At 38.0% G+C, this 72,089-nt stretch overlaps 2 protein-coding genes across 16 annotated transcripts; both read left to right on the forward strand.

Annotated features, from left to right (window-relative positions):
- Nucleotides 1–10,278: 10,278 nt before the first annotated feature.
- LOC140324231 (transmembrane protein 53-like) lies at nucleotides 10,279–24,876 on the forward strand. Of its 15 annotated transcripts, XM_072401928.1 has the most exons (6): nucleotides 10,333–10,381; nucleotides 12,039–12,137; nucleotides 13,955–14,109; nucleotides 14,608–14,758; nucleotides 20,850–21,384; nucleotides 22,447–24,876. In XM_072401928.1, exons 3-6 carry the CDS (start codon nucleotides 14,102–14,104, stop codon nucleotides 22,809–22,811), a joined length of 1,059 nt encoding a protein of 352 aa, XP_072258029.1. In that variant the 5' UTR covers nucleotides 10,333–10,381; nucleotides 12,039–12,137; nucleotides 13,955–14,101; the 3' UTR covers nucleotides 22,812–24,876. The 15 variants fall into 15 exon arrangements, with proteins under 15 accessions (XP_072258032.1, XP_072258029.1, XP_072258044.1 ...); XM_072401931.1 differs by lacking the exon at nucleotides 12,039–12,137 and having other exon boundaries at nucleotides 10,279–10,381; XM_072401943.1 differs by lacking the exon at nucleotides 14,608–14,758 and having other exon boundaries at nucleotides 10,342–10,381.
- A 5,416-nt stretch (nucleotides 24,877–30,292) lies between these two features.
- Nucleotides 30,293–46,050, forward strand: RBM28 (RNA binding motif protein 28). Its single transcript, XM_072401944.1, has 19 exons — nucleotides 30,293–30,507; nucleotides 31,901–32,059; nucleotides 32,442–32,533; nucleotides 32,959–33,034; nucleotides 33,485–33,577; nucleotides 34,550–34,621; nucleotides 35,893–36,115; nucleotides 37,670–37,866; nucleotides 37,958–38,024; nucleotides 39,176–39,285; nucleotides 39,973–40,046; nucleotides 40,487–40,622; nucleotides 41,085–41,149; nucleotides 41,410–41,568; nucleotides 42,886–43,035; nucleotides 43,239–43,313; nucleotides 43,878–44,302; nucleotides 44,658–44,754; nucleotides 45,334–46,050. Exons 1-19 carry the CDS (start codon nucleotides 30,390–30,392, stop codon nucleotides 45,472–45,474), a joined length of 2,529 nt encoding a protein of 842 aa, XP_072258045.1. The 5' UTR covers nucleotides 30,293–30,389; the 3' UTR covers nucleotides 45,475–46,050.
- Nucleotides 46,051–72,089: the final 26,039 nt, after the last annotated feature.

The raw sequence follows: 72,089 nt of genomic DNA on the forward strand, positions 1-72,089 counted from the left end.
TACACTCAGCAATATTTACATTTATATGCACCTTTGGTTATGCATTTCAAAGAAATGGCATAACTGCAGTTAACCCTGTATTAAAGAGGAACTATACTCAAAGCTTAAAAAACAGAAACAAAAACACACTTACTTTCAATCCCGCAGGGCAGTCTAATCATTCCAGAGGTGTCCGGCATCGGGTCCCGCGTCGTCTTGCTATCTGTCCTGGAGCCAGCACTCCAGGCGCTGCCATCTTCGACTTCTCTTACGGGTTCTTCATCCTAAATCACCCGACCCAGGCGCGGGATCAGGTGACGCAGGATGGAAAAAAAATTGCAGATCTCACTGCGCATGCGTGAGATTGGCAAATTTTTCTCTTAGAGCAAAAAGGCTCCTTCTGCGCATGCCAAATTTGCTCTGACGAAGGTATCCCGGGAGGCTTTGCACTCCCATTCATTCTCAACCACCTAGGCGGCCAAGAATTGGGGGGTGGTGCTGCACCCTTTTTGTTTTAAAATTAAGTGTGTTGCACCTAAAAAAAAAACAGAATTTTTACCTTACATAAAAGGGTTCTCTACCCTTTTATGTAAAGTGAAAATTCTGAGTTTAGGTACACTTTAACTCAAGAGTTTTTGGTATTATAGTAGTCAATGTTCTCTAAATGTGGACTCCAAGATTATTTATTATAATATAATATAAAACATTTTTTAACAATTTTCCCATCAGTAATAAGACCTTACCTTCAGCCTGAGGTTTATATATGCCATTACCATTCCTATATATGTCATTAACATGCCAATATTTAGGGGAAGTCAATTTACTTAACTGTATGGTTTTTGGATGTGGGAGTAAACTAGAGTGTTCAAAGAAAACCCATGCCAACACGGCGAGAACCTGGAAACTCCAGGCAAATGGTGACCTATAAATGAAGAATAGTTACTATCAGTACTAACTATACTGTAAAATGGAGGAATTGTGTTTTTTTTTAATATATATGATGTTATTTTATAATAAAGGCGGGTAGAATAAGTATATTTTCAGTAAGGAAAATTGGGAGAGATATTGTATGTTATGCCAGACAGTAAGTTCACTTACTAGGGCTGCTACTGCCAGCACTGCAAATCTTAAGACTGGAGTCATCAGAAGGTATTCTGCCACCATTAAAAAAATCCAGCAAAGTACTTTTACAGCACTTCCTCAATGTTTTGCATTCTGGTCCCCCTTTCGGATGGTAGTATGAGGTCAGTCATTTTTGTTTTGTAACAACTAATCACATAAAAAAAAGACCATATGCCAAAAATGACCTACAGAAGAAGACGTCGTTAATTTGAACTGATCTTTGTAGAAAAGAAGAGAAAAATATCCCTATTTAAAGTACAGTGCTGCATATTATGTTGGCACTATATAAATCCTGTTTATTAAAATAATAATAATAATAATAATAATTATATCCCCCAGGAAGCCTTTCCTATAGTCATCCACCAGGACCTCAACCCCACTATATATATTTCACCCTGCTGCCTTGGGACAGCAAAGTCTTGCTTTTCCACCTGCTGCTGTTCCTCTAGTCTGTGATGTCAGATCTTGTGTGTTTAAAGAAACTCAAAAAGCTCTAACTACTGTTCAGCACTTTGGAAGTAGTTGAGCCCTAGCTTTTGGATGACACTTAAGAACATATTAGCACCCCCCCCCCCCCCACACACACACACAAAAGCACAAATCCCCCACCATGATTAATCCTTTACCTCCCCTCCACCACTCCCCCATTAAAAAAAATACAAATCCTCCAGCACTAATGACTGACACCTTCCTCTTCTCTAAACCATACTATATCTGAGGTTTGAATATCAAGGGTGACTGGAGACTGAGCACTGCCACAGAGGAGACCCAGGAGAGGTGAGGGAGGTGCTCTTGTTGTTCTCAGCATATACCTTGAGGCAGTGACAATATGTGTGGAGGCCTACTAACCCCTGTATGGAAACACAAGGGCAATATTTGAATCCAAATTGGAATAGGCAATTTTATTTGGATTGGTTAATAAACTGGTACTCTAATTTTCTTAGTGGTTCTGATTTCCATCACTTAGAAAAGGTATATAAACAGGACAAAGTCCATAGGTAAAAGCCTATTGTAGCCCGCAGTAGTTTAAGAAATAAAGGGTTGGAAGATATATTAAATCAATTTCTCAAGCCATATGTTATAAGACTACTGGCATATGTTTTGTAGAAAGCTCATAATAAAAGGGTCCAATGTGTTTTTAGAGATTCTTGTCAAGTGGGTGATGTGTGATGTAAATGTATTATATTCCTCTATTTCTCATCATTGGGGGTTGTAAGCACTAAAAGTCCATTTAGAAATGTATAGCTAATATTCTGTGGATTTGTAATGTTTTATTTGTGGGGGAGTTTTTTTACTTACTGACTCATAACTTCTTGATGAGAAATACGTATCTCCAAAGAGGTGGCTGTTTGATAGATGCCAAACCTGTGCCTAGCTATGCCAACCCTTATTTGGTTTGGTGGGAGAAGCACCAAGTCTTTAGAGATATGAATACACATAGGTCTTATGTCTATTTGTGGTATCATTATTTAGATGATTTTTTATTCATTGGGGACCAGAGTTCAGAAGATAATATGAACTGAATATCTAAATAAGAAGGACTTATTTCTGAAGAGAACAAAGATACTATTCAATCTTTGAAATTGGTATTAAAGAGTAGAATTTACACAGGGACTATAGAAACGGTCCCTGTGCTCCCACACATTTACGAATGGCTACTTGCATCAAAACTTTTTATAGTGATGGGGCTAGTAATAGTAGTGACTGAATAACCCATTTGGCTTTAATTGCTGGGTACTCAATAGACCTAAAAAAGCCACATGGATGAGTGGTGAAATGTTTTCTACAACAAATCCAGATAAATGCGACCAACTATTGTGAGCTATTTATTGTAATTTTATTGAACTACTGTTAGTGATATTGGTTAATCCTCTGTGTTACCCATAGTAGATTCGCATCATATTAAGGGGCCTGATCTTTCTCCTGCAAAGAAGGAATATTTTAATTGTGAGGAAGCTTGCTTGTTGAATTCCTTGGGATTATCCAATGGCTGACACCAAAGTAATAAATAGTAAGAAGAAGTCACAGTCAAGATCAGGCTATGGCATATAGAAGACAGTCATGGTCAAGGGACCCAGCTAAAAGACAGTGCAGATGGCAGATATATGTAATGGTAAAACTATTCAAAAGGTCAGGGAAAGAGCAGTTAAAAATAGGCTGGTTTCATGGCAACAAGAAGATGGCTTTCCAGTTCTTCATCAGAAAAAAAAAAGTTCAGATAATTTTAAATTCTATAGCTGTCTTTGTATTATTAAGGAGATATTTTATCATTAGTTGTCGCTGCTAAGTAGAATGATCTGCCTATTACCTGATATAGCAAAAGCCTTTCTATCCCGTTACTTTGAGTTACCCTAGACCTGAATCCCTACTTTTTGCAAAAGTATCTGAAAAGAAGCATACCAATTTTATTTGGTGATAGTGGGGTGTGGATTTTGTACACAGAATACTGATATGCAGATTTGCAAAAAAGTAAAATTTGTCTTTTTCTTTAAGTTTTATGAACCTATAATCGGGTTTTTGTGGATCTAATCAAAAGTCTATTCAAAAAATAAACTAGAAGTACTAAAGTTTTAAAGCAGCAACTTTTACTATAACATGTTGTTTTAACATGTAAAGTGACATACCATTTAGTATAAATGGAGCCTCATTGTGTAATCTCCTATCTTGGCAGAACAAGTTCAAGCATAATATTCTGAACATCTGTATAGGTATAGACAACAATAAAACCTGAGATCCAGACCCTTCTTCATTCTAGAACTAAAAAGAAATGCATAGCTGAGGTTTAACGTAAAATATTACAATCAGTATAACTGTGTGAAATTGATGTATTGTTTAGGGTCACATATTGACAGACTCAGCAGAATCAGTTTGTACACCATACCTGGCAACCTATGGAGATAAGGAAGGAGGGACACTTTTTAGTTTATAATATGTACACAAATGCTACACCCCTGTCATGCCCATGTTATGGATACACTGAAAAATAAATACATAAAACGTTTATTGGTGTTCAATCGAGAAGTTCTTAATTTTTTGAACTATATTTCCCTATATTAGCTCAAAATAACATATTGCAAAACAATGTTTTAAAAATAATACATTTTTATTTAGAAGTGTGTTTATCACCCCAAAAGCTATGATGACTGAGAAGGTAAGGGGATTTTGTTATGGGGGACAGTCCCTTGAAATGAGGGATGGTAGGGTGGTATAGTACATTGGTGATCTAAGCCCAATCAAGGCTGGAAGGGGCATTTCTGCTGTCATTTTTCTTGCTTCTAGAATAATCCTGGATGTACATTCACCTAAATTAGATCTGCAGTAAATTCTGCAGCATTCGCTGACTGGTCTATTGGTTGCCGTGGCAATGCTATTTCAATTTAGAAAAGCTGCAGGACAATACCAAATCCCAGGGGAAAACGATGTCAAACGGAGCACAGAATGTTCACCAATAAATGTGTAGAAATGTATTAATGATCTTTACCATCATCAACATCTAATGTTTAACAGACCGGGGGTTAATCTGTCCATAGGTGACCGTGGATGGCACAAATCAATAATTTCAGTACCCTGAGATGAGTGGAGCAGACATTTTGCATAATCTTGTCCGATCGCTGTTATAGTCATGTCATTATCTGTCCCTCAAAGGAGCTCACAATATAATGTTCCTACCATTTTTAGGGGGAAGCCAGTTAACCCAACTGCATGTTTTAGGAACGAGGGAGAAAATTGGAGTACCTGGAGGAAACCAACACAAACATATGAACATGCAAACTCCATGCAGATAGTGTCCTGGCCGAGATTCGAACCTGGGTCTTAGTGCTGCAAAGGCCAAAGTGCTAACCTCTGATATCTTTTCACATAAAGATTGTCTTATTTATTAAAGATGAACTCCAAGAGAAACAAATATTGTCTGAAAAGGAATGTATATTCCCAAATGAATCTTGGTTCCAAACTTTGCCTTTCTGTAAGGGCTTTACTTTAATCAAGACCAGTCACCCCAGCTTTATCCCTTTGTGTCAGGTGATTGGTCTTGTATCCACCCCCTCCTGTAGCTTTCTGCGGGTGGCCTGTAGTGAGTCCTTTACCCAGGTCAGTTCTTTGCACAGGGTATATGCTGCACTGCTACATTTACAAGGTAATACCTGGATTTGTGATAAAATTAGGTGCACACAAAATGGATTTGTAGTCATGTGAAAAAGTAGGTACACCTCCATAGAAGTTGATGACTTTTTCAACACATTTGAACAGGCTAACATTAGATCTTTATTCAAGCAGTACCTATAGATAAAATTCATATACCTAAATAGAAACAAAAAGGTACTGACCTTGCCTCCTCTAAAAACAGTTACTTATTGAAGGCATTTTTGATCACTCCTCCATGCATGATTTATTCAGTTACAAGATTATTGAGGTCTTCCTTGCATTAACTAACCATTCCAACTCCCTACCAACACAACTTTTCAATGGGAGTTAATTTGATGCATCCCTGACTATCAGCCAATGGTATTGTGACTTGGTGTGCACCTTAACAATGGACCCAATGTTTACAGGTTGAAGTTGTTAAGGTACACATCAGGAAAGGTTTTCTACTGGCTGGGGGTGGTCAGGACACATTCCCCAGAAATACTCCCTGCTGTATTTTATTGAATAAAATACTTGGTTCATGTTTTGCTTAAACCAGGTTAGGCAAAAACAGAATGTTCAACCAAACCCAGTTCAAGAAACATTATTCCTAAAGACTTCTTTTAGGATAATATGTTCAGCTCCTAAACTAAATTTTCTGGGCCGGCAAATTTTGGGTAATTTAGCAGTTGTTTGAAATCCCCTTTTAAATTGTTTTCTTTACAATAAATTCATTAAGTTCAAAAAAATTAGCAAGTTTGACCCATTTTGTACTCATTGCTATATACAATTTTCTTTCTGAGGGACTTGGAGAGCTCCCTTGTTCTTGTCATAATGACAAAACACAGATCAATAGCAATGCGAATACCAAACTCCAGATATCTCAGTATTAAAAAATACCGCGGTAAGCACACCTGCATACTCCCTAAGGAAGTTTTAATCATTGGCAGCTAATCTAGAACTCCTGATTCTAATTTTACTGATATGAAATGCTTTACATACTTTTTTCCATGTGGAAGTTCTACATGTTTATTCATTTAGATCTGTATTTCTCAACCAAGGTTCCTCCAAGCAATTTGGACCTCTCAGGTCAGTTATTTCTGTAAGAGTGGAATTCTTTCCACTGGCCAGCAATTCAAGAGGCATACTTCCCACTGACCACCAAACTAATGCCCTGTGAGCTGTGGATATAGTAATTAAAACAGAGGTTCCCCAAGACCTGAAAGATATTTCAAGGGTTCACCCATGTTAAAAAGTTCCAGAAAGGCTGATTTAGATTGTAAGAATGAATTTTTTCAAGCATATCAAAAGAGACTGCATATCTTTCGCCAAAAAAAACTCTGCCTCCTGGTGACTTTTTCTTTAGTGAGTTTAGGTCTGTTTAAGGTTTGTGAAAAGGTATTATTTTTATATTTTAAATTCGATGTACTATTTTTATTTATACTGCTCATGGTGCAGTACAATGGTTTCCCAATAGATGGTTTATTACTGGTTTGCACCTGCTGCCACCCAGTGTTGTTTTGCTGTATATGCACAGATAGAAACTGCACCAAGCAGAAAAGTAGGACTAGGATCTGCCTTCCAGTGAAGAAACCATTAAAGTGGAAAGAAAGTCATGTATGCACATTTTTTTATATTGTCCATGTATGCACATTATGTCTTAAATGGCCTGGCCCAGATGATATAACATGCAGTCAGCATGCGTGCCGGAGCTCGTCCTGGCCACCCCGGAGGATGCCAGGATACTGGGCACATTCCTGGTATAATAGGATTTTTAAAGCAAGATAGCGATGAAGCAGGTAAGTATGTTTTATTGCAGAAGGGACATCACCTGACTTAATACAATAATTACCTGCCTGATATCAGTGATCCTTTCCATCTACTGCAATAAAAAAACTTTCCTGCCTGTTCACAATCTTTCCTGTAATGTGCATTGAGCTGCACGAACACAGCTAGTTGTACAATCTCAGCATAGTTGCTTGATAGTTTAAAGATCTCACCATTGGTCTCACACAAATGGCCTTATTAGACACACAATCGATTGGTATTTTCTACACATTTGTCATTATGAAATGGAAAAAAACAGGGATACAATTTTGGGCCATGTCACACCAGTAACTGTATCAGAGATATCTAGCAATTTCAGAATATTAAATTTAGATTATTTAATTAGATATTTGTAGCAGCTGCTAATCAAATGGTGTGCTGTGATGAGTCTACGGTCGTGCTTGTTTCAGAAGAGAATCTGACATGTGTACAGTGATCACCCTGTTCATGGATCTGTCCTGATGAATCTATAAAAAACTGAAGAAGTACAACCACTATACAAGTAAATGAAGAATGGGGGTTGCAGTGAGTGTTTCAAGTTGTTTATGTGATATGGCTTTTATACATGCCAGAACAGTGGATAATTACCGTATATTTGAACAATTTTGAGTGTCTGCTTAACTGATCTAATCAAACAATACTGTAAATATGCAGATGTCTTTAGAAGAATTGTCAAGACTCACATGTCCTGCAGAGCCTTGGAGCTTCTTCATTGAAACCAAGCATGACAACTTTTCCAACTTCATCATGTAAATACAAGGTTTTATGTACTTGTGTGTTTTAGGCTTTTTAGCTCTCCCCTGGGATACAGAAGTTTATAGGAGGAACAGATTTTCATTCTACCTCAATGCTGTATTGCTGCTCATGATTTGCTCTGATGCCATCCCACCTGCTGTCAATGTGTTCAAACAGGTGTTTAAAATACTAAGCACATGGGCAGCAGTTGGAGGTATTATATACTGTATCTTTTTACAGTATGAACATTTGGAATTTTCTCTTCTGTGCTGGTTTTCTGCTAAAAACTGAGCCCCTAGTAATGGTGGATGGGGGCATGGCAGGGCTATTGGGTCTGATGAAATCGTGGCAGCTCAGGCTACACGTTCCAAGTCCAGCACAAAGTTTTATTTTATATTTGTTTTGTATGACTGCAGTATAGTAAGATGACAATTTACACATTCTTATTGTTGCCTGTGTATAACTGGAAATAATTGTACTAAACTTACTGTAAGTAATAGTTGGTAAATCTACCTGTTTGTTAATTTAAAACAAATAGATAGAACAGTGGTCGCCAACCCATGGTCCACGAGAACATTTTGGTGGTCCACAGAAAAATGTAGACATTATTTGCAATTGTTATGTTTTAATAATGATAAAACAAAAATAATATTCTAATAAATTCTTATGTTCTGAATGACAATTTTTGCCTTTATATTGCACTAAATTCACAAACTGTACTAGAGACGGAAAAACTTGTGTTCTTAAGTTGGATGAAGCAACCGTTGCCGAGCCGTATGTTCCAGTATTGTTTGACCATTACAACAGTCACCCCGGTCCGCGAATACTGATTTTCATCCAATTGTTTTATTTTATTTGATTATTCTCCAGATCCTCTTTTAGGTAAGAATGACCTTAACTGTGTATTTTCTTTAACTGTCGTATTTAATGGCATCAAATTCCTTGACTTTGATAACTATCATTTCTTGTTTGGTCTTAGTTTCGAATGAAATAAACCCATAATGAGTGAGAAAAAGCCACCAAATATTTTGCATTTCTTTAGTAATACCAAAGATAATACAACTAATGACATTAGTATCAATTGTAATACTTCACTTAACTGTGAGCTAATCAATGAATCCTGGCCTCCACAGTCCTTGTCAGGCAGCATTAGGAAGATCATTATTTTACAATTGTATTTCTCATTTTAAAAAAATTCATAATAATGGTCCAAGGGATTTAAAATTATGAATTTTGTGGTGCGGGAGTTGTCCGCTGGGATAAAAAATTCTCAAACAAACAGTGTACTGCAGTCCCTGTTTTGTAAATGCGATCCAAAATTCATGCCAGGAAACTGAAGGACCCGAATTATCGATGACCGGATTTTCGATTGTCAACCTGTACATGATTAGTCAAAACTCCTTACTAAAAGTGGTAGATCTTGTCATACAGTATAAATAGGATAATTACATTGAGGAACAAACATTAAGAAAATTCTAGTAACACATTTACAGATGCCTGGATCTACATTAGATGGACTGATGCAACAGGATGTACTCTACAATCATTAAGGGGCACAATTTATAAAGTTACAGGCAATTTTTTACACAAAAATAGAAAAATATTCCCGTTGTGAAACTAGGGAAAATCTTGTTGTGATTTCACTTGGTTAATAGTCACAATATGAGAAAAATAAGCAAATTTTACTTACAAAGATAGGCAAAATTGCCTGTGTATAAGAGGCAATATGACCTCCTGCCCCCTAGCCCAGCCCTCCTCTGATGTAGAATGATCAATGCACACTGGAAAAAAGGGCAGCAGAAGCAGTGGGCCTAGGATCAGGATGTGGTATAAACATCTTGGTGCCATATACCACAGGACACCTCAGAAGGTCTCCCTTTGGTCATCCCTCAAAAGGTCAGAGATGTTTTGGCAGCTCAAGAGGACCTACACAATATTAGGCAGGGGGTTTTATTGTTTTGGCTGATCAGTGTATATGATCATTGACCATGATATACCTGAGCTGTGGATAAAAGTAAATCATATTGTTAAATTAAAGCAAATCATTTTGGCTACATGGGGAATGTATAAAAGACATGAAGAGAATTTAAAGAAGTATTTTTAATGTACTTTCTCCATCTTGTGTTGTTCTTCTATGAACAGCTAGGAAAGCTACCCTAACAATAAAACAAGATTTAGGAAAAGGAACAATAGGCAAATGCCTATAGGTACTACCTTACACAGGGTGAATAAATTAATGGACTGGTCTGTTGTAGGAATGCAAACAGTACTCCTTGTAACTGCTGGCCAACGACGACCCAGGGTTTCATCCAGGATGATAGGTACATTTGCCCCAGATACAGGTTATATGCAGAGTATTTTTCTGTGTACTCAAACAGTTTTCCTTTTCACCTGAAGGGGGTGCTGAAGTACCAGGCTGAAGGACAACTAGCTTCTTGGCCAGATGGGGGAGCTAAAGAGGCATGGGGATGATCAAGTGTAATTGTCTCAGCTGAAACCCATCCTGGAAATTAGGCTGTGGATATAAACTCCCAGCCTGCTCTTTCCTGTGTCTCTGTTTTTGGCTGTTGAGCTGGGAGGAGGTACAAGGTGAATGGTGAGTAAAGACACAGATGGTTTTGGAAAAGCTGTATAGTTAGGGCCTTAGAGTCCTTTGCAGCACTAGATTGGGCTGGATTGTTAGTAAAGGGATCTAACAATTAGTTAGGCTTTATTTTGCTTTTTGTTTATTTTGCCTGTTTTTTTTGCAAATAGTATTAGTGAATATAACCCTTGATACACTGATAACCTGCTGGCCATGCCCCCTCCACTTGGTACGGAGATCTCAAATCCTGTATAAATAAGCCCAAGGATCAGGGCCGATATCGGATGAGAATCTGGTGTGTGTACAGCGCCCATCATCTGAACGACTGTCCTGGCGTATCCATGGATGACGAACGATCCTAATGCAAGGGAAGGGGGAGAGCATGCAGCAGGGTGCTACTTCGTTGCTCTCCCCCTCCCCTCTGCATAGAGCAGAACAGTGCTGTATGTACAACACTTGTTCATGCATCGTGCAGTCCTTTGTCGTTAGAAAGGACTGTGAAAGATCCTTTCCAATGACAATAATTGCACATGTGTATGCAGCCTAAAGCTCACTGGCCCGGCACCCAGGTAGAAATTGGAGACTAACTTTTGTAATCTCCGGTCATGTTACCACCAGGATCACTACAAATCATTAACTGGGGTAATCAAAGTTAAACTTTGATTTGCAAAACAAACTTTAAAAAGATTTAAAAAAGTGTAACCCCCAATATGCCCAATTGTTTCCATTAGTTACCTTACCCCCTTTTTTATTAAAACTTTTTTTACCATTTAATTAAAATTTTATTTGAAAAATTAATTACTGGTTTGCTTAAAACCTCACATACTGTGCACTTTAGCACTAAAGAGACATTGAATTGGCGGTGGTACCCACAACACCCTAGTCTGGCAGTGTCAAGTACTCCATAAGTGCTCAGGTCTTTTTTCTTTCTCTCTTTTTTTGTTAATATGCTTTCTGAAAACATTACTCCAAACCATCTCATAAACCATGATAGTGGTGTATGTATTGTCTCCTGGAAGACCATGTAGTGTCTCCTGGAAGGGCATTACACCAATGAGATCAAATCAGGAAGGGTAAACAAGAGAAAGAGAGTGGAGAGATAAGAAAAAGGACCAGAGGGTAAATCCCAGATGCCTAAGATTACAATCTCCTTAAATTGTAAACTCTTTTGGGTAGGGTCCTCACCTCCTCCTTTGCCATTGTTTGTATCAAGTGTCTGTGTCATTTACAACCCCTATTTAATATGCAGCACTGTGCAATATGTTGGTGTTTAATAACGACCGTTTAATTAGAATATAGTTTATAGTCTTGAAGAATGTCCATAACATACTACATTATGCAAATATCCCAAGGATAGCTTGCCTGTTTTTGGAGGTGGATGAGATATCAGTGGGTCCATCAAATTGCTTTACGGATCTACGGAAATGTTGTGTATGATATCTCTAAGAAATTGGTTGAATTGTGACCAATAACACTGTAGAAGAGGACAACTCCAAAATATGTGTTCAAGTGTGCAAAGGTTCAACTACAAATGGCAAAGATTTGGTGAAATACCTCCAGAGTGTCATACCCCTTGTCAGTGGAGAAAATGAAGCTTATTGCCAAACAGCAGACCACATTTCCAGGTGCCAATTCATGTTCTAATATTCTCTCCCATGTTAACTTTTAGGAAAATTTAGCAGTGGATGATGGACTATGGAGAAGCTTATAAAGAAAAGAAATAAGGCCTTTAGAGTAGGGGTCTTTGCTGCATATCCCTTCAAAGGCTGTGAGTTCCAGAGGACTGGTGTAAGGATAACAAAATTGTTTTTTTTTTATTTGCAGTCTTAGCAGTTAAATCTTTTAGCTTCCTGTTTTTTACTTCAGTTGTTTGTGCTATGGGAAGTGGTTTTGTAACACAGAACTTACAATATTGTATTTATAAATACAGCAAACCTCCCACTTATTTCAGCATTCAGGGCTTGGCAATACTTAATTTATGCTCATAACACATGTAGTATTTTTAATAATGTCAAAAAATCATTTTACCACATGCCTTTAAATTACTTACTGATGCCATGTTCTCAAATAATAATCCATGGTTTCTTCTTATTCATGTTCTAAGGTTATAAGATAGGTAACATTTTACCCCATTTATAGACATGGCTTTATAAAAACTGTGATATTACCAAAGTGCTTACAATGATTACATTATATTACCATGGTTTAACCCTTTGACTATGGTTAAGGTCTTAAACTGGTTAGTATTGGGTGAACGTGGGCATGTGAGACTCCCTTTATCAGGGATTTTACCTACAGTCCATGGTACAATATGTTAAATAACGCAAAGAACATTTTTAATAGGTAATCTGGTATAGAGTATTTGACACCCAGTGCAATCAATATTGTTATAATGAAATGATTAATAACTACAGCAAGGAAAGGCAGGCGGTGTGGTGACCTTTTACATTACAGTGGTCAGTGTAGAGGTGTACATGGTAAATTATTGGAATATTGCCTGGTGGCACAGCTGGTTGCTATAGGTGGATCAGTTCACAATTTCATACTGGACAAGGAACCTCAGGAGGATCTCTAAACTTCCATTGAACCTTTGCTGAGAAATACTGCTCTATAGTGATCCTGTTTAATTTTTTATCAAGCCTGTTCTTTTTAAACCAAGGGCCTGTTGGATGTCCAGGGGGTTCAGCTGCAACCCTGCTGAATTAGCTCAGTTGGTTAGACCTGTGTATCCCCCATCACTTCTAAAGATCAGATCTTGTGGAGGCAGTTGGTTTCTGATGAGGAGGATCAACGCCTTTATAGACAATGCAATGTATATGGTGGCTTCATCTGTGCCTACTGCAAACCTAATGACAACTGAAAGAATATTGGGGGTGGACACTTAGGCTCCTACCCTACCTAGGGCTCGAGTCTGTCTGATTCCATCTCTACATCTATTTTTTTATATTTTTTTAAAGTCTGTTTTTGGGGAATTGGAGCTTCCTTCAAGTTTATTCTTCCTGGATATGATATCAGTTTGATGTGGGAGCATGACCCCCCTCTTACATGTTACTAAGAGAAAAGAAACAAGATTTAATTTGGGTAAGTGATTCTGTCCTATAAAAGGACCCAAATCTTTGAAAACATTTATTTTTGTTTTTACCTTTGTAACGTAACGTAAGAATGGCCTTGCAGCCCATGATCATTTACAATTTGCCTAATGCCGTATCAAACCTGCTGTTTACTTGCTCTTTGTGTTTCATACATTTATTTCAAGGGTTGGCATTGATAATTTCTGTTGTGGGTAGGTTTAGGAACCTCTTCTCTCCTTCTCTTTCTTTTCATCTATGTTGTCGCTTAGTACATAGCAATAGTTTCATGTAAAAGTGTATTTTTGTGTTTGCTGTGTACACTATGGAGTACATCACTGAACACCAGAATAATGGCAGGCAATGCCAGTGACACATGATACTCATGAATGCCTATGCAGTGTTTTGGGACAGGCTGGATTGCTCATTTGGGCGCAAATTAAAAACTTGCTGCAATTGTTCAAGGAATGGCCTGGTTGCCCCTCAATACACACTTCCCTTTTCTATTTCCTTCCAGGTATCATTCGGAGAGACTTAAGGCCATCAGTATATGACAACTTAGGCTTTGCAGTTTTTGTAAGCGTATCATCCCAACCATGGCTCGTCAATTGACATTGGAGTAGCGTTGCACAATTTCCGCTTGGCAAGAAGTTTGGAGGCGCTCATGTGGAGGTATACAACTAGTCTTCAAGGTGTCTGAACATGATGGCAAGCCTAGCAAGTAAAACTGCAAGGACTCCTTTGATGCTAAAAATATGAATACATTTTCTTGTGTAATTTTTAGCAATTCATTAAAAGTGTATAGTGACTTTTGGGACACCCTGTATATGCGGACCATTGTCATTAGAAGTATTCTGTGCACTGTAATATGTGAAAAGCATAGTTTCCCCCTTGTCCTGTAAAGGCCACCATAATGCAGCCCTCCCCTCCCTCAGCCCTATACTGTACTGACAGGATACACCAGGGAGCGTCTGACAATATTCTCCAATTCTTAGAAGGAACCTGAGGCGGATATTGCGTGACATAATAGGTTATTGTACCTGGTTACACAATCCCTGTTACAGCACTGCATGGTGTACAGACACATGTAATTCGTGCTGATATAAAGGAATACAATTATATTAAGTGTGTGTTGTCACAATGACCTAGAATCGGCTTCTTCTTTTACAGCGCAGTGTGTGATTTGCAGACACTCCCTTATTCAAGGTCCGCGTGCCTGCCACTGACTGTGAGGCGAAGGATGGGGATGACTCTGTGGAGGTTTAGCTGTTCGGCACTCCGTGGTATTTACCGCACGGTAGCATCCTACTACTACCGCACGGTAAGAGCTGCTAGGGAGCGTCTGACAATCACTGATTTCTACACAGTGTGCAGGTCACTGTGGGGGCACTGCCATGAAAGACCTTGCCATGGCACAGGAAGGACAATCTCATAGTATTGTCTTAGGGTAACTGAGAGTTCAGTAGTTTTGCAATATGAAGGTCTCATCGGGGTCCCTGGTGTTAGGGACTCATGATGGAGTACCTGCCACCAATGTCTGGCATCCATGGGTGGTGACTGTACAGAATGTTAATCCCTGGCGATGGGATGAGGATCCTGTACAGACCAGAGAGCGGTCTCATAGTGATCCCCATGCCAGGATCGCCCGTCTTCTTGGTGGTGGGGCGAGCTTTGCCATATTCAGGAGGTGGCACACTTTTTATAGTAGGCACGGTGTGCAAGATGCCATCTTCACCGCCAACTCTTCCAGGTCCTCCGTGATTTTCTTTGCCCATCAGATGGCCCCTGATGGTTTTCCATGGGGGTGTGTGCAAGACTTGCATTGTCCCTGGCATCTGGGTCAGTTCTTGGTGGTGCCATGTATGAAAACATAACAAATCACCCTAAAGAGGAACTATCGATACACAAAGTGAGCATGTAAGATATTTATTGCAGAAGGGACAGGTGATGTACCCGCCTGTTTGCAGTCCCTGAACACCTGGAAGGAGACTGGAAGAAGATGGCACTGCCCACGACAAAGTGAAGGCAGGTGAGTTTAATTTGTGATCGGGCAGGTAAGGTTTTTGTATTGCAGGAGGGACATTGCCTGTCCTTTCTGCAATAAATACCCTACATGCTTACATTTCTTTTTTTGCCTGGTTGCCATTTTTTATATTTAGTTCCTTTCACCTGGATTCTGCCTGCAGTGCCTAGTCCAGGGCAACTAGAAGGATCTGACGAATGCCGAGCACCCCAAATCTAGCTGGGAAGATTCTCCGGCACTGTGCTGAAGCACACACAGGGATTCAGAATTTTTAGCATTAGAATGATGACTTCACGCTGGCAGCATGCAATCCAGGGGAAAGGTGAGTATTCTATTTATTTATATTTTCCCTGTGATTGTTTACTTTTCTTGTTAGAATGCATTAATGGCATCACAGCAAGGTGTAGCGGCAGCAGCGTGTATTGTCTGTGCCCTGCCAACCGCTTGCTGTTCCTGTCCAAATCCAAGTGCAGGGTGTGACGGAGCTGGCAGGTATCCACTGATTAGGTAATGCTGGAGTTACTTTTGGCAAGGACACAACACATTGACTTAGGAAAATAAAATCAACCTATGTTTGTGATTTGTACATAATCCATGGAAAAACATGGAAAGTAAAGTGTACCTAAACTCAGAAATTTCACTTTACATAAAAGGGTAAGGTAAAAAAATTCTGTTTGTTTGCTTTTGAGTGTTTCTTCTGCGCATGCCCGAGCATCTCGGCCTTGCGCAGAAGGAACCTTTTCGCGAGTAGAGAAAAATTTGCAGATTTCTTTTCCAACCTACGTTACCCGATCTCGCGCCTGGGTCGAGTACTGTAGGAAGATGAGGCGAAGATGGCAGTGCGCCGGTTGGGGTACAAAAGGGGATTTTTTTTTCACGAAAGGATCGTGAAAGATCCTTTCCAACGAGAAAAATTGCAGGTGTGTATGCAGCTTTAGTATCAGTGTATGGCCTTGGTGTGGACATTGTTACTGTTAGGAAACACTTATCGGGCCAGCAATTCCGTGCTTTGCACCACTGCAGTATCCCACACAGCCTATTTTGCCTAGCAATGTCACTTGCAGCATCAAAGAGTATAGAGAAATATCAGCAGCCCCTGCTTCCTATTAGCCGTGCAGCCTGATGTATTTAATGGCATCCCCAGCATCCATTTAGACTGTGCACAGCTGAAGGGGATTCTAGAGGCTGACCAGCTCCTGCCTGTTGAAGCTTTAAGCTAGGCTGATTTGTTGCTGGTGTGATTTACTGTTCCTGACCCATCGTTTGTATGCAGCTTGCACCGACCTTTTGCATGTGACCCCAGACTCTGCAAGTGTTTGCCCCCGTGTACTTCATTTGGTTTACTTTATCTCTTTTCCCCTTCAAATCATGTCTCCAAAGGTTAAAAAATACAGGACCCATTTACATCTGTAGTAACTTGACATAACCATGATCACCTTGTAATTATATAGCATGCACATATAACACAGCACTTTAAAAAGTCCATAGGCATGTGACTAACTGTCCCACAATGGGGCTCAAGGAGAGAGACTGTTTTTTTTTGTATGCAGACTATTGAAATTGGGCCTGATTTATTAAAGCTCTCCAAGGCTGGAGAGGACACACTTTCATCAGTGAATCTGGGTAATCCAGGAAACCTGGAATGGATCTGGTCTAGGATTGAAAACATTTGCTAACAAATGACTTTTAGGAAATCCGTTCCAGGTTTGCTGGATCACATCTCCTGCCTTGGAGAGTGTTAGTAAATTAGGCCCATTATGTCTACATGTCATGCTGAGCCTCAGTAATTGAAAGAACTAAATTCCAAGTAATCTGGTAGTCTTGGAGTAGTAAGGCAACAAGCAATTGTAACACAGGAGAGGAGATGGTACAGTTGTGTATAGTGAATGTAAGGCTGGGGTTTAGCTTTAATGCAAGGTACATTAAAATGGAAATAAATGTAATATTAATGAGATTACATGATCAGGCAGGTACTTTTTGCAGAAAGGGACAGGCAATATTCCTTTTGCAGTAATCTCTCCTACCTGCCGGATTGCTCTTGTTTTTCTTACTTCTGTTTGTGCCGGAAATAAATGAACTCCATTGGCTTGCACGGGAGTTATATCAGCCCAGCCAATAAAGTTGGCTGAAGAGAGAAAAGAGGAAGTGAAGGAAGAAAAACAAACATGATGGCGTCCTGTGAGGGAACATGGACAGCTAAGTAACCTGGGGTTTAGTTCTGCTTTATTGCAATAAAGTAAACCATCTAGGTGCGGATGGACCCTTAAAGTAAGCCTGGGCATATCAATCTTAAGTAGGTGATCAGATAAAAGCTAGGCAGAGGTTATCTTCCTTGAAAAGTCTTTGTCAGCTTAAGTTATATGCAAATCTTAACTTTTCTCTGTTTGGCGTTTTTCTCCTGCTTCCTCATTGGTTGTCTTGCATGTTGAGTAGCCTCATTGGGTAAAAGTCATCCTTGATGTTTGCATATACTTTCAGCTGTGTCTGGCTCTACCGATTGATTCAACATTTATCTTTCACTAAACTAATCTGCTGCCCATATACTTTTCATCTTATGCTTAGCTTGTGATAGGTTTGTGTAATACAATTTTAAAATTTAAGATATATGCACTTCAGCATTCTGACCTTTGTATACAGAATAATGAGTAGGAAAATGGCAGAATCTGATCTTTTCCTTAACTAGTCATTACAGGACAGTTCAGTTGATTTCAGATCTTTCTGACTTTTGTACTGACAGCAGATAGAACGTGTTTATGACTTTCCCATGAAACAAGGGAGGAGAAATGGGTGGCAATGGATTTTCGTGTGATCAGCATGTGAGCATCAAGAGGCAGCTGGAACAATGTGAGCTCTTGTTCTTCATATTCGGCAGGCGTTCTCATTTCATAAGAAAATCATTTAATGTCATCAACTGATATAGAACAGGTAAGGTAATGTAGAAGAGACTGAACTAATGGAGTGCTAAGCTTTCTTTGTGACTAGTACAAAAAAGAGAACACTTCATATGTCATTTGTAAAGATTTTATAGTTCATCTACAAATCAAAATGTTTTGGATATTTTCCAATGTACAAATATCTGCAGATTTTTCTATATTTTGGGGCCACAGCATAACTGCTAGATGGTTATTTAGTACAACCATTCCTAACTTCTTTTCATGGGGGAACCTTTAAAAAAGCTTTCATGTCTTTGAGAACCTCTAGTCTTAACTTTTATGGACAGCTCACAGTATATTAGTGTGGTAGTAAGTGGGAAGAATGTCACCTTAACAGATAGCCAAAAAGATCATTTGGGTTGTCACCTAAACTGACCCAAGAGGCAGAAAATGCTCATTGCTCAAGGAACCCCTAGCAAGCTCTGGAGGAACCCTGGTTTAGACAGTATCTTTATGTGTATTAGTATCATTCTTGCCATAATAATTATATAATATAAGAGCTGATAATATTTGTATGCAGATCATATGTCAGCAGCATAACTGGAAATTTGTGTTTGAGAAATATGAAAAGGTGCCACATTTATCAAGCAATATTTATTTACTCCTGTATGCCTTGGCATCCTTAGCAGATGTGGTGTTCTAGAACTGATCATCTTGCTGATCATCACATGTACCTAAGAAACCTCTTACACAAAGTTTTCAAGAGTTACTTATACCATGTGCTTGTTTAGCTATGCAAAAAATGTTCCATCCACCCTAGCTTTCAGAAGTCTGGGAAATATATTAGCACTCAAAGTCCCACCAGCTGCACACTTGAAGATGGCAGCAGTGAGCGCTTCTAGTAGCCCCCTATATATTCCCTATGGGGATGCTGCAGGAAGATGCTACCCAAAAGGCAGCGGTTCCTGGTGTGAGGAAGCAGTAAACTCACCACAAGTGTGAACCGTGCCTTACTGCTTAATAGGTGTAAGGGGATATTTTCTAATATGCAGGAAATCCAGTCTTGGTAGTTTCTACAGAAACAATTATTGCCATCGGAAGATCTCCCTTAATTTTATATTCTGGTGGGATTTAACTAAACCACTCAAAGCCTATTAAAAAATTTGCCTGTAGTTATTCTATAATTAGTGAGTTATTATCTAGGAACAAGCATGTAGGGTGAGACTTCCGTAATCCTTCGATCAGTCATTGAACAACCAGTGAACTAACAACATGTACAATGTCTAACTAACTGTCAAACCTCACTCCTGTCTAACCTAAACATTTGAATGGAAACGTATAAGCATTTATATATCAACTTAATAACAATAAAGGTAACCTAAAACATTCTATGTACAGCACAGGGCCTGTATTTATTAAACCTCCCAAAGGCTGGAAAGGATACACTTTCATCAGTGATGCTGTGTGATCCAGCAAATCCGGAATGGATTTCTTCAAAGTCATTTGCTAGCAAATGTTTTGAATCCTGGATCAGATCCATTCCGGGTTTGCTGGATCACTCGGCTTCCCTGATGAAAAAATCTTTTGCTTTAATAAATCAGGGCCATTATACACACTGCACCATTCATATCGAAAAAGGCTGATAGTTACCGTACTTTAAAAATGATTGATGTGATCTTAGGCAATAATGGTGACAAGTTTTTGTGCCCTCTTCCTGTTTGTTGGACAGTCAAAGTTCAGTGACAGCACCTCCTGATATGTTTGCACATTCCTACAACTACATCATTCTCATCAGTCTACCTGCAATATGGGTACACTGTCAGTCCTGATTTTTATATAGATGCTGGGTGGAACCAAAGGAGTAGTAAAGTGGATTTTGGAAGGCCTTTAACAGAAATGTGCATAGCCAGTATATACAATATTAGCACAGAAAGAAGAGCACTACTTAGCTAAACGTTCAGGGCTCACATACTCACTGTAAATATCTACACTTGAATTGTACATTTTAAGCATGTAAAATCAAACATCTAATACATACATACATACATATATATATGTGTGTGTGTATTTCCTTCTGAACAATCCAATATTTTGGTTGTCATGCTGACCCTCCATATCATGTCCATGTCCATTTTCCAGAACAGGTATGTTACTGATTTAGTCCTGACTGATGCCAGTACTGATGGAAATGTTTTTTGCTAATGCACAACTTGTGCCTTTCCAAAATTAGTAGATCTCATTTGGTTATCCTTGTGCTGTAACTGATGTAAATATTTGAATTATTACATCTGTGAAGCTTTAGTCCGGGTCATGGTATAGCTAGTAGAAGTCACAAGTAATACTTTTTTCACATGTTTAGCTACTCATCCAAGTAGTTTCTCTGTAAGAAAGCTACTTGGATGAATAGCAAACATTTTTAACATTGCAGAACAAATCCAGTAAAATGTTAGTAACTATCACTAGCCATGAGTTCTTGTTTCTGTATATGTAGCTTATCTTATATTTTGCTCCTACAGAGTCGTCACCTCCAGTACCAAGCAGGTTTGCAGCCATTTGACCTTGCTATGGCCCCAGCTTCTGCAACTATACCAAAAGGACAAGCTGCAAATGCTTCATTGCAACAGTCTAGTGTAAAAAAATATTCTAATTTATTTGCTTTGCACACAAATCCTTCTGCCCCAGAAAACAGCCAATCTCCTCGTCCACTTTTACTGTTTCTTCCATGGTTGGGATCAACTGCAAGATCTCATGAAAAGTATCTCGAGCTCTACTTCCAGCTGGGGTTTGATGTGCTAGTGGCAGAGAGTTCCCTGGTACATTTCCTTTGGCCTAAGACAGGACTGGAACATGCAGGACAATTGTTGGAGCTTTTGATGGGAGAAAAAGAGCTTAATTCTCGCAGACTTTTTATTCATGCCATGTCAATTGGAGGGTACCTATTTGCACAAATGTTGGTGCGTTCATCCAAGCAACAACGAGAAATGCTGGAAAGAATTCATGGCCAAGTGTTTGACAGTCTTGTGGTGGGAAGCATGGAAAGGATGGCAGCAGGTAATTTACATCTTTGTTGTGTTGTGCAGTCCTAAAACATTTATTACAACAAAAAAATATTACCTCAAATTAAGAATTTATAACCTTGTCTTGTGTATGTAACAGTAATGTACTTCAGCTACTATGTTCAAGTTACCAGCGTACCCGGTTAGGGTTAGGTATTGCATTAGTGGACATAAATTGTCTTTGTTTGACAAGTTTTATTAGTAACGAATAGATTCAGGCAATATAATATAAGGAAATACCTGAATCAGGAAAACCTTTCATCACATCCACCAGTGAGAACAAATCAAAGTAAATCTGCACCTTTGAAGAGTAATCTTTTTAGAGGAGATATATTTGTTTATTTCAGTTATTTTGTCTCCAACTGAGTGAGAAAATTGAGACCCCAACTTTCATCCTTTGTGCTACAAGAATATTTGGAATGTTACAAATGTTTCTACTACGTCTGTTCATTTTTTGGTTAATGAGTTCCCCATATCTCACTAGTTTGAGGTGTCTATAAAGAAAACATAAAAGGTCTCCCTAGTTGGGGTTCATGTTTTTTTACAAGAATTATCTGTTACATGTATTTTATGTAAAAATAGAGAGGACTACAACATATTCTATATTAGTGTTTGCCAACTGGGGTTCCTCCAGAGGTTGCTAGGGGTTCCTTGAGCAATGAGCATTTTGGCTATCTGTAGGGGGTGACATTCCTCCCACTGGCCAGCAATGTAAGGGGCATTCCCCCATCTGACCTCAACAATAATATACTGTAAGCTGTGGATATAGTAAATATAGGAGATCCCCCATAGTAAAAAGGTTGAAAAAGGCTACTTTATAAAGAGTGAAATCATTGGTTTATGAAAGTGTAAATGTAGTCATCCAAGCCAGAGTCCCATCTATGTTTATGTTTTGAGGGAAAATTGAGAAATGTATGAAGCTGATATACAGACAGGATGTGATACTTTTTGTTAACTTTGCACTTTCACATGATGTTTAGATTTTATACCTTGATGATCACTAACTTATTTAAACTTTTCTCAAAGAAAACATAAGTATTCTTTTGCTTGTTTCCAGGTGTGGCGCGTATGGTCAGCTCTCCTTTGTTAGAGGCTCTTGTGGTACGAGGAACACTTTTATACTTTTCACTTATGAAAGCTCAAACAACAGACTATTATGAGAGGGGGATTCAAGCCTTCTGGGACAAACCTATCCCTTGCCCATCTCTCTTCTTCTACTGTTTAAATGACCCATTGAGTGATTATGTAAAGGTAGAAGAGCTTCTGCAGTCCTGGGGGAAGCAAGGAATTAAAGTGCAGGGAAAGAAATGGGAAAATTCAATACATGCGGGACATTTAAAGAAATACACTGAAGAGTATACAGACACACTGAACATATTTATTAGTGGTCTACTTAACAATGTGCCTAGAAGCAAACTGTAACTTCCCTTTTTACTGTTATTATATTTTAAAAGGTAATGTTGTAGGGGAGAATGATCTAATTTTGTGAAAATATTGCAGTGTGTGGGTACTCAAATATCCATCAATTTTTCATTAGTAACTTAAATTAAGAGACAGTTTCTCTTTTGGCAATAGTGAACCAGCCTGGATGTAAAGTGTCTAAGGTAACAGCAGTGCCGGATTGCAAATGTAAAGAGGCTGCTTGGATTTTAAACAGGTCATATTATAAAGGGCTTTTCTCCTACTTTAACTTAGGAGTTATCCCAACCAAATGTCGTGTGATGTCATGATGATCTTTCAGCTATGAAATTCCTCTACTGTCAACTAAGATGCTGGCATTGTTGAGTTTGAATGACAACTATGGTTTAAAGATGGAGAAAAAGCAAGGTTTAGTCTCCATTAAAAGGACTTATTGCAAAGGTATTGGTTCAAAGACATCTAGAACTAACTAACGTCCAACTACTGTTAGCTTGGACACTTCTGAAATCAGGTTCACCTAAACAAAAGTGTCTACCCGCCTAATAAATTTTTATGAATGATATGCACACACTATTAAAAGTGCAAATAATGATATTAGCTGGGCTGATTTTTAAATTTTGAAGCAAAAGAAGTGCTGTAATAGTATAACAAGTAATCAGGCCCAATATCTTTAAAGTTTTAGGAATCATTTATCTTATAGGTTTATTATAAATATATTGCTATATAAATTACACCTTTTATTTGTAACTTATACCTCTTGATTACACTTCCTGGAGTCAGCACTTGTTTTCCTGTATGTTTTGTGCAATCCTTCATTAGCATATATAACATTGATATCTCTATTTGTAAAACAGGGAACATGACTCCCTCAAATATTCCCTGGTGGGAGTGAAAAGTATTAGTTAAAGTAAAGATATTACCTACAATGTTTCTTGGTGTGCAGCTCCCTTTGTCTGATTACAACCTTCTGCTTGGCTGTCTGAGTTGCTGTTGCTCATGATTTCAGTTGTTGTAATGGGAGTTCTTAACGTTTCTTAAAGGTTTTACAGCTGAATACACTGAAATACTAGGGACTTATCTACTGCCAGGATTCAACACAACATATTGATCTCACAACTTCAGTTTCAATGTTTGGTAACCCTTCCCCTAATATAATATATTAATAATCATACAGGTTCTCCTTAGTCAATCCATGCTTCTGAATACCTGTTGCCAGGCTTTTATCTCATACCCTATGACTTACCACAATATACAGTAGGTGTCACTCTCTAATTCAGTCCTGCTATAACAAGTGGTCCTGGCTCACATTCCCTGAACAATTTTGGGACTGTTTACTAAGTATCTTCTAAAGGTTTTAGCCTGTTTCTCAAATCTATGAAACCCTATGTTAAAAGAATCCTCATTCAGGCCATACCTAGTTCTGCCAGGTGTGTTTGAATGTATATGTTGCCTGAGACTACAGTATAGTACAGCAAGATATTATAGCCAGATTAACTCAGTTCCCTGCTGACTGACCAAAAAGGATTTAGATAGTCCCTCACCAAAACTCAGTCCCTATTTTCTATAAGTGATCTGCCTGTAGACTTAGTAACTTCTGTGCTAACTCTGATCATGAGCCACCCCATTTTTTTTCCCCAAATATGTTGCTGGGAACATACTGTATGTGTGCCTCTTGAATCACCTAGGGCCAATAGAAAATTGTAGATAGGGCCTCACCAAGGTGTACTACAAGTAGTTTAAAATGTTAGATGTTTAGATTGTGATTATCCTTCTGTAAGGTCTATATTTTTATAGACTACATATATTGGAGATGGATTTCTTCTTTCATCTTCCTTACACTGTTTTGGTGGAAGGGAAGAACCGATGCTATAATTAAAACCAATGCCTCTGAAGGAGTTCTTGATGAAGGCCTGATGCTGCTAGGACTTTGCCCCCAAGGCGTCCATATTTACTACTGGTGGATCAATAAATCCACACAAGTCTGTGACACAAATATATATATTTTATATAATATGTACAAATATAAACTGGAGCTTTTAAATAAATAAAACCATATCTTTTATATGTTTGTTTGTGTCCACTTCATCATTACATTTTACTTAAAGTAAATGTTTTTTTGCCAAGCAAACGATCTGGACTGCTGGATAATCTGCCTTGCCTGCATATGAATTTCAGGTTGGTGATTTACAGTGCATGTAAACCCTAACAATTAACTTCTCTAATTTACTTCTTAATAATAATTACAATGTAAACCTATTGATCTTTTTAAAAATTCAGAGCTCTCCTACGCTGCACAATTTGTGTGTTGTCACAAAGAGCGCTCCTAGTTCTATTACCAAATGTCAGCCCATAAAGGAATTTAAAGGACTGAATACATTTTTGGCAGATCAAAGTGTATTCTTCTGTAATTGAGGAAAAATGAAAAAGTGTATATGAATAAAGCCTACTGGAGGGTAATACTATTACAGTACACTTACATTTACCCCATGGCTTGAATGAAAAGGATTACATCATTCTCCTTTCCAGCAAGACCTGGAGAATACCAGTACTACATACCTTGCTAAGAAGATGACCTAAGCACTGTTCTGCAGTTTCCTAATGAGTACTCACCATTACCTGGGATCTGTTTGTAAGGAGGATAATATAACCCTGTGTACCAAGGAAGCTGGAGGAAAGGTGTGTATAATCTGTAATAGTATTTCACTCTTGAGCTACCTACCTCTATTAAACTATAAACATTCATGTAAATGTAAAAAGTAATGACCAGTCTATAATTGTAGTGGTAGGTTTATTGTAGCTGTGGGAGACAGAATTACAACAAAAGAACCCTCAAAAACCCAGTGCTCAAAAGTCAGAGTTTGATGTGCATTGTAATGAGCAAAATAAGTATTTGATCCCCTATCAACCAGGAAGATTTCAGGCTCCCTGGTGTCTTCACTGTATGCAGGTAACGACCTGAGGTTAGGAGCACCCTCTGTAAGGGAGTGCTCCTAATCCAAGTTTGTTACAGTACCTGTATAAGACACCTGACCACAAAAGGCCAACCCTGGCCAAGACCAAAGAGCTGTCTAAGAAGATCAGGGACAAGATTATAGGCCTACACAAGGCTGGACTGGGCTACCAGACTATTGCCAAGCAGCTTGGTGAGAAGGTGACAACAGTTGGCGTGATAAGTCGCAAATGAAAGAAACACAAAATAACTGTCAATCTCCCTCGGTCTGGGGCTTCATGCAAAATCTCCCCTCGTGGAGTTGGAATGATCATGAGAATGGTGACGAAGCAGCCCAGAACTACAGGGGGGGAACTTGTCAATAATCTCATGGCAGCTGGGATCATAAACACTAGGAAAACAATTGGTAACACACTGCGCCGCTGCTGGGATCATAAACACCAGGAAAACAATTGGTAACACACTGCGCCGTGAAGGCATATAATGTTGCAGAGCCCGCAAGGTCCCCCTGCTCAAGACAGCACATGTACAGGCCCGTCATGAACATCTGAATGATCCTAAGGGGGACTGGGTGAAAGTGTTGTGGTCAGATGAGACCAAAATTGAGCTCTTTGGCATTAACTCAACTGGCCTTGTTTGGAGGAGATAGAATGCTGCCTATGACGCCAAGAACACCATCCCCCACCGTCACTGCATCAAAGGGACAATGGACAGGGCAATGTACTGTTGAATCTTGGGTGAGCACCTGCTTCCCTCAGCCAGGGCAATGAAATGGCTCGTGGATGGGTATTCCAGCATGACAATGACCCAAAACACACGGCCAAGGCAACAAAGAAGTGGCTCAAGAAGAAGCACATGAAGGTCCTGGAGTGGCCTAGCCAGCCAGCCAATCAAATACTTTTTTTTACTCATTACAATGCACATCAAGCTCTAACTTTTGAACACTGGGTTTTTGAGGGTTCTTTTGTTGTTATTCTGTCACTGACACCTAAAACAAACCTACCATTACAATTATAGACTGGTTGTTTCTTTGTCAGAGGGCAAATGTACAAAAACAGCAGGGAATAAATACTTCTTTCCCTCACTGTATTAATGTTATTTTTTGCTACACTAATGCAGAATCCATTCACAACAAATTGCTATGTACATGAAACAGGTGCATGTGAGTTCACTGCACATTGTTGCAATACTCAAATGTGCATGGACAACAAAAGATACTCAATTGGAACAAGCATTCAGGTCAGTAAAGTTATATTAAGGAGAATGAATCTGAATGTTTCATAATGGTAGGTCTAAATAAACAATATAGTCAAGTAAAAATCATAAAAGCATTGCTTTAAAAACAGGTTGTCAGAACAGATATAAAATACCATATTCTGTACTTATAAATATAAAAAAGATATATAAATTATAAATGTTGAAACAAAGCAGATAAAAGCTGCATTACCAGTGTAATTTTTTTTCATACTACTTAGGCTAAGTACATCAGACGATTCTTGTCTGATAATCTCCTCAGGGCTGATATTAGATGAGAATCTGCCATAGATCTGTCCTGGTGGATCCACAACGATCGTAATGGAAGTGAAGGGGAGAGACCGCAGCTGGGGGCTGCTTCGTCAATCTCCCCCTCCCCTCTCCATGGAGGAGAATGGCGCTGTGTACTGCGCTCGTTCAGTCTTTTGTCATGGGAAAGGATTTTAATAAATCTTTTTCAACAACAATTATTGCACGTGTGTACCCAGCCTTAGGCTACATACATACGTGCAATAATTATCGACTAATGACTGATTGTCCGATAATCATTAACAAAAAAAGTGAACAATGACTATCCAACGGCGATGATGATCAAGGAATGTCGCTGGAATGAATGACCGTCCCAGCGGATCTGATTGGGCGAAGGTTGTTCGCAATCTATTGTATGTATGGTTGTTCAGTGATCGTGAATGTTTTGCGGTACACTTTGTCCTGTACATGTCACTTCCTGCATCATTCAAATGATCATATCTAGCGTGTGTACATTATTGGTGGATTATATTTGAGCGATCGTATCATTACAGCATGTACAGAATCCTGCACAATACAATTGTTTAAAATAATCGTGCATAATCTTTGATTGTTGTTAAATGTTCGTTTTCTAACGATAAATATTGCATGTGTGTACCTAGCCTTAGCAAGACTGTTTTCTTTTTTTGTTTGTTTTCTGATGCTGTACAGTGTCATACAATGTGCTGTGTCATGACTGCACTGTATTACAATTATACAAAGTGCAATTGGTTTGTTGAGGTCATTAAATGTATTTATGTTTTTCTCAGTAGTAGAGAGTACTAGAGCACCCTGACCCAAAGCATTCTGTTAATGTTTGACTCCATTGATAAGTACAGTTACACTGTGAATTGCACAAGAATCTAGATAAACAGTACAGATGTTAACCTAACAGTGAATATTTACAAAATGTGGCATTACTTAATCATTGTCCACCTGAAATATTAATTCTGGCAGTCCTGCCTGTTCAAAGCTTCACTGGGTAAATTCTTCACTCATTTTCTTTATATTTGAATACATCTTTGCTGCCAGGCCAGTTTTAAAATATGCACTTTGAAGAAAACTGATATCCCCAATATAATATGAGGTTCATTTATAAACAATTTGCATAGTCAGCTCATTCAATATTAGTGCTTGTTTGTGCAAACACAGGTGTATTGAAAGGTAATAGAACTAATAGAATTCAGTCTTGACCGCCTCAGCGATTATGACTTAAAGGGGCAGTGCAGCACCCTTTATATATTTTTTTTTTAAAAAGTTGCACTTAAAAAAACAAAAATATTTTACATATAAGTATATATATATATATATATATATATATATATATATTATTTATATGTAAAGTATAACTAAAAACATAACTAAAAATGTTGAGTTTAGGTCCACTTTAAGCACCATGCTGGATGATGTCAGAGCTCACACAGAGTTGATAACTTCCTCCTCTCATGAGAGTGACGGGCTTGGTGATTGGCTGCTAATCCCTGAACACTACAGCTGCAAGAAAGGGGAGGAGGTCATGCTCTCTGCTGTACACTTTACATACTAACAAAGCCAGATCTCTGTCACTTTGGAATCATTTCCAGTGACAGTAGAATAAGTGATGTACACATAGCCCTGGTAAGTTCTATGGAGAGCGGATTGGGGTAAGGGAGGACAGGTGAAAGGCACTGCACTGCATCCTGCCCCTTAGGAAACGACAAGGGCTATTTAGTAATCTGTTTGGAAAACAATGTCTGCAGACCACTGTACACACATTAGATCAGCCTTCCATAAGATAGCAATCCTTTTTAGTCATTGGATGATGTAACCCCTACAAATGTGCAGGAGTTACATTATTCCCGCCAGCTGAGCTCTGAACTACCGTACATGGCACATGTGCTGTACAGTTTAAACTCAAACAAAAAAACTACCAGGAGACAGAGTTCATTTTTTGATAGGTAGACTTTGAGTACTTTTTGTGCTGACCCAGCTGCCCTCCGTGTATACTCTTATGTAACTGCTGAGGAATGATAAGGTGTGATAATACAGAACAGTATTTCTCTACCAGGGGTTGTTTGGGTTTCCTGAGCAATGAGTTATCTCTGCCTTTCAGATAAGTAACTTCTAAAACCAGTGATCATTTTAGCAATACAGTATGGGCCATTCTCCAATGTACATTGGGAGGATTATTATTAGCTCTGAACTACCGTACATGGCACATGTGCTGTACAGTTTAAAACTCAAACAAAAAACTACCAGGAGACAGAGTTCATTTTTTGATAGGTAGACTTTGAGTACTTTTTGTGCTGACCCAGCTGCCCTCCGTGTATACTCTTATGTAACTGCTGAGGAATGATAAGGTGTGATAATACAGAACAGTATTTCTCTACCAGGGGTTGTTTGGGTTTCCTGAGCAATGAGTTATCTCTGCCTTTCAGATAAGTAACTTCTAAAACCAGTGATCATTTTAGCAATACAGTATGGGCCATTCTCCAATGTACATTGGGAGGATTATTATTATTAAAGATTTATATAGCACCGACATATTACACAGCGCTGTACATTAAATAGGGGTAACATATACAGACCGTGACACAGGAGGATTAGAGGACCCTGCCCCGAAGAGCTTACAATCTAGGAGGTAAATGAATGATCCAGTGACAGAGTCTCATTAAAACAGAACTACAGGAATATAAAAAAGGAATGTATAACGTGGTATCATTGGTGTGTATGAGGGGATGTTATGATCTGTGACCACCACTTGGACTGTTTTATGAAAGGGGCTGCACAGAGGGAGCCTGGGAATAATATTCCCACTAAACCATTATTTAACCCTTACACTGCAACGATAAGGCCTATAGACCGTCATGTGTGAGGCTGCTGGAGAAACATTCGGTAACACAGCGATAAAACAACACAGCAGCCCCTTCCTAATAATAATCTGATCTCATATTATCTGTTACCATTCTTGCCCGGCGCTTGACATTATACGTCAGATGTATAACCCGGAAACAATTAGGGAAAGGACTTCCGGGTAGAGCAAGATGGCAGCGCCCGTCTGGCAGCGTGCTGGAGTGTGAAGTGTATCGAGTGTAATCAGAAGGTGCGATATGGCGGGTCTGACGTTATTTATCCGGGGTCTTCCGGGGGATGCCAGCAATGAGGGTCTGGAGCAGCTTTTTAGTAACACTGGCCCCGTCAGACAATGCTTCGTGGTCAGAGACAAAGGTAATTTTCTTTCATAGTGACAAGATTACAGTCTAACTTCTGCGTCAGTAAAACTCCCTGCACCCACCAATTCCCAGCAACTCTGCATATAGGATCACAATGTCTCCCAGTACAGAACATGAGGCATTATGTGACTAGCTAAATATTTTACATACATGTGTCCAGATGTCTCAACAATTGATTAAATCTTCATCCGCGTAAATATTCTATATAGAGATAAATGTGAGTGTAAAAAGAAGCTGGAACAGGTTATGTTACTAATTAAAGCGAACCCAACCTAAAATAATCAAAAAGTCACCAGGCTTTATTGCTATATGTAAAAAAAACAAAATGGAGCCCTGGCGGCTTTTTGTTTTAATTGTGTGCTGTACAACGCATACACGTCTAGTTATGATCTTGGCTCTCTGTGTGGAGGTGCCTCACACAGCGGCAGCTTTTGGAGCCATTGTATCTCCTGCACATTCACACCCTCAGTGGTCCTTTAATGGCTGAAGAGGATCAGTGTCATGTCTGAAGTCTGCCCTGGTACCACCACCTTCGTCTGGACCTATCATGAAATCCCACATGTATTTGTATGTAGGAGTTGCATCCTTCTGGTCTGGCTAGTCAAGATGGTTGAAAATCTGGAACTTGGAAAGAGACAGTAATGAAGGTATCCTGGACCTGTCAATGCCACAGGGCAGATAAGGCTGTACCATAATTGGCAAGTATGCTGTTCCTACATTCTGGTTGTGGCAGAATACGCCCATGAAGAAAGTTCCTCTTTAAAGCAGAAGTAAACTAAAAACAAAAAAGTGACAACTAACCTTTAATCCTGCAGATCCCTCAATGGTGCTGGTCCTTCCCTCGATCTGTTTCTGTGTCGTCCTGTAATTTCTCTTTGCTAGTGCCGGGCAGCGCCATCTTCGGTCTTCTCTTCCATTTTCTTCCTGTCTTCTTGGCACGTCACCTGATCTCACACCTGTGTAGGTGACGGGTGGCGTAGCCCGCTGTAAAGGGGAAAAAAATTGGAGCCCATCTCGCTGTGCTTGCGTGAGATCGGCATCTGAAAAAGTGCCCTTTCTGTGCATGCCCATCCAGTGCCTCCCTAGATGTGGGACGTAGATACCCCTGGGGGCTCTGCACTCCCATCGATCAAGACTTAACGTACAGCGCTGCGCTATATAAATACTGTTTAATATTATTATGTGGGTCCTGAGAAGTCCATTGTTTTGTGTAATTGGGCTATAATGAAAAATCTGAGGGGGGGTCTGTAATAAAATACCGGGAAAACACAGATCTTTAAGTTACCACTGGGTTTCATTTAGTTTAGTAAATGACAGTGTATAGTGACAGTTTTATTCTGTTATTATGAAAAAAATCTTACTTTGTCTTCAATCGCTTGTTCTTTCAGGTACAGAAAAATGTCGTGGTTTTGGATATGTCACATTTTCCATGCTGGAGGATGCCCAGCAAGCAATGAAAGATATCAAGACATACGATGGGAAGAAAATCGAGGTCTTGGTGGCCAAAAAGAAGCTCAAGGAGAAGGATAAGAAATCAAAAAGAAAAGGTACACATGGCTAATTGTAATGGGGGGGTTTATAGCAGAATTAAAGGTAAACAAATAAAAAAAACTATAAACCGACAAAAGGGTCAGGTGATGTCCTCTCCTCCGGGCTTCTTCACCCCCCCCCCCCCGTTCTGTTCTGGGTTTGGAATCTTCATCCACATTGATTGGTCAGGCTGGTAAGATGTAACGCGCCAGGACAGGAAAGTACATTTTTTTTATTGCTGAAAAAACACCTGTCCTTTCTGCAATGAAAACCCTGCCTACTCACAATTTTTTATATTTAGTTCTGCATGTCTGCAGTGTACCTTTTATGTGTTTTGTAGGTGACAAAATGAGCTATTCCTACAAAAAGATGCCCATGTGTTTGATATTTCTGTTTCAGAAACTGCTGAGCCCTCAGTGGAAAAGAAGCCTAATGACAAAAAAGGACAACATAAAAAAGCAAGACTTATCATCCGAAACTTGAGTTTCAAGGTATTAATTATAACATTGTAGTACAAATAATGATTCTAGAATACTGTCCAGTGTGATGGGATGTGAGTATTGCATGTAGTAACTGGATACTGCAAGTGTTGGAAAACGATCTGATAGTATGTGTGTATATGAATGAGATACTGCTGTATACATGTGCATGTGTTTTTTGGGCTTTTACTGTGTTTTTCTGAACTTTGCTTACATTAAGTGTGTTTGGATAATTTTATTAGCACTTGTTCAGCAAAATAGGGTAAAGCACAGTATTTTATAACCGTGTTGTGTGAATCCAGGTTGACATAGTATTCATTTGTACCATTAGCCTAGCACTGATGAAAGTAGCAAGCTAAGAGTTTTATTAATATTATATAACATATTTAAGTACGGACTGTTACCTACATATTTCTGATTTTACTTTTCTTCAACAGTGTTCTGAAGAAGATCTCAAGAAACATTTTTCTGCTTTTGGAACTGTGCTGGAGGTGAACATCCCAAAAAAGCCAGGTGTGCACCTTTCTAACTAACATGTGTATTTGGAAACCTTACTTTCAGTGGTCAAAGTAGTCATTTGCTGTTTGACTTAATTATGATACCTCAACATTCCCTTGTAACCACAACAAAATGATTTAGCTCCACTCATTCAACCTACCTGTCTGCTAATAAAAGTGTATAAGTTATATATATTTGAATCCCCATGAATTGTCCTTCAGACATTTACAGTGCATCTGAAAAATGAATTTTTCCTAGTTGTAATGCTAAATGTTATAGCACTTCTGTATTAAAATAAAACTCTTCATTAAAATTGAACAAAATGGGATCGGGAAAAGGCAGTTCAAAATCTTTAACAATTATATTTCCTGAATTGTGTTGCTGGATAGTTTATAATATAGTTATAAAAGTTTTTTTATTATTTATCTCTGATAACTGGTATAACCAAACTTTTTTTTTTTTCAGATGGAAAAATGCGAGGCTTCGCTTTTGTGCAATTAAAGAATATGCTGGAAGCCAGCAAAGCACTGAAAGGCACAAACATGAAGAATATAAAAGGTGGGGGGGTTTGTAAATAACACTAGCATATGTAAGAATATCTTTTTAATGGCACGAAAAAGCTCCCAAAAGTTTTATATGTAAAAATGATTATAAGCACTTTAAGCTATGACCGTGACAGACCTTCAAAACTGCCATTCTTTGTACATCAGCCACTCATCTCCAATTGCCAATGGGTTTGCCAAAAGAGAGTGAATTATTTAAAGAGAAAAAAACAATAATTATATGACCTATTTAGAAGGATAGATAAATGCACACACAAAATGCTTTCAAGCATATTGCAAAATGACATCAAATTGTTTGTTTACTTTTCAAAAAAGAATCCTCAAAAAAAACAATTGAAGTTACAATTACATCTTTTTCTCTTAGGCAAGGAAAAGAGTTATGTATCCCTTTTTGATTAGTCCAAAAAAACTTGAGAACAGTGTTTCTCATCCAGGGGTCTTGAGCTACAAGAAATGTAACTCTCAGGTCATTTGAACTGACACCAATAAATAATTTTGGCTCTCTGTAATAGTATAATTTTTCCCACTAGCCAGCAATGTAAGATAAATTCTTCCTACTGACGACCATGCTAATATACTTTGAGCTGTGGATATAGTAATTATAGCAGGGGTTCCCCTACGGACCTAAAGGTATTTTAAAAATTCCTCATGTGAAAAAGGTTGAGAAGGGCTGCTCTAGACAAATCAGTGTTGCATCTGTGGTGCCAAGAAGTAAGTTTCATGAAAATAGTTTTTATAGATATTAATGTGAATGTCAATTGAATAAACCAAATAAATGTATTTCCCTTTCAATGCACCAAAAATCTCAATCTTCTACCTTCTGCTTATACTATGAACTTCCCCAATTATGAAATCCCATAATATAAATATATGTACTGAAAATTTTAACTTTGATAATAATGATATTTTGATCTTTAGTCTCTGTGATTTTCATAGTCTTAAAATGTAACTTGGTTGTGTTTTGCAGACCGTACTGTTGCTGTTGACTGGGCTGTAGCAAAGGACAAATACACAGCTACTCAGGGAGCAACTCCCAATGGTAGGTTTATTGCTCACTTAAACGGATATCTTGTATTGTTTATTTTAAGGAAGGGGTTACTCCTGTTCACTACTTTACAGATTTTAATTATGAGTTGTCCTCCTAAGTTTCTTTGAATCGGACACATATTAAAGAATATACTAGAACAAGGAAGGGGCAGAAAGGTTTCAGGATCTCCCTAAGCAATCCTTGGGCATAAAGTAAATAGAAAATTAGACAATCATTTAGGCCTGTGAAAGGTTTCATTGCTTTCCCATTCCATAAAGCAATTGGAAATACCTGATGAATGTTGAGAAAATCTTCTGAAAGAAGCTTAATAGCATACTGCTTCCATTGACTGTTCCTTGATTATTTGCTGTCTTGAACATCAAATTTACAGGCAGACTTTTGAACATCTGCTCCACTTCTGTGTGTTTTGGATACCTGACCCTGTGATCCAGTTTTTCTTGTTGACCACGGTGTCATTTTGTATCCTGATTGCATTGCCAACAGTGACTCTTACAGGAAAATTAAGTTACGAGGAATAGGGTTGAATGTTTGTGATGGAAAATCTTTAGGTAAATAAACCTTGCTTGTGTGTTTTCGGCTTTTGCTTGGCTTCTTACTGTATAGAATTATGAGCTACTTCATTATTTTAAATAAATGCTAAATTCTAAAACTTTTTGAATATGTAGTGCAGGGAAATAAATGTAAAAGCTGAACAGTTAAAAACCTGTTATGATTTCACTTTTGTAAAAGGAAAATAAATGCAGGCTTACCTGTGAAATACTTATATGAACTTTGTCAGAGAATCACTATGGGCCCTGGGAGTTAGATCTGCCAGTTTCTGTTCCCCCTAGCTGTTTTACCTGATTCTGATAACACGCAGTGTTTTTAACTTTGCAAGTGTAGGGCCCTTTGATACTATTCAGAAACTGGAGGCAGGAAGATATGATGTGTGTGTATTATCAGCATAACTTTAAAGACTCTGTAATTAAGACCAAAAAAGACCTTCACTATGAAGGCTGCCCTCTGACTAATACGAATGTGCTTGCGCGAAAGCTTAAAAGCTTACCCACTCAAAATCTCCAAACACTAGCATGACAAAAGGATCGGGATCCTGCTGCTGAGATTCCAGCCTTTATTCGAGGGAATGGACAGGGATATCAACCCTCAGGAAGTCCAGAGTCATCATCAGACAAACTTATATTTACATGAGATGGTTGTTTTATTAGCCTGACCAGTTATAGTTTGAATGCATACTTTGTTTATTACACACCTATTTGTTTTAGAAACAAATAAAAATACTGAAGAGTGTAAAGCAGAAGAGAGTGATGAGGATAAAGAAGCAGCTTCCTCAGATGATGATGAAGGAAAAACAACATCACTAAATGTTGAAGGCAATTCGGAAGAAGAGGACAACAATGATGCATCAAGTGACATAGAAGACCGTGAGCAAGAGGAGCCAGAAGAGGAGAAGAAAAGGCCCAAGGCAACAAAAAAAGCACAGAAACTGTAAGTGCAAAGCTTTTTAGATTCAGAAGATTGTAGTGATGTTGCAAATGTTTTAAGGGAAATTATAATTGTTTTATATAAATATGGTTAGACAAAAAAGGTACTGTTTAAGATTTTAGAGTAAATAATGAATTTTTACATACATTGGGCCAGATTTATTAAAGCTATCCAAGGCTGGAGAGGATACACATTTTTCAGTAAGGCTGGGTGATCCAGCAAACATGGAGCTGATTTCCTAAAAGTAATTTGCTATTTTTTAGCAAACGTTTTTAATCCTGGACCAAGCCAGATCATCCAGCTTCACTGATAAAAGTGTATCTTCTCCAGTCTTGGAGAGTTTTAATAAATCAGGTCCATTGTGTCTGTTCTTTTTGAGACAATAAGTGGCTTCATGTCAGATTTTTTTTTTTTTTTTAAAAGTCCTTTATTTACCTTGCCAAAGCAATAACTTCTTCCTTATCAGATGACTCGGGATGTTTTAGATTGATTTTTGTCTGGAGCAGTATCTGTGGTAGTGTTCCCTTGAGTTACCTCAAAGTGCTCTGTTTGTTTACAAAGATTGGCTATTGATAATTCAATACAGATATAAATCAACAGTTAAAAATGCTTTGATTCAAAATGAGCAACCAACATAACATTAGCATGATTAAAGATCAGAGGAGGTGAATCTTGAACATACCACCAATATATCACGCAATTGTTTTTATTTTTTATGGGGCTAAAATTTGCCCCATTGTTTTTTTCTTATATATTAACCACTTCACTACCCGGTACCATTTTCAATATGATGCTTGTTGGTGATAGCGGGTAACAGAATGTACACAAACTTGAGGTTTTATTTACATGGTAGAGCTGGATATGGGTTTTCTAACAGTTTAGTGCTAGTGGTCACAGCAACTTTTTGTTTTTTCACACCAGAGGAAACCATGCATTCTAGGTTTGCCTGTCCATTCGCATTGATCAGCAAAATAATGATGGAATGTTAGTATAGAGAGCAGTGGGGATACACTGAACATCTGTAATCTGAAATGACACTGAAAGTTGCTCACTTGAAAGTTGCTCACTCGCTTTGGTTAACGGCTGTCTTTGTCAATCTATCACTGGCTGTAGAAGAAGCATGGGATAGCATGATCCATACTCAAACCACTTTAATTGAGCCCAGAGCTCCCTCAATTTTTCTTTTTTACTTTTAAATGTAATATTCTAGGGAGATTGAGGAAAAGTCACTACGATCTTTTTAATAGCATCCTTTCAGTCAGACATTCATACTAGAATTTGCCTTTCAAAAAAAGTAACCTCAGCAAATTATTTTTCTTTAGTTGCAGAGGAGGTGCTCATAGTAGTCATAAAGAGTTAGGGCAGGGAAGGGCTCCAGGTGTGCCAAATAATGGTTTAAATTGTGAACCCTGATATGTGTTTTGCATCGTAATTTTAGTCTAGGGTGGTTCTTAATATTTTTAGTGTAAATCTAAAATTGTCATAGGATTTCTATTTCTAATTGATTTTTCCCCCTCAAATTCCATTATGGGTTGTTATAAATTATTTACCCATTAGGTCTGTTAAAAAAGCTCTTGCCAAAAACAAGAAGGTTGCTGACAGTGAAGATGAGGAGGAAGATGATGATGATGATGACAAAGATGAGGATCATGACGATGATGAAGAGGAGGATGACAAAGCTGCAGATTCTGAGCAGGACAGTGACATGGATGATGATGATGATATGTCAGAGGATTCTGAGAGTAAGAAAAAAGGTACACAGTTTATTTATTTTGCATTGCTTTTATATTTAGGTATGTCCACATCATTGAGTGTCATCAAATGTGTCATCCTGTTGTTTTACAGATAAGAATGAAAAGAAGAAAAAGCAATTGCCATCTGATGTTGGTGAAGGAAAGACTTTGTTTATCAGGTATGTTAAAGCTAGTTAATTCTTGAAATCTGGTCATCTTAATTAGTTGTTTGTTGATTCTAAAGAGATTTTTTCATTATGACAAGTCCCCTTAGCAATATTAAAGAGGTACATATTCACCTGAAAGTGGTTTTTGCAGAACAGCTCTCTTCTGCATTTTGGTGCTCTATTTACCCCAGAACTGGCACTGTTTTTGGTAGTCTGAGCATACTGCATGTGCGAGTTATATTGGACAGGGTTTTATTGCGGAAAGGGACAGGCTATGCCCTTCCTGCAATAAAACATACTCGCCTCCCTGATCGCTCCCTTAACTGTCAAAATTGCTGAGCTCAGTGATGGTCATAGGGGTACCCAGCAAATCCTGGCTTCCCCTGCGTCTGCCGGGACCTAATGAACACCTGTGTGCCTGGCAGTTGCGCCAGGCCAGTCAAGATAAAGAATAAGATGGTGGCACCTGTGGTGGAATGGGGACAGGTGAATAAACACAGGGTTTAGTTCTGCTTTAAAGATTCTGGAAATCTGTTACATACTCAATACAGCATACAGAATAATTTTCTACCAACACATCAAAATATGGGCAGTGGGGTGTATTGTAAATGCACAGTAGTTTGGCATGTATGTGGAAGCCAAAGTTCCAGTGTGGTAGCATGAGGCTCGGATAAGAAAGATCCTTGTTCTTACTGGGAAATAAACCCTGGAGAGGTGGGGGCAAAACAATCGCTAACCAACATGGCGGCCCACTAAGAACTATAGTAGTAGATTCATGATGTCCATGCCTGAATGATAATACTGTTCATCCATATAGTTGAACATTGATATTGGGACCCACAGTGTAAAGTAGATAGAGGAGGCAATATTTTTTCACTGGTAGGAATGTTTAGGTGCAATTGTGGGAATCCCTGCTTAGTGTTACCAGCATATCTAATTTCACCTGATTCATGCTCAGATAAATATCTTTTTAAGGAAAAGCTTAGAATTGACAGGCAGGAACAACCACCAAATAAATGCTTATCTTTCTGTATACACTTACGGTCACTATGACAAAATACATCATGTATCTGACCATAGGGGACCATTCTTTTCTTGATGCAATATTTGACTTTCAAACACAGAAATGCCTTTTAAAGTCTCTTTTTTTTTCTCACCTTTAGGAACCTGTCTTTTAATTCTGAGGAGGAGGACTTGGAGGAATTGCTGCTGAGATTTGGAAATATAAAATATGTCCGCATAGTGGTTCATCCTGACACTGAGCACTCCAAAGGTTTGCGCGTTGTCATTTTATTGCAATTACACAGCCTTTTCCAACAGCATGTGACATACCCTTTTTCAGGGCAGAGAATTAGGGAATTTGTTAGGCTTCACCACCCTAAGAACCGGGTTCATTTGCCAGTTTGTACAGTAACTTTTTGCTCCTTTACCAAGTAATGGTTAAAAAAACAATGTAATGCCCAAGTTGGGAATCACATTTTAGGTATTACTGTGCGATATTTCCTAAGATTGTCTTTCACTCAGTTTATCTGTTAGGCATACCAGCCAATCCAAGTTTGAAGTGGAACGTCAGGATGCCCCAGAAATAGATACTGATAGATGTCTTAACCATTTCAAAAAAGAGAAGCTAATATCATCATTGATGTCCATTCCACCCTTGGGTAATAATGGGTATGAAAATGACATCACTTTACCATAAGCAAAGGTTTAAATTGGAGGGTGTGAACACATCAGTTAGGCATTGTTGATGTTGGGACATCTTCTTTGTTTATTCGGATGGGTGGATCAGTCACAACAGTTTTTTTTTTTTTTTTTTTTTTTTTTTAACTAGCTTTATCCATAAGTAGCAAACTTTATCGGCAGGCCATATGATAGCCAGGTAATACAGCAATAATGCTTTGTAATTTATGTTCAAGCAACCAATATACAATTTAAATCCTAATGCCGCTTTCTTTTTTAGGTTGTGCCTTTGTCCAGTTTGTGGATAAGCAAGCTGCAGAAAAGTGCTTAGAGGCTGCCAGAGATGAATCTGAGGTATGACAGCTGTGCTCAAACATATTTTTTTATATTTTTCATATATTAATCTAAATTAAGAAAGAAAAAAACACAAAAAACTGTGCAAATTATAGTTTTTTTTAGAAAATAAAGAGAGGTGCTTATTTATACATAAAAATACAGCAAAATAGTTTGTCATGAGCATAAACCTAGTGCACAAAATGTGTCTGTCAGTGCTAAATGGTAAATCAGTAGAAATGCCATTATCATACAGAGAACAAACACTACACATCTATATTACACAATGTAAGGAACCATGGGGACTTGCAGTTTTTCTATATTGAGGAATCTGATATTGCAGTCCCTATGCTGCGTTGTAGTGTTCAGACATAAATTGTGAAAACTACCTGCAGAGTGAAAAAATTGTACTTTATTTTGCTGCTAGTTTACAATACCTTCTATTGACTGTTATTACACAGGATGGAGGTTTGAAGCTTGCTGGGAGAAAGCTGATGGTGGATCTTGCTGTGAGCAGGGACGAGGCAGGGAAACTACGTCAAAAGAAAGTCAAAAAACCTACAGGGACAAGGAATCTGTATTTGGCAAGAGAAGGCTGTGAGTATTCTGTATATGCTTGTGAATGCGTTTTGCACACTTTAGGTAATCCTCACTAAAATGCTTAGTCTGATTTCACTGCATATTGTGCGCTTATCACACTGTTCTTTAGATGCTTCAGCATGTCAGGTACAGCCCCATTATCCTTGCTTGAGGACATCCAGCATCATCTAGGCCTTTCCTATAGAAATCGACGGTTCCTGGGCTTCCTTCTTTATTCATTTTGGGTTTTCAAAATATGGAGAATGGGTATTACGTATAGCTTGTTTTGAAGGGTTGCCAGGAGATTTATATCCTTATACATAAAACCTTATTATTGAAAGAGGGGTGTACTTTTCTTTCTCAGGACTGTATGTTAGTTTCTCATTTTTGGAAAATATATTTTTAATCTAGAATGGCCCTTGAATTGGCATAAATGACATTGTAATTAAAATATATTGAATAAATCTCCCATATTAACAGTGATTCGGGCAGGAACAAATGCTGCTGAGGGATTGAGTGCGGAAGATCTGGCCAAAAGAGCTCGGGTAAGCATGAATATGTTAGACCATTACTATGAAGCTTTATTTGCAAAGCACATGTGATGACCACAGCAATCAACTTTAATTTTAATTATACCTTTTAAAATGACTCCATAATCTGCCTGCTGCCAGATAGGAATGTTTAATTTTTTATTTACACTGTAGGACTGTTTAGGAATGTTTACATTTTTATTTCCACTGAACTGGTAAGTGAGCCATACATTTTTATTTCCCCATGTTTATTTTTTTTTATTTTTATTTTTTAGTTTGAAGAGATAAAAAGGGCTAAATTAAGGAACCCGAATATTTTTGTATCAAAGACCCGCCTTTGTGTTCACAACATTCCCAAATCTGTGGACGACAAAAAATTACGTCAGTTGTTTCTGTCTGCCGCAGGTGGAGGTCGTTCTGTTAAAATTAAGGAGGTAAGTATCCTGAAACAAAATTTAATTTCATTGGTAAATCAAATATCATTAGGTACCTTTTTTTCAATCCAAAGAGAGAGAGCCAGTTCTGTTGGAGATCTCCCAGAAGGGAACTCTAGTTTACATGGACTTTTTTGTTTTTTCTCTCCAGAAGAAAACCTTTCCATCCTTGAGCTTAAGCCAAAACAAGCTTTTTATCTTTGATTTGTCCCCCAACAATCACAGTACAATGAGAGATAATATGGCCTTTCCTCTACTATCAGAACCTGCCAGCTAATGGGGTATGATTTCTCAGGAAGACACTTCCCTGCTATTTTTAGCTGTTGTTTTGTATTTTCCTTTTTCACCTCTCAAAGTACACAATCTGCTGAAAGAAAAAACATGTCTGCTCAGTGTTCTTCCCTCCCTCTTTTAGCCCGGTGCACCACCCAACATTTTTCAGTAACTATATGGCTGTTTTTGATCACAATACAGGGGTTGCCACCCACCTACAGCTTCTTTCCACCCAGCTTGAAAAAATATCCGGGAAGAATACTGGAGTGAATAAGAAACTCCTTTCTGGCTCTCTCTAAACTAGCTAAACTAAAAATACAGGTTACACTAATTGTGGAATCTTTTGAGTTTTGCTAATTGACCTCCCATGTGATGGTGACCTCATAGTTACTTGGCAGACTTGCTACCATAACACCAAAGCTCTTTGGCTTTCTGTAAGGGCCATTCTTTCCACTGACCTTCATTGTTAGGTGTATTGGCTTCCCATTGGCCTCCTATAGTTTTAGCAGCATTTCCCAAGGACCTTAAAAAACTTTTCAAGGGTTGCTCTTGTGTAAAAAGGTTAAAAAAGGCTAAGCAAGACAAATTTTTTATTTTCCTCCCAAATCTGAAACTTCACAAATATCTACATTTAGTTTTTTGCTATGCAACATAGTTTATCTATCTGACATTCCCTGTTAGTTGTTAGATTATGATTTTTCCTACATGAACAGAGAATATACATAGCATATTACAGCAGTTCTCATAGTAAAAAAAAGTTTTCATCCCAACCCACTGAATTTTTTTTTCTCCTAACATTTTGATCAATAATTACTATGTTCCAGTTGTTAGTATTGAATAATATAAATCTTTAGGGCTCAATAACACCTCTCCATTTTGCTGTAGTGCATTATTGTAGCAATGTACATCTGCTACTTTTATATGTATCATGGAAACTCCACAATGAATTTAGAAAGCAAGATTTTACATGTTGCGCTTTACATTTTATTTTCCCATTACAATGCATCACAGCTTTTTTAACTGTACTTTTTGTTTTCTTGTTAGTCTCGTGTAATGCGAGATATGAAGGGCTTGGCTGGAAATTCGAAGGGGCAGTCTCTAGGTTTCGCCTTCGTGGAATTTAGTGAACATGACCATGCACTGGCAGCTCTCAGGCAGGTCAACAATAATCCAGATATCTTTGGACCCAAAAAGGTGAGAAACCAGTCATGCCTTTGTTTTATTTATAGTATATTTTAAAGCATAATCTATATGCATTTAATACTATGTGAAAATGTTTCCATTTGTATCTATTTTTGACAAACTAAGGTTTATATGTTAACCTACTAATCTAGGTTGTAGATTCAAGATGGTGCGTTTAAACCTAATAATTGCACACTTTTTATTTTTATTTTCAGAGACCAATTGTGGAATTCTCCCTCGAGGACATGAATAAAATCAAACTGAAGGAAAAGAGGACTCAACGCAGTCTGGTGAGAATTGTAACCCCTATTGGCAAAAGATTACAAATTATATTTTTTAATGTAAACAAAATCTTTAGTATATTAACATGATTTTATTACATGTTTATATTAACCTTGTATGTTATTACCTCTTTTTTGCTGAATCCAATAAACAATGGTCTGCGGTCTGGTAGTAATATCATAGAAATTAGAATTCATGTCATATAGCTGATGAATGATGGCCAGTCACTCCCAAGGGGCACAGAGATTGATAAAACAGATCTAAAAATCGTGTTTGATTTTTATTTTTCCTCACAAGTTACATATAACTAGTTGTTGTCTGCCTACTCCTTTCCTCTCCATAGGATTGAACCTGAATATTTGAGCACTTCAGAGAATTGTGCCTGAGGACAAAGAGATTGTATCTGCAGGTCTAACTGCCCTATTGGGTTCATAGGCATTTAAATGCAGTTTTACTGAAGGAAGAAAGCTTATTGAATAGAATTTGAAAAAAAGATGCATCTACTGGAATGCAGCTAATGTTTGTAACTTTGATGTATTGATAATGCTAATAATTCTGTTTTGTGATTGCAGGAGGTATTGAGACAAAAGCAGGCAAAAGCACTAGCTGCAGGCAACCCTCAGGCACAGCCAGCTCAGGGTAAAGCAAAGAAAAAATTGCAAAAGAGTGGTGAAAAATCTCAAGCTGTTGGTGGAGGGAAGGCAGAGCTTAAACAGAAGGTAATAGCTGGTGCAAAGGCCTCATCTGGGGAGCCACCTGTAAATAAAGCACAGGCAACTGACACTGCTGCACAGAAAACCTTCAAAGGAAAACAAAAGGCGGTTGATGACAACAAAGACTTGGTAGGGGAAGTGCAGGAAGAAAAAGAACAGCCATCACGACGCGTTCCTTGGTCTGGATTTCAAACGAAAGAAGAACTTGAACTAGAGGAGCTTGAAGATGGAAAGAAAAGAAGGAAAGTCTTACATATGCCATCCCATACAGGACCCAAAATAAGGTAGGAAGACATTACATTCTTGTGTCATGTGGTCTTTTTTAAGTCTCTATTGTTGGATAAATCATTTAAACCTGTAAAGACCTGCTAGAACAATTTTCTGTGTCATTATAAATACAAAGCTCAATTGAACCCTCTGAAGTCCCAACAACCCTCCAGCTGCTGACAAGTCACTTAAATTTTAGATTTGTTGCTGCTGGCCTTTAAGGGGATAAGGCAGCTCTTAAAATAGCTGGACTGTGTGCAGAAAAATGTGTTTTTAATATACGTTGTGCATTTGATTTGATCTTGTGGACTGTAGTCTTATTACACCATTTCTCTAAAACACTGAGAGGATATCTGTTTTTTTTTATTCTAGAGCTCGTGACAAGGGTAAGCTTCAGATGTTGGCAAACAAGCCCAAACCTCATCAGCAAAGCCGAAAACAGCAAAGGTTAAAAGCACCTGAAAGACAGGTATGATATTAAAAAGTTTTACAAGCAGCAGTGGCTAAAGCCAATACTTAAATGCTTCTGTATTATCTTTTAAATGCCTGAAGCCCCCCCTTAAACTGCACAAGGAGCAAATTACAGTTTACATAACAAATGATACAATATAGCGGTGTTGCTTTAATGAAAAGAATTGTAGTTGCTGCAGATTGGTTCATGTTCTGTACTTTGAATTAGTGTTTCAAAATGTATCCTTTATGTCCACAAACATTTGTTTATAATAACGTCTTTTCACTGTATTTGGTCATGTTTACATCTGTTTGTTGTGGCACTAATGCATATAATGAACATTGGTTTGTTTTAGTGCCATTCATTTATGTACAACTTCTTTTCATGTGCTCCGTGTGGTTGCTTCCCTGCCTTATTACTACATGACAGTCAGCAGCTATGCTATGGCACTGTAGTTTTCATTAAATAATTTTAAGAGATTTGATGATGATTTTGAAGTAATGAGCAGTCTAGGCATCGGAAGACAACAAAACCTTGATTTGAGGTTGAAATAGTTTTCTTTATCCCAGTGATGCTAACATCTGGGTTTTTTTTCAGGCACCTTCTAAGAAGCAGCCACCACGACGGGACCAAGCAGAGACTCGATTCAATCAGCTGGTGGAACAGTATAAGCGTAAGATCCTAGGAAAGCCCAACACAGCCGTTCCAGCTAAAAGAAGCAAGTGGTTTGAGGACTAAGCCGGATAGGTCACCTAACTGACTGGCCACTGTATATTTCTTTGCCCTATTGGATTTTACTCATATTTAGAGATCTGCCTGAAAAGGAAGAAGATATGGGACACATTTTAATTATCTAAGAGGGCATGTTTTAAAATATCTTAATATCATGAAGACAGTACTTGTGGGAGGAGTGCTATTCTTGATACCCTATTAATGCCCAAATGTGTATGTGTTACCTCATTACATAGCTGTATGTTAATGAGGGGCTTATTGTCACCTAAACTCATACAGTGTTTGTTTGGGTATGCTATTTGAAGTCTTCAGTTATAGTTGGTAATCAAAACCTTTTTGTTATGGTTGTCTGCTAACTGTCTTTTTGTGGGCATCTCAGTATGAATAATGACCTATGTAGACCATGCCCCCAAACAATTTTGTTTTATAAAGAAATGAAAGAGGAGAAAATAGCAGTTTGTGAGACTGTGTATTTGAGTTTTTATATCTACACACTTTTTTTTTTTACCAACCACTTTTAGGGTGCTCCTTGTGAGCGGTGAACATTTTGTCTGAATATAAGATGTATGGTATTACTTTTAATCTTGGTGTGCATTGTGATTTTTATCCTGATCTGTAATCCAGCCTAAAAACAACTCACACTCTGTACAGTGGTTTAGTGTAGTGAAGAACAGTCACTGCTGCTCTATGTCCTTGTACAGAGTGACTGGTCTTGTATCTGCCCGCCATGTAGTTCTCTGAAAGCAGCTTGTGTAGTGGGTGAAACTTCTAGCTTCCTCCCACAACTTTGTTCTCTGCATAGGGTTTAAAAAACATACTGCTGATGCTACTTTTACAAGGTGTTAAAGTGGACTTAATCGGGAAAACAAAAAAACATTAGAAGGTAGTACTTTTTGATAAAAGTTGAGTTACATCAACCATTTAATAAACAGGTTGGCTGTCAGCACAAGTTAAGTATGTGTCCTAATTAGCAAGTATTCTGTGCCGATTGTGGCAGAAGCACATGACCCACCAACGAGTTTAGTTCCACTTTAATTGAGGATTAAAATTGGGTTTAAGGTTCCCCTTGTCAGCGGCTGTGCCAAATTGTTTGCAGGTTCCGGGCCAGTAACCCAGGTAGAAGGTTTGGGTATTACATCATGGCACATTCACCTTGGAAAAGAAGTAAGCAATGGCAGCTAGAATATATGCCTGAAAAGGCAATTACTTCCTATTGCAGCAACGTTTTGGTTGAGGGAGAGGCAATCCACTTCCACTGTTTGTAGGATTTTCTCTCTCTTTTGAAGTAGATTTCTCTCTCCCAGGTCTATGTAACAGAAAAATTAATCCTCTGATTTTGGTGATCCAGTGCAGCTGCGCATGCGCTCTAGAAAAGCACAGAATTTCTGAGCACTTGAATGACATTACTGTAAACGTGACTGAATGTTGGCTGTAAAACATGTCTAAAATCATTCCAACTGAGGTTGAATTTACAGAATTTGAAAGATGATCTATCACTGAGGTCTGATTTTAAAATATTTTTCCATGGCAAGATGTGCTTGCATTTCATACAGGTATTTACAGCATGTAAAATGTATTTAAAGAAAAAAATGCTCGTAGTTCCACATGTTTTGCAAAATGTAGAGCAGATTAAACAGAAGTTGTTTGAATTTGAGAATTTTATAGTAAGTATATATGCAATATTTTTTGCTACCCGGAAAGATTCAAACATTAATAGGAGACATTTAAACATGTTTTTTTGGACTTAAAGAAGGAATCAAAGCAACATGGATTCATGCCAACACATATTTTAGCAGATTGTCTAAATTGACATTGGGTTAACATTGATTTGCATTTATTAAAAAACCTGGGCTATTTACAAGCGTACCATACACAAAGATCCAATGTCTGTATTGGATTGTTGAGCATTTAACTTTTGGGGCAATTTCGGATATTGGATTTGACATGCAATTCCTACTCTCTGTTTATATAATGCAGTCAACAGCTATGTAACAATGCATTTTCTCATATTTTTTGGTCACCAGACAGGCCTCTTCTTTTCAGTTTGTATTAACTATGGCAATATGGAGAAATGTTTTTGGAAAATTAGGGTTATAGCTTACCTTGCCCAGATAGGCCCAGATTTTAGAGGATCATTCTCCTTTTGAGACGATCAGATTCTGAAAATATTTGGCATACACTTCTATGGTAATGCCCTCTGCTGTATATCTGATAGAACAGTGTTATTAAATCCTTCCTATAGAGTCTTTTTAATTGTTTGTCTAAGAAGCAACCTTCAGTTAAGCAATATAAAGTGCCTTGTGTTGTATGTCTTTCCTTGTGCCTTGCTTTTAAAGTTTTCAATGATTTAAAAATCTCACTACATAAACATCTTCTCTCTCATCTGATAAACCTGCGTGATGTAACCAACATCTCTGTTTTTTAATGTTTTATTTGCGAGCAGTGTTGTCTAGGGCAAGGCAAATTCTGCAGATGTGGACGACCACCAAAAGCCTTCCATCTATTATAGTGAGCATGAAATGGCCTTGTCTGGGCTTCCTCCCTTCTTCCTGAACACCCTGCCAAGCTTTGAAGGAAAGGGAAGATTCTACCTCCACTAACTGTTAAAGTGCTGAAAAAATGTTTATGATTTCTAAGAAAACCTGTGTGCTTTGGTACTAGAATACATGATACTTTGAACACCAAATTGACATAAAGCATTACAATCCAGCACAAACACAGCAGGCAGACAAACAGAAGGCTGCAGAGTCTGAACATGTTTTACATCAACACCATCAGCATTAAAGTGCTGTTAGAAGGAGTAATAGTTGTTACTGCCTTAGGATTCATTTATTCAGTTTGATGACATTTACTGTGACATTTAGATTGTGTTGTCATAGCATTCACAGAAAATACGATTAGCACGGTCATTTACTCCAATTTGACATTTTTTAGTCCAGTTCATTTAAGACCATTTTTATACAATGCAGAAATTCATAATAGCTTTCAGCAGCCCTGATTGTTGTCTCACTTTCTTAAAGGATATCATTCTGCTTAGCTGCACCAACTGCCTGGAACAGTGATTTTCAACCACTGTTCTGTGGCACACTAGTGTGCCGTGAGAGATCTTCAGGTGTACAGTGGGAAATTATCCAATTATCATTGTCAAGTGCCTGTGCTGTAGTGACTGGCAGAGTAATGTAATACTCTTCCATGTCAGTGGGTGGCAGTAGGTAGCTCAAGCGCCTTGTTTATTTTTAGAGGCGAGAATTAGCTACAAAGTGTAATTTTGTAACACTTTTGATTTGTGGTGTGCCGCAGGATTTTTTTAATGTAAAAAATGTGCCGTGGCTCAAAAATGGTTGAAAAACACTGGCCTAGAAAATAACTTCTGCTTAATACATTATTTTATCTGTAGTCCATTACCTAAAAGTGATGCTCATCCATGATGCTAGCAACTCCACCAGTTCACAGCTACTTAGGTTATTAAAATAGTTTTTACAAGGTTTTCATGTGTTCTCTTTGCAATGTGGGGAAGTGTATTTATTTGCAGGATCCATGAAAACTAATAAAAGAATCCCTTTCCTTTCACTGAAAATTATATTTAAAAAAAGAACATATGCAGCTTGCATATGATTCTCTGGTGCATCAGTAGTGATCAAAAACACTGATACATGAAATCTAGCTCTCTCCCCTTTGCTGATACCACCATAGTGCTTATTGCACCACTTTAAGCCTGGCATGTAGAGCATACACGTCAAATGTACCTCTGCATGGCAATAGGCATATATCAATGTCCAACAGAGAGTGAGTAGAGACATGAGGCTTTATCTATTTTCTTTCCTACAAAGATCTGCAAAGTTTAGAATGCCTGGGCTGCATATAAAAAAAAGTAAAATGAACTGAAATTATTGATGACAAGACCCTGTTGGGTAAACGTGTGCTGCTATGTAAAGATTTTGCCATATTTTGTTTTTTATAACGCTACATTTCCTGCCTGAAAGGAGCAAGGAACATGCATTCCCCTAGAGTTTAGTTGGTCATATATATGTTTTATTTATTTTACTAATACCAAGGTTCACTTTAACATGGATTATTGGAATATTTTAATAGCTGTAAATCAACTATATTTCCACATCGCCAGATTTTTTTTCCACATTTTTCTTTCATCCTGGGCTACTGACTTGTGAAGATCCTTTAAAACATTAACGACTGTAAATGGCCAAGGTGATGGGATTTATTTTCACATCCTTTTCCCTTGTACCGCACAATACATTTTCACAAATTTTACCTTGCTTAGTGAACATCCTTCACTAATACCCTTCTTTTTTCTGATAAATTGCTTTTGAGAGTTTTAGAAAATTAGACTCTTGCTGTTTAAAGCTTAGCACTGCTGAAAAAATTATGTAGGTTGCCAATACTGGTCTCAACAAAATGCTTCCAGCTATTAATCATTTGGGTCAGTGATACAGCCAAAAAACTGGCAGTTGCAGATTAGCAATGGCATGCTACTTGTTTCTATTTTAAATAATGCATTAGAACATCTTGATGTTGCTTTTTTTCTTCCATACCTCCATGTTCAGTATAAACTGGTTTATTATTCCTGCAGATTTGAGAACCCCCACTAGATGGCAGTCTGCCCCCACACTATGTGCTAGGCACAAGTTTTCACTGAAGATTTGAATGTTATGCAGGTTTCATCTTTGTATTTTGGCCATAAAGTCAGTGTTACTTGCAGGATTTATTCATATTGAGCCGCGTGAATGTGAGCCGTGCATTATACAGTGTCCATTTTAGAGCATCCCACCTAGATTCCTATATTATACAACAAGGAAGAAAAAAGTATGGCCCAGGGAAAAGGGAGAAGAAAAAGGACAAAGCATTGTTTACAAGGACAAATCTAGTGCAAGAATCTCCTTGTAGACCCCGGGGTGAAAAAAGCTCATGTTCTAACCAGGCTGCAAAAATCACAAATGAAGGTCATTCAAAGCCAAAATATTAAACTAAACCTTTGGTGTTCTTCATGACAAATGTCAGTGGTGAGGTTGTCAGGGGTCACCTGAAGTTTTTCTATCCTAATCCTGGGGATTATATATGATAAGTTTTATAACGTTAGCAGCCATTCAGTGTCCAAATGTTTTCTTCAGTGCTGGAAAGGGGCTTTTTTAATGGTTGCTCTGGGCAACAACATTTTTACTTTACATGAAAGTGTAGACAACCTTTATAAACGTAATAAGAGCGCAGAACCTCCCAGATACATATATCACGCATCCCGGAAGGCTCTGGCTGCTCCTTCTGTGCATGTCCTGATTTCCGGCATGCACAGGTGGGGCATTTTTCCACCAAGGGGAAAGAGATCCCGATCTCACACATGAACAGTGAGATCGGCTCTTTTTTTCCCGCTTCACAGTGGCTACATCACCCGATCTCGCAGTGCGAGAATAAGTGGCACAGCAAGAGGAAGACAGAAGATGGCAGAACCCAGGGCGAAGAGGAATTCCAGCTCCATCAAGGGATCTACCAGATTAAAGCTAAATGTATTTTTTTTTTTTTTAGTTTAGTTAGACTTTAATATAGGAGCTGTTCAATAGGAGCAAATAAATACAAATCATACCCTTGCTAAAATAACTATTTTTTTGCTGTATCTAATAATTTACACAATCATAACATCTCAAAATTAATAAAAAAAATTGGAGCTTACAGATCCAAATAAAAAAAAAATACTTTTATCTCCTATATTCTATGTACAGTTACTAAACAGAATTATCTGTATTCCTGGAAAATAATTCCTCTTGTCTTAAGTTTAGTGATGTTTTTTGGCATAGCCTAAGGCACTGGGGAATTGAGACGGCTTATGTGTTGGCATATTAGTGAGAATTTCATGCCTGAAATAAAAATGATGTTTTAATTGTATACTTGGAGTTAGGCCTCGTACTAGGATACCTGTGCTACTTACAAAAAAGGTGTTTATTCTGTATGTACAAGAGGATTTTTATATGCCACCTGTATTCAGACACAAAGGGGATACCTGAGATGATTTCTTAACCCAAGTGAGTAGCTCAATGAGCTCTATTTATAAAACAGTGGAAATCAATTACTGTCATTGAAACACATGGACCTGGAAGATTCCAATGAGGAAATGATTGTGGTAATGCCTGATTCATTGTTTTATAAATATAGCTCAATGAGTTTCTGAACACTGTGAATTAGTATGATGGCTTTGCTGTGTAATATGTTGGCTGTATATAAATTCTGTTTATTATTATTATTATTAATAATAATAATAATAATAATAATATTAATAATAACAATAATAATGACTGGGAAACGAACATGACTTTCCTTGTTCTTTAGCTGTAAACAAATCACTGATCGGATTTTGGTAAATGGAGGTTTGATTTGTTGCCTGGTTGAATTGCTTATCTGAATACCCTTTGTAGTTTTCCTAATCCCAATAAAACTGTATTTCAGTTGGTAGACTGAAGTAGTGGAAGATTTGGGACACCTGGGGCATCAATCTATATTACAGTCACAGGCTAACTGTTACAAAGCTTTATCCAGTGGATTATTCAGTAACTTTCATTTCTTGCCAACTCATTGTGGGTTAGTCGCATGTCTTGCTTGTATTTCTAATCCAAGATGTCTTTAAAAGATCCAACATCCAAATATTAACCTTGCATTCTTCAAAATGGTTACTAAACCCTGTCATCTATGATTCCTATAAAATGCACCCTATTGTCCTTTTTTATCAGACACCTTTGATTCAGTCAATTTGACATGTATTTTTCATGACCTTGGAATTGTCCTTTGTGAGTAGTGGTCACTATACCCCTGAGTGTAAAGCGAGACTTTGGTTGCAGGCAAGGTATATTGTGATAATAAAGCTGTAACAATAAAAATAGGGGGATGTTAGGACAATAAAATAGATTTAACATAAAAAATGGCCAAACATACCAGCCATAAATCCAACAACTAATAAGCTCCCAATCACAAGGGCTCCACTGGTTATTCAGTATGTTTTTGTTCTGCAATCAAAATCATTGGCCCACTAAAGAAAACTAAAGCCTTGTACAGAGGTTTGAACAATGGGGGATTACTGTATATAGGTCAGATTTTCACCTGAAATGAGCCTGACTGTCTTGGGTAAGATTAAGGCTACGTGCACACGTGCAATAATTGTCATTGGAAAGGATCTTTCACGATCCCCTAATACCTTCATGATTTTGTCATTCTGCTCTCTTTCTTCTATTAGTATGCCAACTGGACTACTGCACAGTTTTCACGGCTTCTTCCTCCATTATTTTTAGTTCTGCTGTGCAGATTACACATGGCCAACCATAGGCTGCTATCAAGTCTAATTTATTTACTTGCACTGCTTTAACCTGACTCTAGTTATCATTTAATGCAAGCTTTCAAAACTACTTGGCACGTTTTGTCAATCAGTCTTTAAGCCAATATTCAAGATGAACCTATTTTAAGTATTGTGATACAACAGTGTTCTATAAAAGGTTAAATAAAAAAGAAATGTATACCATAAAAAACATGCAGAATCAAGTTATTGTTACTAATTTATTCTAGCACCATTGCTTGGTTGGCCTTGCACTGTGAGTAATCAATATTTTATTTAGAGACTGAAGCATGAACCCTGGCTGGCTTTGCAGAAATATTTTGTCAGCATTTTTAGCCTGAGTGTAATATTCTGTATTAAAAGCCCTGAGATTTACTTTCATCTTTTATTCTGACTTTAGCCTATACAGCGTATTGTAGTCTGCAGGGGGCTCATGTTCAGTGCTTGTCTTTTGTATCTAATATTGCAATAATATTGTTTTGTGGCAGTCAGCATGTACAAATGATGTATGGGTCACCTTTCAAATATTTTCTTCCTTTAAAATGTTGTTGGAAGAAATGATGTTTAGTACAGAAGAAAAATGGCCATAGCAAGGCTTGTCAGATTTCAAAGGCCTAAAAAACAGGACTCTTTCAGATGCTACCTGCAGTGCAGCAGTATAAATAAACACCTTCGGGCACTGTTACAAAATGTGAAGGTGAGCCCCCTGACATTCCTTAAAATGAATTACACCTACTATACACACAAGTGCCTCATGTAATATAACACTCCTGTGAGCCATAGGCTTCTTTTATCTGATACACAAAAAGGTGATTCCAGTACTGCAATGAGAAGAAAAAATAAACATTCCTGAATCAGGGTCAGAGCTGGCAGCCTCTAAAGAACTATAAAACTATATTGGTATAAGGCGCCAACTAAAAGCTTCTTGTTTTGTAGTTATCTCATAGAGAAGCCCTATCTCCCTGAAGGCTCAGTATACCAATATGTGCTGCAATTGCTTACTAGTGCTTTGTTTAAAGGTACAGTTTTGACTGTGCACCAGTCAGTCAGGATCCTAAAGCATTAGAAAGCTCATGTTAGAAGCCAGTAGTTGGCAGTCCAAAGTGTTAGTTTTAGATTGTATTTTAAAATCAGACACATGGGACACAATTCAATGTTTCCAGGTCCGTGTGTTTCAATGGCAGTAATTGATTCCCACTAGGGGTTGTTTGTGGAAGTGTCCTATCCCTGGCAGCAAATCTATAGTTAAAAACATGGCGATTGGAGAAGTATGCAGGTGCACCGGTGGATAGTTGAAAAGTATGTTGTGTGCCGTTACAGAGGTAGTTGATGTAGAAGTAGACAGTGAAGGACTTGCAAGGTGCTGGCAGCGTTGAAGAATTTAGTGGGTGCAGTTGGTGGAAAAGTGGCAGTTAAAATCAAAGTAGGTGTGGTGTAGGGTATCGGTGGGGTAAAAAAAGGGGAACTTGGAGGTGCTCAGGAAGGGAGGAGGGCTCTCAGGTTGAAGAATTTGGGAACTAGGGTATTCTACAAGAGTCTATAATGTCTAGGGGTCCTGAAGGGGAGCTCTGATGGGGAAGAGTATAATCTACTTTGAGAGAAGGTCTATTAATCTGGAAGCTTGGAAAAGGAAAACTCGGGATGTGGGAGTGGAGGGAATATAAGGTACTTTAATGAAGGTTTACTAGGAACCAGGGGGATGGGGTTTAGAGGAGTCTAGGGGGAGGTTTGAGATGCCGAGAGCTCTTGGGTGGGAACGAGCCTGGTATATGGTAAAGGGGTCTGAAATACTAGGAGGGCTAGGGAAGAGGGGGCACGGTACTATCCAGGGCGAGCTTGCATGCACATGATTGTTGTGAAAACGTACCTGCCCCACTAACCCCTGCCTATGTGTAATTCAAAGGGGTAGAAACTTGTGTGATGTCATGATACAAGAACCCGCCCACTCTCCTATCGCAGGTCTGAGGGCCCTGGCCAGAGCTGCTGATCACCAAAGAACTCTTTGCAAAATTAGTGGGCACGTGTGCCCATTCCCCAAAAAAGTGAGGGCACGGCGTGCCAACCCATGCCCACCCGACCACTCCTGGCAGAGACCCAACAGAAGGCCGTTTACCTTCATATCCCCGGCCTGAGGCCCATTCTGACATTAGTTTAGCTTGCCGCCAGACTAGGAAGGCATTTCTCCTGTGCCAAGATTTGCTATAGCATATACGTCTGTACTGGCAAAGCAATTTTCTGGAAACAAAGGAGGCTTAAATAGACATGTAATGTACTTGGGGTTAAAAAGGGATCTTTCAGGGGGTTTGGTTTTGAAAGGCCATATAAGGACAGAAATGTAGAATGATAAATGATCTAATAATGAAACAAGCCAAGTTAGAGGTACATGCATGATACATCATTTGAGGGCTGTTTTGGTCAGAAAACATTTCTCATACTGTCAATATTCTTTGTAGACCTCTACTTGGAGTAATCAAAACTTGATTAATGTGGTTATCTCAGAGCTGTAGGAAGTGGGCTGATTTTTTAAGGGAAATTCATTTTTAATCCACATTCTGTTGCCATGATGTCATGAAAATGTAACAAGATATACATTGGTTTCTATTTAAAAAGAAGGCAATGTTACTTCCAGGAATGTGTTGACACTAAAACGTGATAATTTTTCTGCAGTATCATGTTTTCCCTGAAGTTTGCTTTCATGACTTTCATTTCACACTTTACTATCTAAGCAAACAGTGTGAGTAAAACTGAATGTGAATATATATTTTTACTGAATGTCTATGGCTGACCTTCAGGGGTTTTTAAACATTGGTATATTTGATCTCTGAGCCGCGGTTACTGTGGTTGCAAATTTTGATTTTGAATGTGTGTGACACTGCAAGCATTCCATTTGGTGAATGCAAGTTTTTGTATAAATCTGTGGCTTAAAAAAAATACTTTTCAGAAAATGCATTGGTTTTATGCTTTGACTCTGTCCTGGACTAATAGCAGCCATTCAAAATTATACATTGCATATTTTTAACTTTAATAAAGTGTATTCTAGTTGTTTTTTGCACTGGGTGCTTTTCAGCTTGTTTAATAAAAAATATGAAATCCCCAGTGGCAAACGTAGCCAACATTGGGTCCCTGAATAGAACTGATTTGGGCCACATCACCCCCTGCTGAACTAATTTGGTGTACCTGTTGTCTGAGGAGGGTCCAGGACACACATTGCAGTGCCCAATGTCCACCTCTGGTGTGAGACATTATTAAATGGTATTTATCAAATATAACATGGATGTACAAACAGGTCCATATGCCAAGTATTAACATAACAACTATCATTGGCTGTGTGAGGAAAACTAGTGTGCGCTATAATAGTAAAAACACTGATGGCAATATGTGGGCGATGGCAGGGCAATATGCCTTGTGCTGAGATGCCAAAATTTGCAAACCATTAGTGGCTATTAAAAAGCCTATCAATTACAAATCCTTATTTTTCAATGGTTTACAACATTAAATTAAATCTCTTTAAAATAACATGGACTTTACTATGAAATATTGATTCCTTCTCTTACTTGGCAGTCACAATATGGAATTTATATTTGCCAGTATATTGCTGAGAACTCATTAGCAGTATTTACAAACTTAGAACTCATAAAAAGTCCATCTAGTTTTGTACATAAAGAATGTATAAATTTAGCCAAATCTGATGGGATGATGGTTTATTTATCTTTAAAATATATGCCTAGGATTGAAAAGCTATTTGCTCTCCACGTGAAAAAAGTAAATTTTGCTCATTTTAATGGCAAGTATTTATCATATTGATGAGTACATTTAAGATGGCCAAATGTGATTTTTATTCATCCATTATAAATCATTTTGCCTTCTCTAAATGGAAAAAGGTAAGGTAAGCTGAACCACTTTGTTGGAAATGTTCCTATGTCTCCATTGTAAATGCGATCTTAAGAATATTTAAAGGCTATAGCTTGGTTCTATGTTAATCACTGAAAAGGGACAACATGTGTTGAATATATAAAGCAACTTGCAAAAGATTTTTGAATTTAATCACTTTTTTTTTTACACAACAGAATCTAATTGTGCAAATGAGGTATTATGGAATGCATAGGGGCGCATTGGAATGCATTGTGTTTCCTACGATTGCCTAAAATATCAAATTATAAAAATAATTTCCTGTATTTGATAAAGCATTTTCGGTGATCCTAAAAGAACAATCTCTAGCAGTACTCGATGCTATTTGGCCATTTTGGCCAAAGAACAAAAGTGCCAGTAATCTAAATGGCAGTAAATTGACTAAGTAAAGGACAGACTATTGTTGGTGTTCCTCTAATATCCGGGAATGACCAATGAATCCATGGCATTAATATAGGCTGTGTTTTTGTGAGCTGTCATAACCAATTACAAAAGCTCACAGAGGACGAATGGATGTACAACAGTGAATTTCCTGGCACTGTGTGTGAATCATTTTTGTCCTTCATTAAACTGGGTTAACCTCTTCATTAACATTAATGGAATTATTAGCTTACAGTGCAATTATTCATTTAGTAGTTTACAGAACAGGCTATGAAGTTCCTGTGGTGAGACTTCAGCTAAATTTAGCTACATGGAAAGAATAAATTAAAAAAAAAATGTTGAAGCACTGATAGAACACTGTGGGTTTTGTTATATAACAAAAGATTTATCAAAATAATATTCTGGACACTGACTTACCATTACAAGTACAAATGTGATTCTAGTGCCTGGTTGGTCTATATCATCTAAATTTCTAGAGATCACTTTCCTGGTTACTAGATACTGTGGAATGGAATTGGTGAAAATAGGATCTCCCTCATCTTACATATTACAAGCTTCTGGCATTGGACTTTTGAATGGCAGTGAAGGGACTTAAAATTGTAGTGATAATACGTTGATACCCTACGTACAGCTTGGACTAACAAATGGCACAAATCTCAATGAAGACCGCTGGGTCGATTTACTAAAAGAATATAGGCTGTTAACTTTGCAATGAATTCTGACGTGTTCAGAGACATACTGTCAGCTCAAATCCAGCTAAATGCAGTCACATTGATTGGGAGGCGTTTCATAATACAGATGGACAATGACCCAAAACATACAGCCAAAGCAACCCAGGAGTTTATTAAAGCAAAGACGTGGAATATTCTTGAATGGCCAAGTCAATCACCTGATCTGAACCCAATTGAGCATGCATTTCACTTGTTGAAGACTAAACTTCGAACAGAAAGTCCCACAAACAAACAGTAACTGAAAGCCGCTGCAGTAAAGACCTGGCAGAGCATTAAAAAGGAGGAAACCCAGCAATGGTGATGTCCATGAGTTCAAGACTACAGGCTGTCATTGCCAGCAAAGGGTTTTCAACCAAGTATTAGAAATTAACATTTTATTTTCAGCTTTTTAATTTGTCCAATTACTTTTGAGCCCCTGAAATGAAGTGATTGTGTTACAAAAAAGGCTTTAGTTCCTCACATTTTTATGCAATCTTTTTGTTCAACCCCCAGAATTAAAGCTGAAAGTCTGCAGTTCAACTGTATCTGTATCAACTGAGTTGTTTCATTTAAAATTAATTGTGGCAATGTACAGAACCAAAATTACAGAAAAGTTGTCTCTGTCCAAATATTTATGGACCTAACTGAACATTTTATATATATATATATATATATATATATATATATATATATAATAAGTTTAGTGAAACTGGTGGATTGTACAATCTACTATATTTAGCCCAAAATAATATGTGAAAGCAAATGTAATTGTGTAATTTAGAGAAAGGGTATTATAAAGTTTGTAAATAGATTGAATTCTAAAGTCTCAGTTTAGCATGTTTTCCCCTGCAACTCAAATGTGAAAACTACATTCATAGCAAAGGGCCAGTACAAACCAAAATGGTTGGAGGACACCATGATTGAGTTCATTCAGGTAAAAAATGCCATGCACTACTGCTTAACACCTAATTGGTGGGCAGTTCCTTCTTCGTCTTGTTCATGTTCTTTCATACTTCCATTACTGCTGCCTTTTCATAATTCAGTGAAACAAGAAGGGGGGGCTGAGTATTCTGCATATCTACAGCATAAAAACCGCACACTACCACTATATGCAGCTTCCAGGTCTTTGAAAAACTGTTAATGTGAACCAAGTGAACCAACATAGGTTTTGTTCTGTACATTTCCATCTATCTAAGTTACACAACAGTCACTTTAGAAGCTGTACTCTTCTACAGAAGGCGACCCTGTACGATTTTTCTGTAGTTAATAATAGTGAAAAATAAATATGTGATTTTTATATCGTACTCCCTAGATTTTGTTAACCGTGTCTCAATTAAAGATTGCCAAACTCTGTGATCCCTTCATTTTAAAGTAAAACAACACAAACTGCTATACAAAACTGCTGACTGTGTGTTACCATTAGCATGTGTTTTACTCAATTGCATTGAAATGGAAAGGACAGTGAAAGGTAAGTGGAATATATTTTTTTACACGTACCTCCCTGCCATTCTTTTTTTAGGTACAGCTCTCTTCAAACAGCTTGATGCAGAGTTGTAAGTTAGCTCAGTGACTCCTGTCTGTGTGCTTACTAAATCTGGTCCCTGCTATTTTCCTAAAGGAATTAGTCACTGATAAAGTCAAACTATAGACTTTTATTCCAGTGACTAACTCCAATATAAAATAATATATAATATAAATTTAATATATTATAATATAATAAAAAAATAGCAAGTATGCAAATTGACTTGAGCTACTGGTACAACTGCACTGCATAAACAAATTACACTTACCTCTCACTTATTTCCAGAGCCTTTTCCCAGAGCTTTTTCTCATTTAAAGTAAGCCATTCCATACAGGGTCCAAAGTAACAAAGTAAGCTTGCTGTTAAAGAGTGTATAAACTTATCTTTCTGGTATCCTGTGTCTTCAGACTTTGCCAATTGTGCTGTTTTGCAAGGATCTCCATTTACATTACTACAATATATGTAAGCCACCAGGAAGAACCACATCCAATTAAAGGACTGGAATGTAGATGTGCTGCAAGCCGCAGTGAGTACTTGGATTATATATATAATATTAAATATAAGTAAATAAGTCTGAACAGTAAATGATTTTTATCCAGTCAAAGAAAGGGAGCTAATGTTGTGTGTTACTTTAGCTAACCCGTAGTGCTCTGGGAACAGTTTGTTATATAATAAGGGCAAATGCACAATGCTTTACGGCACACAACATAATGCATACAATGTCAACTAGACACTAAAGCAAACTAGTCAGTAATTTAAAAATATTTAAAAAAAAATCCTACTATGTCATTACTTTTACATTTTGATAAAAAGAAACCAAAAACAAAAAAACTGTTTTACTTTTTACAAAGGAGTTTACAGTGCTGATCAAAATCTCCTATCTTATTCAATCTTGTTAATTTCCTCTTTGGAGCATAAGCAGCATGTGCTTACTGTCTAATTACTCTGTTATATTGATCTGGATACTAGGCAAATGTGTTCCCCCTCTCCGACACAAGTTAGGACCTTAGAGGCCTTTCGCAGGGTTTTGGAGATGACAAATAATGGTAGACAGAGTGTTCATGGCTCCTATGCAAGCCTCACTTGTTTTCCCCATCTTTACACTACTTTTTTTTTACTATGTACTGTATATTCAACTTTTAGTTTCTTTGCCTTCCTCCCTCTTTTTCTATTTCCTGCTTTTCTGCAACATGTTTTTTTTCTTTTTCATAGAAATTTTAACGGTTCTGGGTCAGTTGTTGTTTCCTATATTGAAAAATGTTTCACTGTTGGGTTATGTTTACTTTATATGCAATCATTTACAAAAAAACATTTGACTGAGTACATTCAAGTAAATTTAGTTGATTTACATAAGCACAGCATCATCCTTTTTACTAAGCCCAGTGAACAATCACAGTCTTCTCCTTTAACCGTTGTTCATTTCACCCCCCCCTCCCCCATATCAAATAAAAGGTAGGGACAGTGGTGCTAGGCGGGAGAAGGATGTCAGTAGAAGATGGGCGGAATTGGCTGCTCTTTGAAGATGTCATGGAATGAATGACCTAGTATGGGTGTAGCATATATTGATTATGTGGCATGTACTCTTTATGATCACTCTATCTGTTCTTTACCTAGTTGTACTGCTTCTCTATATTTCATCTACATTACATCTACATTCTGCACTGATTCTGATCACTAATTATTACCCAACAATCCTAGTACTCCGGGCATAGCTTCCTTTACTCCTCAAAGTCCTTCTGAATGACCTTTCATACTTGTCCGTGTTATTGTGTGGTACCACGGGCTATTTGTAATAATATACCTATATTCTGCATACTCAAGAGCTGATGCCCTAATAACTTGTTACAAAGAAAGCTGTCTGTGCTTTGCTTTACCATACAGTCCAAAAAGGTTCATAAAATACCTTTTAACCAGCAAACCTGTGGATCTAAAGATCTATTTCTGGGCACAGTGTCTGATATGAACTCTATTTATTCTTCCAGCCTAATATCAAGCTTTCAACTTCTAAGCAATAAATCCTGTAACACCATAAGCAAGATATAGGGACCCCAGGCAGCTGTAAATGAAAGAATTGGGTCTTATGTGGTGGCCCATCAATCCACATGAAAAGTACACTGCCCACTGTATTCTCGCTTAACGGTTTGAAGACATTTGGTGGACATCCCATGTTGAGGCTTCTGGTTTCTGTAGTGATTCTCCCAGGATCATAAAAAAACACCAGATTCTCCTTCATATTTCAGTGGTGTTTTATGTGAGCTGATCCCAGGCATCAAGATATCCAAGCAGCATTATTAGGCAGTGAGAGGTCTGAGCGAGCGGCTGTCCGGTGTGCCGACTGGGAGATCGTGCTTAGTGTCAGATGGAGGAAACCTATCGTAGCCAATAAACTTTCCTCATAAAAAGCAATGTAAAATAACACAAACCAATAGACCAAATATGAGAGTTTGGGAATTTTTACATTGCTTATAAGCAGAATTCCATAGGCTGAAATTCATCTTTAAATATTGTTATAGCCTTGGTTGTCATAGCAGCCTAATGTAGGCAGGAGTAATGGATCCGGTATTCCAGCTTGGAAGGATTAACATGGCTCTGACAGTATGAAATAAATGTACAGCAGGAATAAAAATATTATGCCTTTTTTTTTTTACAGAACTCATAAGTTGTTTAAGATTAAATGTGCTGATATATTTATGACCTAACTTGTCCGGCCTGTAGGCCTGCAATTTCCCAATTTCTATAATAGGTTAAGCTGTCCAGTGAGAATTATGCCCAGTACAGATGTCAGATTACTGTCGCTGGAATTGATCTTTCATGGCAGATGAACAAACAAGTGATGTACACACGGTGCTGTTCCGTTGTATGGAGAGGGGAGGGGGGTTTGAGGATGAGTGAGCAGAACCCTGTTATGCTCTCCTTCATAGGAAAGCACAGTGGTCATTCCTGACCAGGGCAGATTGATGAATATTTATCGGCACCTACCCCCCCCTTACTATATAAATTTTACTAAACTAAAATTGCAGCATATTGAATAAAAACACATCAAGCCAATTGTGGTAAAATGTTAGGCTGCGGCCCCTTTATTGGATTTAAATAAATTGAAATGAAAAAAACAGTATTACATTTTAAAACATACACCAACAGTCGATTACTCATTATTAAACCAAATAGATCTAGTCATTAAAACTCAATTGTAAACCAAAAACAAACTAACCAGTACAATTTTTTGAGGAATACCAATATACTATCCGCCCAGAGGTTGGCAACATCACCCCAAAAAGATGACCATGACAGGGGAAGGGAGGCCAGGCAAAGAATGTCAATCAAACCCATTTTTTTGGTGATTAGTCCCCTCTCTGCAGCTTCTGTCCTTACCTGCAAGAGCTTTTCTGCTGCTCCCATTGGTGCATCTCTTTTTAGGATGAGAAGTGGACAGGTCAATGTCATGTTTACCTGTCTCTTGCAAAGATTGAGATTGAAATTGGAAGCATATCTTTGTCTATAGGGGAAACTTCAGAGGTGAGTGTAAACCTTTAACGTTTCTCGAATGTTACTTCCTATTCCCTTTAGTAGTTGTCATCAGGGGTCTTTACATCTTACCAATATTTGGTTTGTGAGCTATTACTGGTCGCAAAATGCTCATTGGTACATATTTTTCTTTCAGAAACTTCTTCCTCAAAGTAAACCTGCATCCAAGGCTGGCATTTAGGGTATGTGACAACAGGGTGCATCACCCCTACCCTGTGATGGCTTTGCTGTGCTGTATACTGTAAAAGCATGGCTAGTGCCAGGCACCCAGGGCATGCACCCTGTATTTTCTTTCTGGGTTTTTCTGGGCTCTGTCTACTTCTAACTTCTATACCTGCCCCCTGCACTGTACATTACATACATCGAACCCCTGTACAAGGGCCAGCCTTTGGGGTGTGGTGCTGTGCATTATATACTGCTGACCTCCTATCCTATATAATACTGACCCTTGAACTCTGCATTACATAGAACTGGTTCATGCACTATGTGTTACACACTACTTCAATTCTGTTACATACTACAGTACTTAAAATTGTTTTGTGGAAACAAACAGAACTGCAATCTGTTCTGTATATACTGTGAAAAGGCTTATGTTTTTTTTTTTTTTTTAGCTACGCCACTTTAAGCTCTTCCCAATATAAGTACAAATTGGTGTGATACTTTACTCTCCTGAAAATTTCCCAGTCTGGCAACAGTCTATGGAAAGATTTGTCTTAGTAGAAAATCTAAGCTTCTTTTCTTTAGGAGATCATGTCATTATATTGTGTCTCTAAGATAAACACACAGCATATATCTCTGAGTTGTTGGAAACTAATCTAGAACTGAGCTTAGAACCTTTGTTGGGATATTTGAGAACAAATTACTTCACATTACAGGCATCAACACAAAGGTCAGTTATTTTTTATTTCATTGTTGTTTTACTGCTTGTTAAGAAAATGTACGCATATACTTGACAATTAACCAATAATTCTTTGCTCCTAAAATGCCATTGGAGAAGGAATCTCGGTTTATACTACGGTCATGCCAGTAGATGGTGCTGTATCCTCATGTAAAGTGAGTAACAAACTTGCCACCACAGATATGGTACATAATATTGTTATAATATACTTTACATGAGAGCACAGCACCATCTACTCTATGAACAGAGCATGGTAATTTCCTTATTTTTTCCATTTTAAAACATGAAAAAAACACTGTGAATGTGTTTATTCTTGCATATCTTGATTGGCAGATGGAATACTTTAACATTCTATTTGTTATATTACGGGTTGGATCGGATAGTGTGGTAGGGTTAAACAGTTGAGGTCCTCGAGGGGTGTGTGTTGTTTGGTACATAATTACAGTGGTGTTGGGGACCTATCTTTGGTGTGGAGTCTTTATGGTTTGGAAAAGTTTTGGTTGGAGAACATATAGTGGTGGTCTGCGTTAAAGAAGGTGTTACATCGTTTCTGAGCCGGGAGAATTGGCGGCTGGGAGCAATTCATATCAGATGGAAGCAGACTGCAAGTGTAATTGGATGCCTTCGAGGACTAGCAACCAGTACGGTTACGTTGGGAGTGAGAGTTGGGAATTGTGAAGTTACTGTTTAATACTGTTATGTATTGTTATTCATGTTTACATTATTTGTAAATTGGTAATAATTTGTTGTTATGGTATTTATGTATAAAAACAGTATTTGATAAGATTGTTGTAAGAAAAGACCTTTAGGCCATTTACCCAAAATTATGCTGTGTTTATTGGTTGGGAAATTGGTTAAAGATGGGAAGGGGGGGGGGTTTAATTGGGAAGAGGTCTACAAAATCTACTTTGTCACTGTCATGCATTATCTGTGGGCTCCTGGTCTTCTGTCAGTCTTTCCCCAGACCCCATCCCTCGTGCACAGAAATCCTGGGGGCAACCGGCAACCAAGTGCTGGGATGGCACAATTAGCCTTCTGAGACTGAGCAAACAATGCACAACAGTTAGTCCTGAAAAACATTTCACATATACAGTATAAAGGCCTGTGCCTTTATACTGAATTTCTGGTTACCAGGGAAGATGTGGACCTAGGAATGAGATGGAGGCTGTATTCCACACAACTCCTAAAAGACTCTATACCCAAAACAGAATATTCCCATCTTGTCTTGGGAACCCTGATGCCATTGGTTCTTTGTGAGTATGCAAGCAGTTGGGTATTGTTTATCTGTGTTTCTTTCCCTTCTTTCTATTCAGCATCTCATCAGTTGTGCAGGGGCAATACATAATTTTTCTCTTTTTATACAGAAATATATGGAGAAAGAAAATTACAGGTGAGTATGAAAATAATTTTCCATATTCCGTTTACTTATTTGTATAGCTTTAACATTATGTATTTACAAAAATAATATGTGTATTATAATCTAATACCTTTATATTGATAAGAACCAACAGCTCCATTCTGTCTTTTTCAATTCAAAGAACAAGTTTATTATTTGTTTTAATTTGTTTAGGGTATGCTTTACAAATTTGTTCATAGTGCACGTTGTAAATAAAATCTAAAGAATTTCAGTTCAGATTTAAAAAATCCTAAAACGTGATAAGACACACTCATTGCATGTCACTGTAAATATTTTCCACTTTGAAATAACATTAGTGTTATATGTCATTAATCTGGTCTGACAGAGACCTGTTTTCTTTGCTTGTAGCCCACCCTGTAGATATGTTGTCCTTCATCCAGGTCATTGTCCTATTTCTCTATGAAATGTTGACCTTAAAAGATCAGTAACAGTCATTAGAATGCATATATTATGAACCTTTTTTTTTAAAGTCCTACAATAATTAAATAGTAGCTAGATGGCAGCTAGCCCTGTATGCTTGACTCCACTGCCAAATACTCTTTCTAAATACATGCAAGTTTGCATTAAGTGAACATCCTTGTTTGCTCATATAGAGGAAGGAAATCCATGCTGGGCACATCAACTTTTCTGAGCAAGGCCAACCAGGGATTATCAGCCAAACATACAAACATTTCTTGATTTGTCAATCAATGGGAAGATTTGGTGAATGTACTCTAAAGAGGATTTTCTGTTATTTTTACCAACCTGTATGGCAAATACCAGGTCCAAACTTTAAAAGAATAGCAATGGGCAGTGCACACACCAGATGCCTTATGCTAAAACAGTTATCCTACTGGCAATTGATGGGCTTTTATAATCTTTGTCTTGGCATAGTGATTTGCATAAATACTGCAATGACATGACTGCAACAATGCTTGTTCTTTATATTTATAGAAATGTAAAAGTCCCCTATAGAAAAAAGCAATGTCAAAAAACACAAATGGCTCTTTGATAAGCTTGGAGTACAGCCTGGTCCTGGTAAATCTTGTATGCCTAATATACAGATAAACATGTATCACTGAAATACTATGACACACATTCTTCAAAATGAAAGACCAAAACAAATCTGCATGTTTCTGTCCTCTAAAAGGAGAACTCATAAGTTGAGGAGTTGCTACTTCCATCCTAAACTTGAGTTTTGAATATAGTAAGGAAAGAAAATACAGTACACGGTGTCAGGTATTTATTGCTAAGAAGAGTTTAGAAAGAATATTACTAGGGATAATTTATTTTTCTGGTGACCATGGGTCAGCCAAAAAAAGTTGTGAGTTAATAGTAAAGATGATTCTTCTAAACGTGTTTGGGTAACAAGCACTTTAAATTGAAATTACCATAAATACTTGACTATGTGGGAAGCAATTACTGCCTTTTGGTTGGAACAAGGAGAAGTAACTATACCAATTCCCCTCCAATAGGGTCCACGGAGTATTCCGTACTACATGGGGACTAGTGGCAGCAGTAGCAGCTGGGGGACCAGAGTGGCTGGCGAATTCAATTCAAGTCTATTCAAGCACTTTTACCTATTTCTAGTTCACAACCAAATACAGGTAGTCCCTGAGTTAAGGACATCTGACAAACGGATGACTCCTAGATGCGAACGGGCTTACCTGCTCATTTGTGTGCATAACGGAGGCTTGATAGGGGGGAGGGGGCGGTTCGCATGACTTGCAGAAGAAATCTTTTACTAAACAGCTGAGACTGAGCTCTTCTGCAACATCTTTTTAATGACCAAGACAATCTGCATTTGTTTCTTTTTGCATATCAAAGCACAGCTTGCTTCAGAAGATAATGAATGTCTAGGCTCCATAAAGGTTTATTGTTTTTTTTTTTTTTTATTGCTTTGTTCATGATTAACTCACATTGAGGATTTTATACAGTAACCGATACCACACTGCCTAAAAATATTTTGAGACAAACATCTGTCCTAATTGCATTTATTAAAAAAATGTACCGGTTCAGACTTACATACAAATTCAACTTAACAACAAACCTACAGTCCCTATCTCGTATGTAACCTGGGGACTACCTTTAGGTTAATATACTGGAATATATGATAATTTGGTGAAATCTGCCTAGAGAGGCACATATTGCAAACAGACAAAAAACAGACTAGAGTATTAATCCTTTCCCACAATACGCATAACTAAACAAAAAAAGTTTTAACTTTAATGATCACCGAGATCCATAATAATAGGCAAGAGTTTAGTTGCTTCACTTTAAATGACTCAGCAAGAAGGGTAAAAAAAATAATAAAGTTTTGCTGGAAATATAATTTCCTCAGAGTGTTGTTTTGTTCCTTTCTACTGCCAAATCTGCTTGTTGCACGAGAGAGGAAATGTAGTTATGTAATTCTCAGAGTGTGACCGAAGACGAGGGAGCAGAACATTTATGGTAAAAATTTAGTGTAGGCAGTCACTGCTCATGTGTCTCTCTCAAGGGTGTCAGGGAAAACTGCATAATCAGTACATTCTGATCTTGTGTTACTCATCTGCAGTCACACTACTGCTCACCAGGTCTGTGCTAATAAACTTGTAGAACATCGTAGGTGACTACCGGTGAGTCTGTCATGTGTAAAGCAGGATCACAGTTTTACAAGACATTAGGAAACACTGTGGGAATCCCTTTTACTTTTTACACTCTTACTAATGACTAGAAATGAAAAAAAAATGTTTAACACCATTCTGCTGTCAGAATTCTAAAATATGTAACTACCTAAAAATGTCAGCCTGAAATACAAGACATTTATGCTGTTATTCCCTTAGCAAAAGAACTGTGGGTATATGGCCCCTCTGGTTTATAGCTGCTGGACTTCTGCCCATTAAACATTGGCATTGTACTTTTAAATACCTGGCCCTTCCACACCTCCAGTGCCAAAGAGAAGGTGGTAGGTTTGAAATATTCAGAATTTTAAATTAAAAAGCGATAATTTTATTATACTCATGTTTACCAGGCCTTAAATGTGGTGGCTGAATAAGTTTCACTTTTGTTCCTTTCTTTTCACCTGATCATCCTGCTAGTAACAAACTTCCTCTCTGGGTGACAACTCCATATTGTATCCAGGAATACAAAAAAATAAAATACAAATAGCTACTCCTCTCTTATGACCCTTATATAGGCTGGGATGTTATAGTTCTCAGAATATAGCAGAAGTTTTTATTAATAAGCTTGGAAACAGAGAACATGCACCCACCATATCTATGGGTTGGAGTTTTAATATGCATTTGTTTACCAGGGTCTGAAGATATGTACAGATTACATTGTTGTTCCTCCCCTCCCTTTCAGCAAGTTTTTGCTGTATTGTTCTCGCCTATATAATTTTTAAAAGTGTCAGGCACAGAGCTGAGTTTGACTCTTATATAAAAAAAGATTTAAAGGTAAATAAGTATATACTATATATATCATCCTAAAGTGGAAATAAAATGAAAAAAAAATCACACCTTTAATTCTGCCGATTCCTCGATAGCAGTTGAGCTTTCTTCGTTCGAGTCCCACGCCATCCTGGAATTTTACTTCGTCCCAGCACGGAGGAAGCGACGGACGCCACCATTTTCTATCTTCTTCTGGCTATGTCACCCGACCTTGCACTGCACAGGCGTGAAATTGGGTGACGTAGCCTGCTGTAAAAGAAAAAAAATGCGCAGAAAGAGCATCCGAGAGCCTCCCAGCAGGCGTCAAGTAATTATCCTGGGAGACTCTATGCTTCCAATTAGTTTTGATGGAAAGGGGAGATGCTTTACCTTTTTTTTATTTTATTTTTTTTATGAAGGGTGTAGCAGTTCAAAAAACAAAAGAACAATAATTTTACTTTATATAAAGTGTTGTCTACCTTTTTGTACAAATTTGAGTTTAGGTCCGCTATAAACAGTACTTTTCAATAATTTAAGTTCTTTAGTTTTGTAACTTTGACATTCAGTGTTCACAGGAGTTCCAATGTTCCATTATAATAATCACAAGAATAGTTTCACTATTTGCTGTCCGTAAACTTGCGTCATAAATACTCTAGTACTGTTTCCACTTTCCCCTCTGGCCTGTAGCTCCTGCTGATAAGTTAGTAATTGCAAAACAATGTTTTTTTTTAATAAAGCAGCAGATTTTCTCTTACTTAACTGAATAATGCAAATCTCCCACTGTCATACAAAGGATTACTCTTTAAATCAGAAGAAACATAGATGTTATCCAAAAAAATCAAACTCTGTTGCTGGTGAATGTTTTCAGACCCCTTGTGAAACAAGGAGAAGTTATTTCCCAAAAACGGACTTAGATATGGTGATAGTTACATATTTTGGGACGCAGACTGCTCACTTAAGTGTGACTAACTCGCTACATTTTCAGGCAAATGATGAATGGTAATGCATGACAAATTACCACTTCAAATGTCAAAGATTTGTACAGTAACATCAAACTAGGTAAAAAGAAGTAATCACTCAGATCTTACAAACACACTTCCTAGACACCACAGTTATAATAAGGGTCATAAGGGTCCAAAGCATGACTATTCATTACATGTCCCTCTGATTAAGGGTAACAATGGACCTGTGGACCTGTGGACAATGACATTCCCCAACCACAAATGCAGTGGTCATTCTTGATTTTTTGGGGCATACATCATTTACTCCAGCTTCATGTTTCATATTGCTTGGTGCAGGTACTATATTTATTATTATTATTAATATTATTATTATTATTATTATTAAACAGGATTTATATAGCGCCAACATATTATGCAGCACTGTACATTAAATAGGGATTGCAAATGACATACTAATACAGACAGTGATACAGGAGGAGAGGACCCTGCCCCGAAGAGCTTACAATCTAGTAGGTGGGGGAATTTCACACACAATAGGATGGGAGATATGTATTGCTGGGAAGTAGTGGTGGTTTCAAAAAGCAGAAGAAGATGGGTAGGCAAGTTTGAAAAAATAGGTTTTGAGCGCTCTTTTAAATGAGCAGAAAGTAGGAGCAAGCCGAATAGGACGAGGAAGACCATCCAGAGAGTCGGGGCAGCTCTAGAGAAGTCTTGTATCCGTGCGTGTGATGAGGTTATGAGTGAGGAAGTCATTAGTAGGTCATTGGAGGAGCAGAGGGAGCGGCAGGGGGAGTATTTTTTTACCAGGTCAGAAAGTTAAGTGGGACAATAACTGTGTAGGGATTTGAAGGCAAAGCACAGGAGCTTAAAGTTGATTCTAAGGTGAAATGGAAGCCAATGGAGAGAACTACAAAGAGATGTAGCGGAAGAGGAGCGGAGGGAAGGATGGATGAGTCTGGCTGCAGCATTTATAATAGATTGTAGAGGAGAGAGTCGGGTTAGTGGAATACCAGCGAGAAGGATGTTACAGTAGTCCAGACGGGAGATGATAGGAGCATGTACAAGGAGTTTGGTGGTCTCTGGGGACAGGTAGGGTAGGGGCGGATTTTGGAGATGTTGCGTAGGTGAAAGTGACAGGACCTGGAATTGTTCTGAATATGGGGGGTAAATGAGAGGGCCGAGTCAAAGGTAAAACCAAGACAACGTGCCTGAGAGGAAGGCCGAATAACAGTGTTGTTAACAGTTAGATATATGTCAGGGGGAGATTTGGAATTTGAAGGGGGGATGATGATGAGTTCTGTTTTATCCAGGTTGAGTTTCAGGAATCGGTCAGACATCCATGATGAGATGGCTGACAGGCAGCATGAGACCTTATCCAGGACTGAGGGAGACAGGTGGTACTGTAAGCCAAAGGAGGATTTGAGGCTACCAAGAGAGGAGGTGTACAGAGAAAAGAGAACCGGTCCAAGGACTGGGGAGTACTGGGGAGTGCAGGGAGTAGTGCCAACAAAGAGAGAGCAGGATGAATAATACATTTTACAGATAATTGGGAACCATATGCGTACAATAAACAATGTGGCAAACAGAAGTCCAAGAGAAGCAGTCCAATAATATGGGTTCAAGTGAGGCTTGTAAACTTGTTCCAGGAGTGCAGGATTATGATTCAGTCATAGACTGGTAGATAGTCAAGAGATGGGTTGATGAAATATCAGTTTAGAATGGTAGCAGCAGCAGAGGATATGCTGGAATCCAGGTGGATAAATCAGTCCAAAGGCAGGAGGTAGAAGTTGTAGAGTAAAATAGTATGTCCAAATCTGTTCCAATTCCTGTGTCAATTCCCTGGATTAATTCCCATTGCACTTGGGCACTTGAGATTTGGGCACGTGACCAGGGTCCCAACGTGACCTTGCCTGTTGTTTAAATAGAAGTTCTTTGGGTTCTGATTATGGATGGACAGATCAGAGTAACAAGGAATTTGGGATATCAGTTGAACCTGGGGAGGGGAGGGGTTGGCAGGGCAATAAATATCAATAGGAGATATTGAAGAAATACTATAGGAGAGACTTCAGAATACTGGAAAGATGTAACGATAGGAAATTCACTTGAACATTCTTGAATTGTTCCTTTGTGACTTTATGACCATTGCTGCCATTTGCAGGAAGAGCACAGACAACAGTAAGATGAGTATGTGCCACTTGCCATGATGTTGGTGACATCTTGAAAGAAGCTAGAAGACATTAGACTTTTTGGCGAGCTGCAATTAGGAAAACGTGGATAGAGTTCCCAAACACATGCTTTGTGGTTTGATGCTGTGCCTCAATATGTATTCTTTGACTGTATTACTCTATACTAGAATAAGTGAAGGAAGAATTCCATCTAGGAATAATGTCATTGAAAAGCATCAATAGGTCGTGCAAGCCTATAGCTTCAAAATAAACATTTTAGAAGCAATAAAAATCTTGGCAGCATGGATTAAGTCCACAATTTGTAGGACAATGATAACCATTGGTGCTGACCATGGTGTCTACTTTTAGACCATGAAATACCAGTAAACATTTTGACTTTTGAGACTTTAAAGTTTAAA

The sequence above is a fragment of the Pyxicephalus adspersus genome, chromosome 2 (genome assembly GCF_032062135.1).
Source record: "Pyxicephalus adspersus chromosome 2, UCB_Pads_2.0, whole genome shotgun sequence".
NCBI classification, from domain to species: Eukaryota; Metazoa; Chordata; class Amphibia; order Anura; family Pyxicephalidae; genus Pyxicephalus; species Pyxicephalus adspersus.

Bases quoted from the DNA above. Each gene is read 5' to 3' on its own strand.
- LOC140324231 (XM_072401931.1), top strand. The intron at 14,759-20,849 runs GTAAGAGCTGCT...TTGCTCCTACAG, and splicing joins CATCCTACTACTACCGCACG to AGTCGTCACCTCCAGTACCA. The intron at 21,385-22,446 runs GTAATTTACATC...GCTTGTTTCCAG, and splicing joins CATGGAAAGGATGGCAGCAG to GTGTGGCGCGTATGGTCAGC.
- RBM28 (XM_072401944.1), top strand. From the start codon at position 30,390: ATGGCGGGTCTGACGTTATTTATCCGGGGTCTTCCGGGGGATGCCAGC. The intron at 33,035-33,484 runs GTGTGCACCTTT...TTTTTTTTTCAG, and splicing joins GAACATCCCAAAAAAGCCAG to ATGGAAAAATGCGAGGCTTC. The intron at 37,867-37,957 runs GTACACAGTTTA...GTTGTTTTACAG, and splicing joins TTCTGAGAGTAAGAAAAAAG to ATAAGAATGAAAAGAAGAAA.